Source organism: Salvelinus namaycush, chromosome 28 (genome assembly GCF_016432855.1).
Source record: "Salvelinus namaycush isolate Seneca chromosome 28, SaNama_1.0, whole genome shotgun sequence".
In the NCBI taxonomy this organism is placed as follows: domain Eukaryota; kingdom Metazoa; phylum Chordata; class Actinopteri; order Salmoniformes; family Salmonidae; genus Salvelinus; species Salvelinus namaycush.
Genome location: NC_052334.1, coordinates 30105186 through 30162966, shown reverse-complemented (window position 1 = coordinate 30162966; position 57781 = coordinate 30105186). Strand labels below are relative to the sequence as shown.

The 57781-nt window shown below is 42.1% G+C and overlaps 2 protein-coding genes across 3 annotated transcripts; both read right to left on the bottom strand.

The window, feature by feature from the left end:
- Positions 1–12459: 12459 nt before the first annotated feature.
- LOC120023599 (histone deacetylase 1) lies at positions 12460–26295 on the bottom strand. 2 transcript variants are annotated; one of them, XM_038967638.1, is made up of 13 exons: positions 26170–26295; positions 25363–25475; positions 25118–25235; positions 24876–24950; positions 21020–21158; positions 20726–20867; positions 16889–16981; positions 16525–16774; positions 16246–16354; positions 14910–15040; positions 13538–13726; positions 13392–13446; positions 12460–13304 (listed from the first exon to the last, which is right to left on the bottom strand). In XM_038967638.1, the coding sequence occupies exons 1-13, from the start codon at positions 26219–26221 to the stop codon at positions 13277–13279; spliced, it is 1494 nt and encodes a 497-aa protein (XP_038823566.1). In that variant the 5' UTR covers positions 26222–26295; the 3' UTR covers positions 12460–13276. The 2 variants fall into 2 exon arrangements, with proteins under 2 accessions (XP_038823566.1, XP_038823567.1); XM_038967639.1 differs by having other exon boundaries at positions 13586–13726.
- Positions 26296–26432: 137 nt separating this feature from the next.
- LOC120023502 (proto-oncogene tyrosine-protein kinase LCK-like) lies at positions 26433–45183 on the bottom strand. Its single transcript, XM_038967529.1, has 12 exons — positions 44959–45183; positions 42863–42972; positions 39465–39525; positions 39264–39354; positions 37422–37523; positions 36973–37226; positions 36597–36749; positions 34827–35006; positions 29710–29786; positions 27660–27813; positions 27349–27480; positions 26433–27130 (listed from the first exon to the last, which is right to left on the bottom strand). The coding sequence occupies exons 2-12, from the start codon at positions 42965–42967 to the stop codon at positions 26928–26930; spliced, it is 1512 nt and encodes a 503-aa protein (XP_038823457.1). The 5' UTR covers positions 42968–42972; positions 44959–45183; the 3' UTR covers positions 26433–26927.
- Positions 45184–57781: the final 12598 nt, after the last annotated feature.

Sequence of the window (57781 nt, the reverse complement as noted above, 5' to 3'; positions counted from 1 at the left end):
TCCACAAAGGCCGCGGCCCTTGCAGAGCAAGGGGCAACACTACTTCTAGGTTTCAGAGCAAGTGACGTAACTGATTGAAACGCTACTAGCGCATACCCGCTAACTAGCTAGCCATTTCACATCCGTTACACCTACACCAAACATGAACTCCTCACCACAACACCGCTGATCTACTTGCAGGGTTAGCTGTGTTCCACTGCACGTTAACTGATTTCTGGGGAGACTAACACGTGGAGGTAGTTCTGCACGCATGCGGAAGTTTAGCACCCCAGTGAGCCAAGAACTGAATATGGTGTCATAGGGGGATATCATTATTTATGGCACCAGCAGAGAAAATCACTGCCTTGTCTTCTACAGCTAGACAAATCCCTATGGTAAACCACAGGCGTACCACAACTGCCCACATCCTGCTCTATCACAACCACGCTAAGACACACTCCAACCTGACCTGTAGCACTGGTAAAGGCCCTGTGAATCAAGGACTCTCTGATGGCTCTATTTGTAGTGTCAGGTTGGCAAAGCACAGGTGTTGATAATCGTTAATCAATGTGCAATCAGTAAGTGCACGCATGTGCCCAGCATTTTAAGTTTGGAACCTATAAAATCAATGAGATGATACTTGCAATTGAATTGCTTACTGGCTGGTTGGTTACACTCAATTGTAATAACTAGTCTGATTGTGTGGTCTGTTACATTACCCTAATATCTATGTGTAGGTAGGCCTAGGCTATACATCATTGGAAGTACAATTGAAATTCCCTTCTGCTCCATTTTGACAGACCACTATTTCACAGGTAATAGAAGTGTGGCGTAGTTACAGTTTGTTAGACAAAGATATGTGAAAACTGGGTCATTCCAACCATACAGTGTCTCTTGGACCTCATAACATTTGAGGAAAAAGTATATTTCTTAAATGTGTATTCTAATCAGAAAAAGGACACGTTTGACTTTCAGAAAAACATATTGGACTTTTTTTAGGTGCTGTTACGCTTGTTGTTGGAATGAGTGGGCCAAGGTGCAGCGTGGTAGGCATACATCTTCCTTTATTCAATGAACACCGACGAAAACAACAAACGAAACATAAGGTTTAGTAGGGCTAAACAGCACAGTACCAAAACAAGATCCCACAAACTACAGGTGGAAAAAGCTGCCTAAGTATGATCCCCAATCAGAGACAACGATAGACAGCTGCCTCTGATTGGGAACCATACCCGGCCAACAAAGAAATAGAAAACATAGATTGCCCACCCTAGTCACACCCTGACCTAACCAAATAGAGAATTAAAAGGATCTCTAAGGTCATGGCGTGACAGGTGCATTTTCCAACCTGTTAGGTGCATAATCCTAACAGGGTGGACATTTGGCCATCGCTCTGTGAGTGAGCAATGTTGCGCTAGCATAATGGTGAACGCTTGAACAACATTTTAACTTCTCTATCAAACATATTTAGAAATTTTAATTTTCTCTATAATTTTGCCTAATGGTGAAAATTTATGATTTGTACATACAGACTAACAACATGAAACATGTAAAAATAGATAAAGCTGAGTGTTTATATTTATTTAGTTTTGCACCATTGTTTTCCCACCAAAGAAAAGATGACACTTCCTGAATGTGGTGTCATTGTAGGAAGGGGTTATTTTCTTAAATGGAGAATTACAACAAACTAACAAGGTGGAAAGTGATATCAGGGCCACACAGAAAATCTTTAAAAAAATAATAAAATACAATCGTAAAAAAAAACATTATTGATGAGAGAATTTAACTAGGTCTATAAAATAATGAAAGATTGAATATTTTATGGCTTATTTCTCATGGAAGTTAATGAATAACAACCAGGGTCATAGCAAAACCACCTACATCCGCTGGAAGAAAAAAAGTGTAAAAGAAATGCATAAAATTCCTGTTCCATATTTTTTTGTTTTTAAGGTAAAGGACACCTGACCTTATATTTAAAGCTTTTTTGGAATCCATATTTTACACCACATAAAAAGTTATATTTCCTGGGGACAGAAAATGCACAACCGCAAACTTGGAATGACCCAACTATGAATGATCCATACTCGATGAGGTTACAGCTCATACAAAACGCCACAATGGAACGTATGGATTCATATGCAGAAAATAGATATTGTGGTGGCAGCTGCAGAGAAGTACTTGGAGGTACGAGATTTGACTTCAGAAGAGTCACAACGTGTGTTGAGTGGTATCTTAGGCTGATTTAACCCTATGGCAACGTTTTGTAGAAACTAAACTGTAACTTCGAGTATGGAAACATAGTTATCACATATCTTGTGTCACAAACTGTAGCTAGGCGGAGTTTAGCGTCCTCATGCTGATGCACAGGTAACAGTTGTCTATAATATTGACATGATGGTCGACTGATCGCTCTTAACAATGGAAATACATGTCCCCAAAGGCGAAAGACAGGCGGGCGGAAGCGAGATCAGGTGGGAACATTGTAACCAATGACCTTCTGTAGAAAACATATCAATACGCTTGTAACAATCTAAGCATTATTAAACTTCTATTCACTCAAATAAGCCTCACCTATCAAAATAGCAAATCATTTTTATCTTTACCAAATTTGACACACTCTCATTGCCCCCCATACAAAAACTCCTCACTTGCCAAGGTCGCGTTCCCCTGCTCAGATGTTGCATGCAAATAATCTGGGAAGCCATTTGATTAGGTGTACAGGAGTCTTATGGCTTGGCGCTCTGGTACCTCTTGTCGTGCAGTAGCTGAGAGAACAGTCTATGACTAGGGTGGCTGGAGTCTTTGACAATTTGTAAGGCCTTCATCTGACACCGCCTGGTATAGAGGTCCTGGATGGCAGGAAGCTTGGCCCCAGTGATGTACTGGACCGTTCGCACTACCCTCTGTAGTGCCTTGCAGTCGGTGGCCGAGCAGTTGCCATACCAGGCAGTGATGCAGCAGTAGAACAGTAGAACCTTTTGAGGATCTGAGGACCCATGCCAAATCTTTTCAGTCTCCTGAGGGGGAATAGGTTTTGTCATGCCCTCTTCACGACTGTCTTGGTGTGCTTGGACCATGTTAATTTGTTGGTGATGTGGACACTGCAGCCCCGTCGATGAGAATGGGGGCGTGCTCGGTCCTCTTTTTCCTGTAGTCCACAATCATCTTCTTTGTCTTGATCACGTTGAGGGAGAGATTTTTGTCCTGGAACCACACGGCCAGGTCTCTGACCTCCTCCCTAAAGGCTGTCTCGTCATTGTCGGTGATCAGGCCTACCACTGATGTGTCATCGGCAAACTTAATGATGGTGTTGGAGTCGTGCCTGGCCGTGCAATCGAGTGAACAGGGAGTACAGGAGGGGGCTGAGCGCGCACCCCTGAGGGGCCCCTGTGTTGAGGATCAACGTGGTGGCTGTGTTGTTACCTACCCTTACCACCTGGGGGCAGCCCGTCAGGAAGTCCAAGATCAAGTTGCAGAGGGATGTGTTTAGTCCCAGGTTCCTTAGCTTATTGATGAGCTTTGAGGGCACTATGGTGTTGAATGCTGAGCTGTAGTCAATGAATAGCATTCTCACATAGGTGTTCCTTTTGTCCAGGTGGGAAAGGGCAGTGTGGAGTGCAATAGAGATTGCATCATCTGTGGATCTGTTGGGACGGTATGTCAATTGGAGTGGATCTAGTGTTTCTGGGATAATGGTGTTGATGTGAGCCATGACCAGCCTTTCAAAGCACTTCATGGCTACAGATGTGAGTGCTTCGGGTCAGTAGACATTTAGGCAGGTTACCTTCGTGTTATTGGGCACAGGCACTATGATGGTCTGCTTAAAACATGTTGGTATTACAGCCTCGGACAGGGAGAGGTTGAAAATGTCAGTGAAGACACTTGCCAGTTGGTCAGTGCATACTCGCAGTACACGTCCTGGTAATCCGTCTGGGCTTGCGGCCTTGTGAATAGAAGTAGTTTAGCTCGTCTGGCAGGCTCGTGTCACTGGGCAGCTCTCAGCTGTGCTTCCCTTTGTAGTCTGTAATGGTTTGCAAGCCCTGCCACATCCGACTAGCGTCAGAGCAGGTGTAGTACGATTTGATCTTCATCCTGTATTGACGCTTTGCCCGTTTGATGATTTGTCGGAGGGCATAGCGGGATTTCTTATAAGCCTCCGGGTTAGAGTCCCGCTCCTTGAAAGCGGCAGCTCTAGCCTTTAGCTCAGTGCGGATGTTGGCTGTAATCCATGGCTTCTGGTTGGGGTATGTACGTACGGTCACTGTGGGGACGACATCATTGATGCACTTATTGATGAAGCCAATGACTGATGTGGTGTACTCCTGAATGCCATCAGAGGAATCAAATCAAATTTTATTTTTGGAATATATTCCAGTCTGTGCTTGCAAAACACTCCTGTAGCTTAGCATCTGGTACTTCCTGCTTTGAATGCGTCTCTGTGTGTGGAGTAAAGGTGGTCCAGAGTTTTCCCCCCCCCTCTGGTTGCACATTTAACATGCTGATATAAATTTGGTCAAACGGATTACAGTTTCCCTGCATTAAAGTCCCCGGCTAGTATTAGCGCCGCCTCTGGGTGAGCGTTTTCTTGTTTGCTTATGGCGGAATACAGTTCATTCAATGCTGTCTTAGTGCCATTCTCTGACTGTGGTGGTATGTAAACAGCTACGAAAAATACAGATGAAAACTCTATGTACAGTTGAAGTCGGAAGTTGACATACACTTACGTTGGAGTCATTACAACTCGTTTTTCAACCACTCCAAAAATGTCTTGTTAACAAACTATAGTTTTGGCAAGTCAGTTAGGACATCTACCTTGTGCATGACACAAGTCATTTTTCCAACAATTGTTTACAGATTATTTCACTTATAATTCACTGTATCACAATTCCAGTGGGTCAGAAGTTTACATACACTAAGTTGACTATGCCTTTAAACAGCTTGGAAAATTCCAGAAAATGATGTCATAGCTTTACAAGCTTCTGATAGGTTAATTGACATCATTTGAGTCAATTGGAGGTGTACCTGTGGATGTATTTCAAGGCCTACCTTCAAACTCAGTGCCTCTTTGCTTAACATCATGGGTAAAATCAAAAGAAAACAGCAAAGACCTCAGATTTTTTTGTTTTGACCTCCACAAGTCTGGTTCATCCTTGGGAGAAATTTCCAAACACCTGAAGGTACCACGTTCATCTGTAGAAACAATAGTACAAAAGTATAAACACCATGGGACCACGCAGCCGTCATACCGCTCAGGAAGGAGACGCGTTCTGTCTCTTAGGAACGTAATTTGGTGCGAAAAGTGCAAATCAACCCCAGAACAGCAAAGGACCTTGTGAAGATGCTGGAGGTAAACATTTACAAAAGTATCTATATCCACAGTAAAACGAGTCCTATATTGACATAACCTGAAAATCTGCTCAGCAAGGAAGAAGCCACTGCTCCAAAACTGCCATAAAAAAAGCCAGACTACGGTTTGCAACTGCACATGGGGACAAAGATCGTACTTTTTGGAGAAATGTCCTCTGGTCTGATGAACCAAAAATAGAACTGTTTGGCCATAATGACCATCGTTATGTTTGGAGGAAAAAGGGTGAGGAATGGGCCAAAATTCACCCAACTTATTGTGGGAAGCTTGTGGAAGGCTACCCAAAACGTTTGACCCAAGTTAAACTATTTAAAGGCAATGCTACCAAATACTAATTGAGTGTATGTAAACTTCTGACCCACTGGGAATGTGATGAAAGAAATAAAAGCTGCAATAAATCATTCTCTGTACTATTATTCTGACATTTCACATTCTTAAAATAAAGTGGTGATCCTAAGACAGGGAATTTTTACTAGGATTAAATGTCAGGAATTGTGAAAAACTGAGTTTAAATGTATTTGGCTAAGGTGTATGTAAACTTCCGATTTAAACTGTACATAGTGTGGTCTACAGCTTATCATGAGAGACTATACCTCAGGCGAGCAATAGCTTGAGATTTCCTTAGATATCGTGCACCAGCTGTTATTTACAGAAACACATAGCCCGGCGCCCCTTGTCTTACCAGACGCCGCGGTTCTATCCTACCAGTACAGCGTATAACCGGCCAGCTGTATGTTGATAGTGTCGTCGTTCAGCCACGACTCCGTGAAGCATTCGATATTACAGTTTTGAATGTCCCGTTGGTAGTTTAATCTTGCGTGTAGGACATCTATTTTATTATCCAAAGATTACACGTTTGGAAGCAGAATGGAAGGAAGTGGGGGTTTATTCGATCGCCTACGAATTCTTTGGCCCCGTTTTCTCCACCTCCTCTTCACGCAAATCACCTGGATCTGGGCCTGTTCCCGAGAAAGCAGTATATCGTTCGCGTCGGGCTCGTCAGACTCGTTAAAAGGAAAAAAAGTATTCTGCCAGTCCGTCGTGAGTAATCGCAGTCCTGATGTCCAGAAGTTATTTTCTGTCATAAGAGACAGTAGCAGCAACATTATGTGCAAAGTAAGTAAAAAAAGAAAAAAAAAACCCGCAAATAAACAAACAAATAAACACAAATCGGTTGGGGACACGTAAAACGTCTGCCTCCTTCAAAAGTAACCACCCTTTGCCTTGATAGCTTTGCACAGTATTGGCATTCTCTCAACCAGCTTCACCTAGAATGCTTTTCCAGCAGTCTTGAAGGAGTTCCCACATATGCTGAGCATTTGTTGGCTGCTTCTCCTTCCTTCTGCAGTCCAATTCATCACAAACCATCTCAATTGGGGTGAGGTCAGGTGATTGTGGAGGCCAGTTCATCTGATGCATCACTCCATCACTCTCCTTCTTGGTCAAATAACCCTTACACAGCCTGGAGATGTGTTGGGTCATTGTCCTGTTGAAAAACAAATGATAGTCCCACTAAGCCCAAACCAGATGGGATGGCGTATCGCTGCAGAATGCTGTGGTAGCCATGCTGGTTAAGTGTGCCTTGAATTCTAAATAAATCACAGACAGTGTCAGCAGCATAGCACCCCCACACCATCAAACCTCCTCATCCATGCTTCACGGTGAGAACCACGCAAGCAGATATCATCCGTTCACCTACTCTGCGTCTCACGAAGACACTGCGGTTCCAACCAAAAATCTCACATTTGGACTCATCAGACCAAAGGACAGATTTCCACCGGTCTAATGTCCATTGCTTGTGTTTTTTGGCCCAAGCAAGTCTCTTTTTATTATTGGTGTCCTTTAGTTGTGGTTTCTTTGCAGCAATTCAACCACGAAGGCCTGATTCACAGTCTCATCTGAACAGTTGATGTTGAGATGTGTCTGTCACTTGAACTCTGAAGCATTTATTTAGGCTGCAATTTCTGAGGCTGGTAACTGAGCTTATCCTCTGCAGCAGAGGTAACTCTGGATTTTCCTTTCCTATGGCGGTCCTCATGAGAGCCAGTTTCATCATAGTGCTTTATGGTTTTTGCGACTGCACTTTAAGAAACTTTTAAAGTTCTCCACATTTTCCTTGACTGACTGACCTTCATGTCTTAAAGTAATGATGGGCTGTCGTTTCTCTTTGCTTATTTGAGCTGTTCTTGCCATAATATGGACATGGTATTTTACCAAATAGGGCCATCTAATGCATATCACCCCTACCTTGTCACAACACAACTGATTGGCTCAAATGTATTAAATTAACTATTAACAAGGCACACCTGTTAATTGAAATGCATTCCAGGCAACTACCTCATGAAGCTGATTGAGAGAATGCCAAGAGTGTGCAAAGCTGTCATCAAAGCAAAGGGTGGCTACTTTGAAGAATCTCAAATATATTTTGATTTGATGAACACTTTTTTGGTTACTACATGATTCCATATGTGTTAATTTATAGTTTTGTCTGCACGATTATTCTACAATGTTGAAAATAGTAAAAAATAAAGAAAAACCCTTGAATGAGTAGGTGTGTCCAAACTTTTGACTGGTCCTGTGTGTATATATATAATATTTTGAAATACATGTGCTAAACTGCACATGTAGCTACCTACCAAAAAAAGAAACGCCTGTCCACCAGAGCTGTTGCCAGAGAATTTAATATTCATTTCTCAATCATAAGGCGTCTCCAACGTCATTTTAGAGAGTTCGGCAGTAAGTCCAACAGGCCCACAACCACAGACTACATGTTTAGCGTAGTGTGGGCGAGTGGTTTGCTGTTGTCAACATTGTGAACAGAGTGCTCCATGGTGGCGTTGGGGTTATGGTATGGGCAGGCATAAGCTACAGACAACGAACATAATTGCATTTTATCATTGGCAATTTGAATGCACAGAGATACTGTGATGAGATCCTGATGCCCATTGTCGTGCTATTCATCTGCCGCCATCACCTCATGATTCAGCATGATAATGCACAGCCCCAGTGGTGCCAAGTACTTAAGTAGTACTTTAAAGTATTTTTACTTATGTAGTTTTTTTGGGTTATCTGTACTTTACTATTTATATTTTTGACAACTTTTACTCCACTACATTCTTAAAGAAAATTAGGTACGTTTTACTCCTTACATTTTCCCTGACACCCAAAAGTACTCGTTACATTTTGAATGCTTAGCAGGACAGGAAAATTGTCTATTTCACACTTATCAACAGAACATCCCTGGTCATCCCTACTGCCTTCGATCTGGCAGACTCACTAAACACAAGTGCTTCGTTTGTAAATTGTCAGCGTGTTGAACGGTGACCCTGGCTATCCATACATTTTTAAAAAACAAGAAAATTGTGTCTGGTTTGCTTAATTAAAGACATTTTAAAATGATTCATACTTTTACATTTGATGCTAAAGTACATTTAAAACCAAATAATTTTAGACTTTTACAGAAGTAGTATTTTAGGTGTGTACTTTTACTCAAGTATGAAAATTGGGTACTTTTTCCACCACTGCACAGCCCCATGTTACAAGGATCTGTACACAATTCCTGGAAGCTGAAAATGTCCTAGTTCTTCCATGGCCTGCATACTCACCAGACATGTCACCAGTTGAGCATATTTGGGATGCTCTGGATCAATGTGTAAGACAGCGTGTTCCAGTTCCTACCAATATCCAGCACCTTCGCACAGCCATTGATGAGTGGGACAACATTCCACAGGCCACAATCAACAGCCTGATCAACTCTATGTGAAGGAGATGTGAGCTAAAATGTGGTCACACCAGATACTGACTGCTATTCTATCTATTTCTATTGACTGATTTCCTTATATGAACTGTAACTCAGTAAAATCTTTGAAATTGTTTCAGGTTGCATTTATATTTTTGTTCAGTACATAAAATCTTGGTAAATAGGCATTTATAAACTGGGTGGTTCAAGCCCTGAATGCTGATTGGCTGACAGCCGTGGTATATCAGACCATTACTAATTACATTTGTAACCAGTTTAATAGCAATAAGGCACCTTGTGGGTTTGTGGTATATGGCCAATATACCACAGCTAAAGGGTTGTATCCGGGCACTCCACGTTGGGTCGTACATAAGAACAGCCCTTTGCCTTGGTATATTGGCCATATACCACACCCCTTCGGGCCTGATTGCTTAAATACAATCCCTTTTCTGAAAGGGTTACTTCCCAGACTGACCTCATGAAATGTAGTACTACTTGTCACTGCATTCATTCATTTTCAAGTGAACAATCTGCCAATATTGATCACAAATGTTGGGTTGAAGAAACAAGTTACACTACATGACAAAGTATTTGGACATTAAGCCACTTCAGCCAACGCTTGGCATGCGCATGGTGATCTTAGGCTAGCGTGCAACTGCTCAGCCATGGAAACCCATTTCATGAAGATCCAGATGAACAGTTCTTGTGCCGACATTGCTTCCAGGGGCAGTTTGGACCTCGGTAGTGAGTGTTGCAACCGGGACAGATGATTTTTACGCATTTCAGCACTCGGTGGTCCCGTTCTGTTAACTTATATGGCCTACCACTTCGCGGCCGAGCCGTTGTTGGTCCTAGACCAGTGGTTCCCAACCAGGGGTACCAGGACCCCTGGCGGTACTTGGTCTATCCACAGGGGGTACTTGAGAAGACTCATGACACCATAGGTCTGCTGGTTAAATGTACATGAGTGGGTACTTCAGGGGTACTCCAGGCAGGGCAAAATTAAGTTGGTGGTAGAATAACTGAAAAAAGCTTGGAACCCCTGTCCTAGACATTTCCACTTCACATTAACAGCACTTACAGTTGACCGGGGAAGCTCTAGCAGCAACGGGTGTGGCTGAAATAACCGAATCCATTAATTTGAAGGGGTGTCCACAGTGCATTCGGAAAGTGTTCAGACCCCTTCACTTTTCCCACATTGTTACATTACAGCCTTAACATAAAGTTTAAAAAATGTATTCCCCCCCCAGTCTACACAATATCCCATAATGACAAAGCAAAAACTGGTTAAAGTTTTACACATTTAAAAATTAAACTGAAAAATCACATTTCCAGACCCTTTACGCAGTTCTTTGTTGAAGCACCTTTGGCAGTGATTACAGCTTCGAGTCTTCTTGGGTATGACGCTACAATCTTGTCTCACCTGTACTTGGGGAGTTTCTCCCATTCTTCTCACAGCTATTTTCAGGTCTCTCCAGAGATGTTCGATCGGGATCAAGTCCGGGCCACTCAAGGACATTCAGAGACTTGTCCTGAAGCCACTCCTGTGTTGTCTTTGCTGTGTGCTTAGGGTGGTTGTCCTGTTGGAAGGGGAACCTTTGCCCCCAGTCTGGTCACTCAACCATGAAGGCCTAATTGGTGGAGTGCTGCAGAGGTGGTTGTCCTTCTGGAAGTTTCTCCCATCTCCACAGAGGAACTCTAGAGCTCTGTCAGAATGACCATCGGGTTATTGTTCATCTCCCTGACCAAGGCCCTTCGCCCCCGATTGCTCAGTTTGGCCAGTTCTAGGTGTCTTGGTGGTTCCAAACTTCTTCAATCTAAGAATGGAGGCCACTGTGTTACTGGACCTTCAATGCTGCACATTTTTTGGCACCCTTCCCCCAGATCTGTGCCTCGACACAATCCAGTCTTGGAGCTCTACGGACAATTCCGTCGACCTCGTGGCTTGGTTTTTGCTCTGACATGCAATGTCAACTGTGGGACCTAATATAGACAGGTGTGCCTCTCCAAATCATGTCCAATCAATTGAATTTACCACATGTGGACTCCAATCAAGTAGTGGAAACATCTCAAGGATGATCAATGGAAACAGGATGCACCTGAGCTCAATTGAGTATCATAACAAAGGGTCTGAATACTTATGTAAATATAAACTAAATGTAATTCTGAAAATCGGTTCTGTCATGAGGTATTGTGTGATTGAGGAAAACTATTTAATTTATTTTAGAATAAGGCTTTAATGTATCAAAGTGAACGTGCCTGAACACTTTCGTATATATAGTGCATGTTAATTTGGGCTAGGGGGCAGTATTTTCACATCCGAATGAAAAGCGTGCCCAAAGTAAACTGCCTGCTACTCAGGCCCAGAAGCTAGGATATGCATATTATAGTAGATTTGGATAGAAAATGCTCTGAAGTTTCTAAAACTGTTTGAATAATGTCTGAGTATAACAGAAGTGATTTGCCAGGCAAAACCCTGAGCACAATTTGAGCTCAATCTGTTTTCCATGGCAATCCCTTTTTAATAGAAATATGCGTGCAGTTCCTATGGCTTCAACTAGATGTCAGTCTTTAGAAATTGGTTGATGTTTTTCTTTTGAGAAATGAAGTACGGCATTTCAGAATGAGTGTCAAGCGGACTCGTTTGGGGCGCGCGACCTGGAGCCCTCTCCACTTTGATTTTCTCCGCTATAGAACAGAGTATATTCCGTCTTAAATTGTATCTATTACTTACGTTTTAGGATACCTAAGGATGGATTAGGAAAGTTGTTTGGACCAAGTTTACATGTAACTTATTAGATAATTTGTAGTTATGTTGGGCGAGTTAGAACCTGTGTTTTTCTGAATCAAAACGCGCCAAATAAATTGACATTTTGGGGATATAAAGGAGTTTATTGAACAAAAGGAACATTTCATGTTTCTGGGAAACATTGGAGTGCCAACAGAAGATGATCTTCAAAAGGTAAGGCGTGAATTATATCGTTATTTCTGACTTGTGTCGCACCTCCCCGGTTGAAAAATGTTTGTCATGCGGGGTGCTGTCCTCAGATAATCGCATGTTTGCGTTCGCCGTAAAGCCTTTTTGAAATCTGACATGGTGGATGGATTAACAAGTTAAGCTTTATTTTTATGTATTACACTTGTGATTTCATGAAATTTAAATATTTATAGTAATTTTATTTAAATTTGGATGCCATTTCACCGGATGTTGTCAAATCGATCCCGCTAAAGGGATTTGATCCCTAAGAGGTTTAACTTAAACTTCTCTGCCATGTAAAATGAGCAACAGCCATGCTGATAACTAGCAAACTGCACCTGAAGATGTTTTTGAATTAACAATATAACATTCAAGCATATTTCTGTAGATGAAGACTAGTAGATTTATAGCATTGTTTTTATTGGTTTCTAAAAGTAGTCAGATTGTGTGGTCCTTCATATTTGTATGAAGTTCACAAGCACTCCCCCCAAAAAAATCAATTTTTGCAGAATAAAATCACATATCCACACAACACTGAATGTGTCCATTTTTGCTTGGCTAACTTTACTAACGTGTTGTGGCATTACCAAAATACCTTTGAACATCCCGTTCCAAGTGAAATCTAGGAACACTGTTTTCATTGAAATGCGGGGATGACATGGGTCCTAAACGGTACTAAACTAAACTACAATACATGGATGGAAGTCCTTCACAATTGTTTTGTCACATACTGTAGGAGCAGTATTCTATATTGTTAATCTGGGTAATACAGAATGAATACATCTTTGAGAAGTGGACCTAATTGTCATAACTACATTTCCAAAGGCACATGACAACAGTGGGACTAAATACACAAGTGGATTAAATAAATTAAATCCAAAAGATATAAAAAGCATAATAGTTCGTGCTAGGCCTTTAATATAGACTACAGAAATGTTTGCGTAAGAAGCGGTTTTCATAGGATAAAAAGATTCTAAACAAAATGGGCCTAAGCATACAGAACAGTACTTACAAATAAATCACTCCATTTGAATTTCAGTCCTTGAACAGAAACATTTATATGTTCTAGAAAAGACATTTAGCCCATTCCAATTTGAAGGAGCAGGATCTGTCATTAAAATGTATAGTCCTTTAGGGATATTTGTAGCAGCCAGTAAAGGTAACTGCTCTGAAAAACAGAACCGGTACGATCGCTTTAAAGAGAGCTAGGAGCTCCTCACGGTGTCTTGGACTCCTCTTTTGGCCTGTTGGATAAACAGGGAAAATGACTTAGTCATCATTAAATTAGTTTGTAAAAAATCTGATACAACAAGTTTGAAATGTTTGCTCACCCCTTTGTGGATGTGTCCATTTTCTCCTCATCTGGCACCTTTTCTTCTTTTACTTCTATAATAACAAAGCAGCAACAAATAATCATCCTCACATGTTCAATGGGACGTGGTACGTCTGATATAGAACGAAGTAATGATTTTGATACCTTTCTTCTCATCAGCTTTCTTTTCGTCACCTGCTTTCTTCTCCTCACCCTCTTTGTCTTCCTCAGTCTTGGTCCTCTTGGCCTTCTTGAAGCTGGCTGCATTTCTGCGTCCGCCCCCTTGACCCTCAGCCTCATCCTCAGAGTCCGAGAACTCCTCGTCACATGCTATCCTCTTATCGTGGGCACGGACTGCACAAAAGCAGAAGACAGGAGTATAAGCATCCGTGTGTGACATTACACACACCGGGCAGATTACATGTTTATAGTTTGTGAGTATCATACGTAAAGTGTTGGTCCCATGTTTCATGAGATGAAATATCACATTTTCCATACGCACAGTGTATTTCTCATAGATTTTGTGCACAAATGTGTTTCTCCCTTCCCTGTTAGTGAGCATTTCTCCTTTGCCAAGATAATGCCTCCACCCGACAGGTGTGGCATATCAACAAGCTGATTAAACAGCATGATCATTACACAGGTGCACCTTGTGCTGGGGACAAAGCCCCACTAAAACACGCAATTGAGTCAACACAATGACACGTCAAGTTGAAGGTGCATGCAATTGGCATGCTGACTGCAGGAATGTCCACAAGACTTTGCCAGGGAATGGAATGTTCATTTTTCTACTAAGCCGCCGCTAACGTCGTTTTAGAGAATTTGGTAGTACGTCCAACTGGCCTCACCACATGCCGATGTCAACATTGTGAACAGAGTGTCCCATGGTGGCGGTGGGGTTATAGTATGGGCAGGCTACAGACAATTACAGAACTGCAATTTGAATGCACAGAGCTACCGTGACGAGATCCTGATCATTGTCGTGCCATTCATCCCCCGTCATCACCTCATGTTTCAGCATGATACACGGCCCCATGTCACAAGGATCTGTACACAATTCCTGGAAGCTGAAAATGTCACACATTGAGCATGTTTGGGATGCTCTGGGTCAACCGGTACAACAGCCTGTTCCTACCAATATTCAGCAACTTCGCACAGCCATTGAAGAGGTGTGGGACAACATTTGATTGGCCACAATCAACAGCCTGATCAACTCTATGTGAAGGAGATTTTTCACAATACATGAGGGAAATGGTGGTCACACCAGATACTGACTGGTTCTCTGATCCACGCCTCTACCTTTAAAAAAAACAAGATATGTGCCCAACAGATGCAAATCCGTATTCCCAGTCATGTGAAATCCATAAATTAGAGCCTAATGCATTTAATTCAATTGACGGACTTCCTTCTATGAAGTGTAAAATCTTTGAAATTGTTGCAAGCGTTTACATTTTTTATTTAGTGTATTTGCAAACTGGGCAAAGAACTTACGCAAGATGTGTTTGCAATGAATCATATCTCAATACAAATAACTTACTGGAGATGCGTTTGTTAGGGTCTTCCTCCTCCTCGTCTCCACTGTCCTCCTGCACAGCATCTTCTGGGATGGCCTGCATCTGAACACCCGGGGCATGGGGCAGCATGCGCAGGTTCTCAAACAGACGCTGCCTGAAGTGACACACATACAGGTGACATTAAACTAAATGACATCTCAACACAACTATAATAGTGCCAAAAATACACTCAATGACTCACATCAAGGATCACATGTATAACCTAAGTGCAGTAATATGACCTTTGGTAAGTGAAATTACCTGATTAACATAAATAACTACACAATCAAAGGTATGTGGACATCTCTTCAAATTAGTGGATTCGGCTATTTCAGCCACACCCGTTGCTGACAGGTGTATAAAATCAAGAACAGCAATGCAAGCTCCATAGACAAACATTGGCAGTAGAATGGCCTTCCTGAAGAGCTCAGTGACATTCAACGTGGCATCATCATAGGATGCCACGTCCCCAACAAGTCAGTTTGTCAAATTTCTGCCCTGCTAGTGCTTCCCCGGGCAACTAAGTGCCGTTATTGTGATGTGGAAATGTCTTGGAACAACAACGGCTCAGTCGCGAAGTGGTAGGCCACAAGCTCACAGAACCGGACCAGAGTCCTGAAGCGTGTAAAAATCTGCCCTTAGTTGCAACACTCACTACCGAGGTCCAAACTTCCTCTGTAAGCATCATCAGCACAAGAACAGTTCGTCGTGAGCTCAATGAAATGGGTTTCCATGGCCGAGCAGCTGCCCACAAGCCTAAGATCACCATGCACAATGCCAAGCGTCGTCTGGAGTGGTGTAAAGCTCACTGCCATTGGACTTTGGAGCAGTGGAAACGCGTTCTCTGGAGTGATGAAACACGCTTCATCTGGCAGTCCGAAGGACAAATCTGGGGTTGGCGGATGCCAGGAGAACGCTACCTGCCCCAATTCATAGTGCCAACTGTAAAGTTTGGTGGAGGAATAATGGTCTGGGGCTGTTTTTCATGGTTTGGGCTAGGCCGTTTAGTTCCAGTGAAGGGAAATCTTAACGCTAAAGAATAAAATGACATTCTAGATGATTCTGTGCTTCCAACTTTGTGGCAACAGTTTGAGGAAGGCCCTTTCCTGTTTCAGCATGACAATGCCCCCGTGCACAAAGCGAGGTCCACAAAGAAATGGTTTGTCGAGATTGGCCATGTAGTGTAGCTTATATAACGGTTATATCTATCTATACTAAAAACCAAATCTAGAGACGTCACTTCATGACAGGAAAAAATATTTTTCTAATGATGTACAGTAGGACTAAAGAGCACAGTAAAAGGTGTGGTCAAGGACTCACTTGATCTTCTCCAGGTAGTCGTTGGTGTTCTGGTTGGTCATGTTAGAGGGGCTGATGTGCAGTTTGAAGTCCGGCCCAAAGTACTCAAAGTAATCATTGTATGGAAGCTCTGTGGAGAAATACGAATGTGTTATCAACACGGTGGGCAATGATGTCTGCTTTAGTGGAACCTATCCTTAAACACTCATGCTCCTCTGACCTGTCAAAAACAAACTGTAAAAGATAGTAACACTAGAAAGTAAAAATACACAAATCAAATGGTGCAGCAGGAGAGATCACCATTGGGTATGGCGCTGTCCAGGGCCACGGCTGTCTCATAGGTCCAGCAGCGGGCCACGTTCCGGATGGTGTAGCCTCCACCACCCAGCATTAGCAAGGGCAGGTTGAAGCTCTTCATGTACTCCACACACTTAGCATGGCCTTTGATGGTGAGGTTAAAGCAGCCAAGCCTGTCTCCTGAGAGGGAGTCGGCTCCACACTGAAGAACCACTGCACTAGGCTGGTACATCTCCATCACCTTAGCCATGATCTACACACAGATATAAAATTACAAGATATGGTTGGCTAAATGGAAACAGGGCAGTCTATTTGAGTTACAGGGAGGAAAGATGACACATTAAAGGCTTTTTTTTTTTTTACTTACAGGTTTGAATATGGCTTCGTAAGACTCGTCGTCTATACCATCTCTCAGAGGGTAATTCACAGCATAGTACTTGCCCTTCCCGGCGCCAATATCCTTGAGTAGAAATAACAGTCAGTCAACTACAAATGTGGACAGTTAATTGACCCTTAAGATGAATGAGAACATATATTTTACAGCAACAACCTGCGGAAGAGTTACAGGGGGGAGGAGACAAATCCACCAATAAAGCAAATGGGAAACTACAAACAGGCCATGAAATTCAAAGTATCCTTTGGATGCCATTTAATAAACAATGCCTGCCAATTCTCATCCACTGCCAATATCGGTAATATACTATTGCAATGCTTAAAAGCCAGATCAATGCCAGTGGGCTGGACAGACCATAATCTTGTGACCATAACCATGAACACCAAGGTACCAAAGAAACCCCCTAGGATTGTGGTCAAGAGAAATTTTACAACATTTAATCATGAGCTATTTGTAAATGATTTGGCTGCTGTACCCTGGGAGCTGATTTATCTAGAGGATGATTTAAATCACGCTACAGAATGTTTTATTGATTTGCTCACTGAGGTAATGGACCATCATGCCCCTATAAGAAAGAGTACAGTTGGTGCTCGTCCATCTCCATGGATTGATGAACTGGGTGAGGCTATTTCTCAAAGAAATATGGGCAAAGTCTTAACAGCCAAGTCAAAATTAGAAATTGATGAACAGAATTACGTAATTATGCAGTTAAATTGAATCGAAAGAAAGCTTTTACAACAATGCTTTTGATTGTAAAAATGATTCTAAAAAGGTATGGAACACAGTTAAGGGCTTACTTGGTACATCTCTCATCATACCCATCTAGTGTGGAGGTTGACGGGAGAATAATAACAAAACCAGCTGATATTGCCAATCATTTAGCAGATTTTTATTATACAAAGATTTTATTTACTGAGCAACAATATAAACATACATTCTCCCAAACAAGCTATTGTCCAATGGACATTATGAGCAACAAGATCTGCTCTTTTAGTCTGCAAACAGTCATTACCTGATGGTAAATCTACAGGTTATGGTCTCATGGACAATTTTTTACTTCGCTATGCTGCTCCACAGATAGCAGTTCCACTGAGATACATATTTAATTGGTCACTGGAAAAGGGGATGTTAGCAAATGTATGGATTAAACCGGAATGGCCGATTTAATTAGGACCGATTTCAAGTTTTCATAACAATCGGAAATCGGTATTTTTGGGCGCCAATTTGCCCCTTTTTTTTTTTAACACCTATATTTAACTAGGCAAGTCAGTTAAGAACACATTCTTATTTTCAATGACGGCCTAGGAACGTTCTGCCTTCAGGGGCAGAACGACAGATTTTTAACCTTGTCAGCTCGGGGGATCCAATCTTGCATCCTTACAGTTAACTAGTCCAATGCTCTAACACCTGATTACATTGCACTCCACGAGGAGCCTGCCTGTTACGTGAATGCAGTAAGCTAAGGTAAGTTGCTAGCTAGCATTAAACTTATCTTATAAAAAACAATCAATGACTGTCATTGCTCCAATGTGTACTTAACCATAAACATCAATGACTTTCTTAAAATCAATACACAAGTATATATTTTTTAAACCTGCATATTTAGCTAAAAGAAATCCAGGTTAGCAGGCAATATTAACTAGGTGAAATTGTGGCATTTCTCTTGCGTTCATTGCACGCAGAGTCAGGGTATATGCAACAGTTTGGGCCGCCTGGCTCTTTGCGAACTAATTTGCCAGAATTTTACGTAATTATGACATAACATTGAAGGTTGTGCAATGTAACAGGAATATTTAGACTCATGGATGCCACCCGTTATATAAAATACGGAACGGAATAAACGTTTTGTTTGAGGTGATAGTTTCCGGATTAGTCAAAGGTATATGGTTTAGAGAGAAATAGTCGACGTGTTATAATTCCTGTAATAACTTGCGGCTGAACTTGAAAGGGATTCCTTCGTTATTTTACGGTTCATGTCTTCCATAGAGAATGTCTTGATCTACTTCAAATAAGGTCTGTGTTTCGCGGAGGAGCAGACTGACAGGGGACCATGCAGACAAGCTCTGCTTTCTGCTCTACAACCTAAAACTTAACTGGGAATATTGAAGACCCATGAAAGCTGGTGGTTCGTTTTAACATATGTTCTCATGTTATTTGAGACTAAATTGATTTTATTTATGTATTATATTAAGTTAAGTGTTCATTCAGTATTGTTGCAATTGTCATTATTACAAAAATGTGTGATATATATAAATACATGTTTTTATTTAATTTTTTATAAATCTGCCGATTAAATCGGCATCTTTTTTCCTCCAATAATCGGTATTGAAAATTCATAATCGGTCGACCTCTAGTATGGAAGCATGCGAAACGGTGTCCTATTCCGAAAGACAGCAAAGAACCCGTTACTCCTGCCAATAGTCGACAAATTAGTCTACTCTCGACACTCAGTAAGATATGAGGGTATTGTGAGAAGACAAATATGGGAGTACATGGAAAAGAATGATCTGATTACAGCCAATCAGCTTGCTTCTCAAAACATTCCACTACATTGGTTGACATGACTGACCAGTGGCTCAATGCTATGGATAATGGCAAGTTTGTGGGTGTACTATTTTTAGATTTCAGTGCAGCATTTGATTTAGTGGATCATGAAATAATTGACAAAATTAATGCATTATGGTTTTAAGGAGGTAGCATTGAATTGGGTACAGTCATATCTAACTAACAGGAAACAGTACACCTTTATCAATGGTTCATTTTCTACCCCTCATGTGTTAAACTGTGGAATACCGCAGGGCAGCTGCCTTGGGCCACTTTATTTAATATATACCAACGACCTTCCCTATGCCTTAGCTGAAACTCAAGCTACTATATTTGCAGATGATACTACAATGTATGCAGCAAGACAATCGGTTCAACAGGTACAGCAAGCTTTACAAGGAGATTTGGAGAATATCAGGGAGTGGGTTTGCCAGAACAAACTTTTAAACACCAAGAAAACCAAAGTTATGTTGGTCTGTTCCACTAGGAAAAGGCCAAAACGGCATGGGATACAATTAAGTATGGGGGGAGTACAAATTGAAGTGGCAGAAACCAAACTATTGGGAGTGCAGCTAGACAACTGCTTATCATGGTTGTCTCAAATAACTAATCTATGTAACAACATTTATTAAAACAGCATGCATAATCAGAAGGATAGCTAAATATTTACCAGGAAATATTCTTAAGCAAATAACACAGGCATTAATTGAGTCAGGTGAACCATTGTTCTGTGGTCTGGGGAAATGCATCAAGTGAAGTTAGGAGGCTGCAGATTGCACAGAACAAAGCAGCAAGGATTGTTTTAAGGTGGAGATATTGTTTTTCTGTTGCGGTCATGCACAATGTTCTTGGTTGGTCATCAATCGACAAGATAATTGGAAAAAACATGCTTATTTAATTTAATAAAATACATAATTTAACACGACCAAGTTCTATTCACAACGGTATTCAGTTCGTAAGAGACAGACATTCCGTAAATACTAGGAAAAGATTGTCCACCATCTATGCGTTATCCAGACAGAAAAGAGAAATAGGCAAAAGAACATTTCGATATAAAGCAATAAAATTGAATAAATTAACTGATACATAAATGTTGTGGGACTATAGTAGATGAAGCAATATTTTTTAGATTGAGTTTATTGGGTCATTATATTATGTATGTTTGTAATAGTGTGTTATATGTGAAAGTGTTCGTATTATAAAGTTTAAGGACTCTTAGAAGATTAGTCCAAATGGAGACTAAAAGAGATCAAATATCAAACTCACCCTCAGGTCTCCGGTGCCGGGGAAGTACTCTCCATACTTGTGGAAGGATACGGTCATGACCCTGTCTGTGGTGTAAAACGCCTCCTCCACTCCATCTCCATGGTGGATATCAATGTCTATGTACAGGACTCTCTGGTGGTATCTGGGGGAGAGAAGATTCAGCATCAACAGAATGAATGATACTTTAAATGTGGTGTACCTATGGGGTCCCAATGTGAAGTTACTATTTAATTCAGTAGGCTACAATATTTCCTACGTAAACTTGATTAAGTGCTGTGGGCCTGTTTGACTCACTTCAGTAACTCCAGAATGGCGAGCACAATGTCATTTACATAGCAGAAACCTGACGCCTCAGACTTCTTGGCGTGATGGAGGCCTCCAGCCCAGTTAATGGCAATGTCTGTCTGCTGTTTGTTCAGCTTCACAGCTCCAGCTAAAAACACAGGACAAGAAGTCAATCGGAGAATCAATGGCTATATTGTGTTTTGTCAATTACAGGAAGACGACAAGTAAGCCAGAAAAATATTCCATCTATCCAGGCAAAATGTGTCATCCAACGGGGTAGCCTACACATCAGGGTTTCCGGTGAGAAAATGGGAATATTTTAATTTAAAAATCGGCCATTTGAGAAATTTAATTAGACCCATATGTAACCAATTAAGGTATCCACTCAGTGCTCAAAATGACAAATCATATTAGATTATGGTAATTCATCTTAACATGCAACTCCTGTAATGAAGCAGCCAAGAAAAATGTTAAAATCATTTGCCAAAATGCAATTTGCAGGAAAACACCACACCTGAGAGCAGCTCCATAAGTAAAATTAGAAAGAGGGCGAATCTAAAGATGCGCCAGCTAGGATGGGTTGCTAATGACTAGAATTGTGCCTGAAAACCAATAGAACAGGAGAGAAACGGCATAGCGGTGGGTCCAATAGGGAAGTTAATTGAAATAAACTTGACAAATCATAGTTACTCCTGTCTATACAGAAATAAATAAAATACTTCACCAGAAAGCTTGGGGAAGGAATAGGCAAGTGTGGCAATAGGCCAAGCTGATTGAGTTGCAGCTGTTGGTGAAAAGCATCTACAATGTGTGAAAATAATGCGTCTTGAGTAAGTTGAGACAAGGGGAGGGGTGTGTGGCAAAGACACAGGAGTCTCTCTACCGAATGGCTCAGCTGTCCTCCGCCAATTCATTGTTTTATTGTGTGAAATGTTCACCCTTTGATTTTTATTAAATCAATTCTCCATTACATGTCACCAGTAGAAAATGTAACGTTATTCCCCGTCACTTGGTTACATTAATTTGTTACTGCATTGTATTAAAACTAGTGAGAAACACGTTTGGGTTCATTTCATAACCATCATTTACAAGACTTGTCAATGTTTTCATTGTCTTTTGTTTGGAGTGCTCCATGTGCGCAGTGAGTATGTGTCTGGTTTCTGTCTTGATAATGTTGAGGGAGCGTGCGCACCCGAGTACCTGGCCTGCTGCGCAGAAATGTAGGAAAGTGCCCATTTGGGGATGTGTGTCTTAACTCACTACTACATCCACCACTAATAAGTGAAGCTTCTAAGTCATTTTCTTTACCACACAGTAAATTTAGATTTTTTTTTTTTTTAAAGACTGATATATTTATTTTTAAAAAGTATTCCTTTTTTCAGAACCCTATCTTAATTTGTAAAAAAAGAAAAGAACCTCACAGATCTTCACTGTAAAGGGTTTAAACACTGTTTCCCATGCTTGTTCAATGAACCATAAACAATTAATGAACATGCATTTGTGGAACTGTCAATAAGACACCAACAGCTTAGACGGTAGGCAATTAAGGTTCAGTTATGAAAGCTTAGGACACTAAAATACACCAAAAGAAAGATGTGGCCAGGGTCCCTGCTTATCTGCGTGAACGTACCCTAGGCATGCTGCAAGAAGGAATGAGGACTGCAGATGTGGCCAGGGCAATAAATAGCAATGTCCGTACTGTGAGATGCTTAAGACAGCGCTACAGGGAGACAGGACGGACAGCTGATCATCCACACAGTGGCAGACCACGTGTAACACCTGCACTAGGAATGAGCGTTACACCGAGGCCTGTACTGTGGAGCGGGATCGATTTGGAGGTGGAGGGTCCGTCACGATCTGGGGCAGTGTGTCACAGCATCATCGGACTGAGCTTGTTGTCATTGCAGGCAATCTCAACGCTGTGCGTTACAGGGAAGACACCCTCCTCCCTCATGTGGTACCCTTCCTGCAGGCTCATCCTGACATGACCCTGCAGCATGACAATGCCACCAGCCATACTGCTCGTGATTTCCCGCAAGACAGGCATGTCAGTGTTCTGCCATGGCCAGCAAAGAGCCCGGATCTCAATCCCATTGAGCACGTCTGGGACCTGTTGGATCGGAGGTTGAGGGCTAGGGCCATTCCCCCCAGAAAAGTCTGGGAACTTGGCCAGCAAAGAGCCCGGATCTCAATCCCATTGAGCACGTCTGGGACCTGTTGGATCGGAGGTTGAGGGCTAGGGCCATTCCCCCCAGAAAAGTCTGGGAACTTGCAGGTGTCTTGGTGGAAAAGTAGGGTAACATCCCACAGCAAGAACTGCCAAATCTGGTGCAGTCCATAAGGGCCAGCAAAGAGCCCGGATCTCAATCCCATTGAGCACGTCTGGGACCTGTTGGATCGGAGGTTGAGGGCTAGGGCCATTCCCCCCAGAAAAGCCTGGGAACTTGCAGGTGTCTTGGTGGAAAAGTAGGGTAACATCCCACAGCAAGAACTGCCAAATCTGGTGCAGTCCATAAGGAAGAGATGCACTGCAGTACTTAATGCAGCTGATGGCCACACCAGATGCTGACTGTTACTTTTGATTTTGTGTGGTGTGGTGCGTGTGTAACCTTTAACTTGGCAAGTCAGTTAAGAACAAATTCATATTTACATTGACGGCCTACCCCGTACGACGCTGGGCCAATTGTGTGCCGCCCTATGGGACTCCCAATAACGGCCTGATGTGATACTGCCTGGATTCGAACCAGGGACTGTAGTGACGGCTCTTGCACTGAGATGCAGTGCCTTAGACCGCTACGCCCATGTGTGTGTTAACTGTACTAGAATGCTTAAAAGGCCTCAAATTGTAAATACTGGTTATCAGTATCAGGGTTTTTTTGGCAAGGAAAATATTGGATATCGGTCAGAAATGTCATATCGGTGCATCACTAGTTCAACCCGCTCCTTTCTTTAGCCACCAATGGATCACAGTGTATCAATGTGTCCATATAGCAGAGGCGGGTGATCTCGCATTAGTTTAATTGATACTCTTAAAATTTTAGCATTTTAATTCAGACTTTTCTGATTAACCACCTGACAATGCTTTGAGAAACTTCGTTATTGAAATTAAACAGTTCCACGAAAATGTGCATGTGAAAATCATTACTGGCACACAGATCGGTAGGATAAACTGGAAGCTTCCCCCAACTTGAAACCCACACACCATCTATGATGTCTTTATAAAATAATTGCCTCCATGTTGTCATGGTCAGATTCTGGCTACTTTGAAGTAAGGTAAGACATGCCTCATAATATGAAATAAAACATTTAGTTTTCAAACAATTAAGTATGTTTTTAAAATGCATACTGCCTCCAGCTCACATTGTAAAGTGGTGGGTAACATCCTGTTGCCTGCACTTGAATGGGAGGCCTGCTTCAATTACCAGGTGAGAAATCAAATTTAAAAAAAATAAACCTTTTAAATCATGCACCAAAACTGTTAACATGCAATTGCATTTATAATTGTTGCACAATGAATGGGGTTTATAAAACGCATGTGTAAGTCCAGCAGTAAGTGGCTGAGGAGCTGCAGCACAAAGGCTCTGTATGCTGTGCGCGCCTGTGATAGAGAAATAAAGATACATGACTAACAAAAATACACCCGCCAATGTAATTCCACTTAAGTATGCATATTAACCTATAGACCGATAAGCAAATGGTCATATGCATTGCCATCAATGATTAAAAGCATTATTTTGCAAAGGGATATTTTTTGGTCAGCAACAGTATTATTCAAAAATCGGCTTTTAATTTTTTTGGGGCCCAAAAGCCGGTACTTGCGCCTAACAGAAACTCCGCTACACGTGAATATGACAGATTAACTTACCAACAGAGCCTCCTGTTGAGAGCTGGCAGAACTCAAACAGGCCATCAAACACAGGGCAATCCTCTCCAACGTTAACTGTGTGGGAATTGCAGAAAATGTGTTAATTTACAATCCATGACAGCAGCAAAAACAATGACAAAGCTTTACTAGATGCTTTTCCCCCCAAAAATGTGTGACTTTTCATGGACTACATCTAAAATGTATAGTTATATTGAGACATGACATCTCTGCCCCAAACTCACATCTCTGCATCTGTTTGCTGTACTCTGACATGTTGTCCGGCCGAATGGAACGCAGGAACTTGATGTAGTCGTCACTGTGGTACTTGGTCATCTCCTCTCCATTGGCTTTGTGAGGTCGCTGTACAGAGACATGGAGAAGACCAATTACTGACACCTTAAAAACCAGGCACTACATTTTCCAATTGGGAACTATTGAGTTGCAGGCTTTCTGCTGCGCTTACAAATCTTTAAGGTTTTCAACATACATATATCTCCATCTTTCTGTAGAGACCATAGTTCAGCAAGAGGTTGTGTGTCATGCGGATACGGTGTGGCTTCATGGGGTGGCCCTGGCCATAGTAGTAATTCCCAACATCACCTTTGAATGAAGAGAGGAAAATAGTGAACATAAGCAGACATACAATTAATGCATCATCCTAGCTTGTTGTTCAGTACAGCATAGTCTGGCTAACGTTAGATTGCAAACCTTTAAAGGCAACATTGCAATAAAACTTTTGCGTTGATTAATAGTAACAATTCGGACCACAACATATGCACAGCCGCAGACAATGGACGGCCACTAACGTGCAAACAATCTGGCCAATGCAACGGAACTGAGTGCATTTTTTATAGAGACTCGCCATGATGGTAGCAAGCTTAATGCGTCCAGGAAGTGAAATGGGTTAACGTTAGCTAATAGTAGCTAACGTTGCTAGCTATCTTAGTGGTTTGTGGATTCCAATGCTTGCATAGCTAGCTAATGGGTCCTGCCAATGTGTTCTCCCTTTGTCCAAGCTATCTAACTAGGTAGCAAGCTAATCGACGACGTGGACAAGTAACTTGACGTTACTACACATTGGATGATAATGTGGAATTAGTGAACATTTTCTGAACGATCAATTTAACTTACAGAATTTGAAAATGCCTCGCTCTTGCACAAAGGGAATCTGCACGTTTGCACATCGGAGCTAGATAACGTTAGCTGGCTAATCTGACCACAAATTGAACCATTTGCACCACTCTAACAAAGCACATTGTACAATTAGTCAATGTATAGGCAAATCAGTACTTACCATCATAATAGTAGCAAACTTTTTTCTTTGTTCCTTGAGAAGTCAGCGCCATTTTACCTTATTTTACAGCACAGACTACAATTAGCGAAAAGCGGCAGCTGTACTTCGGAAAACGGATGGATACAATCGGATAATTTGTAGAACGTCACTTGAACCAATCAAGTAGTAGTTTACAATGTCGAGGGGCGTTGCAAACAGATCCCGCCACAATAAGCACTGTTTTGGATTCCGGGTTGGGAAACATGTTTTACTTTTGCCACTTATTTGTTAAGAGTCTTTTCTATGTTTTACATCACTTTTTATTGCATGGTCATCATCGACATCTCATATGCATTTCGGGTAAGAAGAAGTATCAATGGCACTATAGATACATGAACAGAGTAGGTCTAACATTTGTGTTTTTTGTAAGGGCATCATCATCCATGGATTTATAGTCTTCAAACGCATAGAAAAAATATACAAATAGAATATAGAAAAATCTAAACAGTACAAATCGAACAAAAAACATGAAATGACAAAGGAATGCAAAGTATGTAAAAGTACAGTGGTATCTTCCTTGAGTTTAAAAAAATGTCACACTATAAATGCTTTAATTACATCCTACAAATGTTTAGGTGTGTATTGAAAGTAGATCAGGTATGGTTCTCAGATAGAGAGTATCAAAAGCATATAAGCTGGGACCATATCTCTCTGTGTCTTAACAGTTAAAGTTAATGTCCTTAATGACCTCTCCTCTCCTTTCCCCATGTCTGTCTGTCTTATGGCTGTTCCTGGTACTGCCCCTCTGTGGCTGTGAAGAAGTCCTCCAGAACGCTTCTCAGGTACTCAAAGGTTGGCCGGTTCTCTGGGCTCTCATTCCAGCACAGGTTCATGATGTTGTACAGACCCTCAGGGCAGTTCTCAGGTCGGGGCATCCGGTAGCCTTTCTCCAGGTTTTGGATCACCTCTGGGTTACTCATTCCTGACAGTGGGAAGAGACAAGAGATGGGGATGCAGACTTGTTAATAATGTGGCCAATGTGTTGGGGTTTTGTGGGCAACACCTTTGTAGAGAGTATGTGATGTTTGTGGATTATACAGGTGCTATGTGGAGAATGTGTGTATGTGAAGTCTACATGCATTGCATATGAAATAGACATGTATAATATTGGATTATTGTGGATGTGCATCATTGAAATACCTGGATATGGGATACGGCCATACGTCACTATCTCTGTCAAGAGGATCCCAAACGACCACACATCTGACTTGATGGAAAAGGTTCCATAGTTTATAGCTTCAGGTGCTGTCCATTTTATGGGAAATTTGGCACCTGATAAGGAAAAGTGAAATGGGTTTAATTTTGGGTTCATGTTCATTTCAAAAGCACCCAATGGATTGCACATGAACACTTGGTGGGGCTATAGTATATAGAGTGCATGGCTTTGCAGAAAGCACTTAGAACATTCAAGCACATCCATTTTTTTCTAGTTTAAAGGAAAGTCATGCTACCCTCTCTGGCTGTGTACTCGTTGTCCTCAATGAGTCTTGCGAGTCCAAAGTCAGCGATCTTACAGATGAGCTCATCAGACACTAGGATGTTTGCTGCTCTCAGGTCCCGATGGATATAGTTATTCTCTTCAATGTAGGCCATTCCCTCAGCCACCTGCAGAAGGCAGTACATCATAAAGAATTAATCATACTTGTTTCAATTTTTTTAATTTCACCTTTATTTAACCAGGTAGGCCAGTTGAGAACAAGTTCTCATTTACAACTGCGACCTGGCCAAGATAAAGCAAAGCAGTGCGACACAAACAACAACACAGAGTTACACATGGAATAAACAAATGTACAGTCAATAACACAATAGGAAAAGTGTCTATATATAGTGTGCAAATGGCTTGAGGAGGTAAGGCAATTAATAGGCCATAGTAGCGAAGTAATTACAATTTAGCAAATTAACACTGGAGTGATAGATGTGCAGATAATGATGTGCAAGTAGAAATACTGGTGTGCAAAAAAGTAAATAAAAACAATATGGGGATGAGGTAGGTAGATTGGATGGGCTATTTACAGATGGGCTGTGCACAGCTGTATTAGTCGTATAGGGTACACATGGTATACACTGTCCAATGAAATGCTTACTTCCTTCTCGACAATGTAACAACAATAAGAAATAATAAAAGATAAGAATAGGAACATAAAGTAACTGGCTCAGTAGAATAGAATACACATTTTGGCATAAGTATAATACAGGAAGGCACAATTTATGAAGGATACATACTGTGTGTGTATAAGAGACAGACAGGGCAGCGGTAGATTCCTGTGACAAGGAGGTTCCCACTTCCCCAGGTCAGATCTCTGCTTCTCACCTCAGTGCTCCACCCAGTTTTCACAGGCAGGTTATGAACCCCTAACAACCAGCTCTCTTTCCGGCCCACCCTAATGCCCCAGCTGTGCTATCTACATCTCTTTTGTGTGTGTGTGTGTGTGTGTGTGTGTGTGTGTGTGTGTGTGTGTGTGTGTGTGTGTGTGTGTGTGTGTGTGTGTGTGTGTGTTTAGGCAGACATTAGTGCATATTTCAGATGTAAGAATCTCACAGATACGTGTCATGTGGCCCCGAATCCCTTGGCAGAAAACCGAGAGGTGCGTATGTGATATGAACTTCATATCATCATTATGCATCACTCTGGAAGTTAAAAAAATCTAAATTTTCACTCATTAGCTCTTGAGGTCATGTTGTTTCAGTGTTCTTACTAACTACATGCTTACAGCAATGTATGGTGCTGAATGCCATTCAGTGTTCTTGCCATTACTCAGGAACATTCTTTTGCCGTAATACGTTCACAGTTCATCCATAGAGTAGGCTGTTCTTTTGCCACAGGCGGCTTTGACAGCTTTGTTAGTTGAAATCCCTGTAACCCCATTACACATCCATGTGGCTCAATGTCCATTACTGTAAATGAGAGTTATATAATTTAACCATAACATTACGTTAGTGTAGCCCAATTAGATAAGATGTTGGTGTAATTAGATGTTCTCCCATCTTTGGCCCGATATTTGGCCCCATCTTTGGCCGTAAACTACTTCTAAGTAAGTTGTTCTTCTAGAACGAGAGGCTCAAACAGCAATACAACTGCTTTCTTGATCTTATGAAGCTTGGTGCAAGTGTGATTTAGAGTAGGCTGTAGGTTTGTTTTATTATGGAATATGCATTACGTCTCTCAGGTATCAGGATATCTGTCACTTCGATTTGTGTTACACCTATAGCATTGCACTGTGATAGGGGTGAGCACCTCAGTGGTGTTGACACAGTTAGATTTGTGACAAGGTGTATAGACTTATGTTTGTTAGTAAACCTCACACAGTGGTCTCCATTGTTACCGGGAGATTATAGTTAGCCTCATAATAGCAAGAGCTGTTTCCTGTAGATGAGGGCCATACAGAGAATAGAAACTGAAAGAGCGAATGGAGGGGAAAGAGTGAGAGAGAATTTTGGAGACAGACACTCGTTAAAAGTGTAGAGAGCTATTGGGATTGACGTAAAGAGCAGGGAACTTGCCTGAGAGGCCATATCTATGAGGGTGTTGATGGGTATGTTGGATCCCTCAGACGACTTGAGAAAATCTACCAGAGCGCCTGTAACAAAATGTGATCAAGTTATTAAAATGACATATGTTTTGAGCGGCATTACATCAGATCTCCTTTGTTTAATTATAAACAGATGTTACCAGTCACCAGCACTTAATGCAATATTGATGGAGGTGTAATTATTTTAAGATACAAATACTTTTAAGTCAGAAAACTCTATGTTCAGTGAAAGGCTTTGTGAGAAAGATTAATGACACTGCAATTAAAACTATATTTAGATATGTCTCAGACATACTGTAAATAGCTGGCCTTAGACCCAGAATAGATGTTTAAATTAGGAAAATAACATTCTCAGGAAGTGCGTTCACCGTCAGTCAATGTGATGCATGGCCTCTATTCGACAGGCCATGGCTCCTCCGTCTCTACATTGTGTTTGATTAAAACCGAACAATACCACAGGACCTCAGCCAGCCAAGGCAAGCAGCAGGAAATGCCTTAAGAAAAGAGGATTGACTCTTCCAGGAAAGAAGGGCAACAGGCTCCTGTGCTTTAGTAAAGAAGGACTCCTTTGATGTCTGTGTGCCAAAGGAACAGTATAAGCCAAGATTGCGAGGAAAGTTAAGCGTGCCACACCTGTTATTTTCCAGTTGTATTGTCTTCAATGATAAAAAATGAGGGACAAATTGAGAGGATGGGAACATCAAGCCTTACTTTCTAGTGACAACAGAGGCAACAATTGTGTCTGTGCATGTGAATCACAAACAAAGAAACAGTTCATGTTAAGGCACTGTTGGTGCTCTACAGGCCTCTCATAGAGGACAATACAAAGGCCCTCCATTCACTGGCTCAGAGCACTTACATACTGAAGCTGTTGTTGCACCAGTGACAGAGCCTTTTCAATGTTCTTTGTTACCGTCCCTCCTAATGTCAGGTCTTCAAAAAGGCAACAACAACCTTTGAAGGGAATGTGGGATCACATTAAAAAACATGCAGGTGACATAGTAACTGTAGTCAGAGATTATGACCAAAGCTTTTGGAGAGAGCATACTGGTATCAAAATAAGTTGTTGTATTAAGCAGGGGCATAGGCACGGGTGGGACCAGGCCCACCCACTGAGGAGCTAGGCCCAAACACTCAGATTGAGCCACGGGAAAAAAACGATATATATATATACAAAAAATAAAAACCCAAACAGGACATTATTTGTCTTTTTGCCTAAGCATGCAAACACCATCAGATATAATTCATAGCAAGCAGTGCACTGGTTTAGTCAGGTTTGATTAAATATAACAGAACCAATGATGTATGTTAACCCTGGATTGCTGCATTGTTTCACGTCAGATGGCGTCACTCATCCACAACGCTCGTCCCTCAACCGATCTTTATTGTTGGACGTGGAACTCATTTTCACATTTGAATATTGAACATTCTAAAAATGAAAACATAGTTCCTAATTCCTAATCACTGCGCTCTCGTATGACTTTCCATCGAATAGGAATAATAACTAGCTAGTTAAATGTTTACAAATGTTGTGACAGTGATTTAATAGTTTGCAATTGTGATAAAATAAAAAACAAACCGGTGGCTTTCGCCTGCACAAATTCTGTGCAAGGACGTTGGTCGTCTGTGCAGTGACTTCATCAGCTGTGTAGCTAACTGTGGTAGCTAGCTAGCTTACTTCCTTCACTCACATAAAAAGCTTGCTTAGCCTGTTTAAAATGCCCTGAAGTTGTAGAAATGCAGCCCCACAATTAAGGGGAACTGAATGTTATCAGAAATCAGTCCGTAGATAGATCAGCATGTTTCTCAACAATCTTATCGTTGGGTCTGCTGAACACAGCAGCTGACTTGGGAGGCTACTGCAATGACTCGTGGCAAGAACAGTTGCTTCATGAAAACTCATAATAATGTAAGCATTAGCACTACTAGCTACAGTAGCTTGCAAGCTAGCTTTTGTTGGAAGAAAAACATTGTATGTGGAGCACGAAGCAGGTAGCTGGTAGGTTAGCAGCATCGTTTCAGTCAAAGATGATTTCAGTGACTGGTTCAGCAAGCTAGCAAACTAACGTTAATGTTGGACAAATTTATGATAGCTTTCATGCCCATAGTCAAACTTCAGAAGTACTGCTCATTGAAGCACAATAATCCTTAGCTAGATTTAAAATGGGGCGACTATGACTTCCTCACCAACAAAACATAAACATTATTGACATATTTATTGTTTTAGCTTAGATTAATTCAGACCATTTTGAGGCAGAAATTGGGTTCAGCAGACGATGTCACCTAGGTAATATTTTCTAATGTTATGGCAGCCCATTGTAGCTGGAATACTTTTGATCTATACCATTAGCCTTTGCAAGATATGCGACAGAACAGTGCGTGCAGAATCAACGCGCTATCTGATGGAAGACAATGTGGATTGCTGATGATATGTATTGGCCATTGAGAGGCTTTGAAGCCACCAGCCATATTGGCACTCCCCAGTAGGAGCAGTCCGCCATAGGAATGAATGGAATTCTATAGTAGTTCAATTAAATGTTTTATGGCCAAAATTTCATGTATTTAATGATTTTGTTGTTGTTGTAGTTAGGACAGTAACATCAGTAATCTCTACAAATTATACTTTTTAAGGAAAAGGTTTTATATCTTTAAAAAAAAGTTGTTTTATGTTTACCTCACATGTCTACGTCCCTTTCCCCCCCCCCCCCCCCCCCCATTTTTGCCTAAAATGACATACCCAAATCTAACTCCCTGTAGCTCAGGCCCTGAAGCAAGGATAGGCATATTCTTGGTACCATTTGAAGGAAACACTTTGAAGTTTGTGGAAATGTGAAAGGAATGTAGGAGAATATAACACAATAGATCTGGTAAAAGATAATACAAAGAAAAAACGAACCATTCTTTTGCATCTTTGAAATGCAAGAGAAAGTCCATAATGTATTATTCCAGCCCAGGTGCAATTTAGATTTTGAACATTAGATGACAGCAGTGTATGTGAAAAGTTTTAGACTGATCCAGTGAACCATTGCATTTCTGTTCAAAATGTTGTATCAAGACTGCCCAAAATGTGCCTAATTTGTTTATTAATAACTTATGTTCAAAATTATGCACTCTCCTCAAACAATAGCATGGTATTATTTCACTGTAATAGCTACTGTAAATTGGACATTGCAGTTAGATTAACAAGAATTTAAGCTTTCTGCCAATATCAGATATGTCTACGTCCTGGGAAATTTTCTTGTTACTTACAACCTCATGCTAATCGCATTAGCCTACATTAGCTCAACCGTCCCATGGACGGGACACCGATTCCAAAGGAGTGCATTAAGGTGTCTGTAATAGAATAAATGTGGCAAACGAATGTAGACATTAATAAATGCATTTCTATAGCTTCCAAAATATATTTTACAATAGTGGGTGAGTGCCAAGATGGAGGCACTGTGGCTTCAACACAGTGCCCTATATCAGTCATCTCGTCTTTATATAAATGATTGAACAGAACCGATGACCTGTAATGACATTCACTATCATGGGATGGGTTGCCAAAAATAACTAACTTAAAGCCACACCCCCAATAAGCTACAAATGTGACCGCATTGAGGATATGTCACTGTGCTTCTATAGCTATATGCTAGTTAAATAAAGGTTAAATAAAAAATATGCACCATGCCACTGCTTATTTAATTTCTTCATTTAGCAAACAAGACAGCTCACAATCCAGTGCCTTTGTCAGTAAACACACCTATATGTTAGCTTTAATTAGCTTAAAAAATGTAAAATTGTCTCTCAGCCTCATGGCAAAATGTGTAGAATAGAATTAGATGAGCTATAAAACTGCACATTTTCCTCTCTGCCCCAAGGGAAAATGTGTAGAATTGCAGGAAGTTTGTTGCCCACCAGAAATTTTTACAGGCCCACCCACCAACAAATTTCTGGCTACGCCACTGGTATTAAGACTTGTGTTTTCAATGTCAGCTAGTCTGTGTACAGAGCAGTGCACCTGTAACCATGGTGCCATTTTTATTGGTCTGGCTTTGCTTTGCTACCCGTTTACAGACAGCCTCTCTCTTTCTTGTGTGAAAAGAGAAAGAGAGTAGTCACTGGACAGTGGCTGAATAGCCTAGTCTGACTGGGGGAATAGGGGGGCTGTAGGGGGGGCTGTGTTGCGGTCTGTCTGTGCTGACACTGGAATGGAGCCACGTGCTCATGGGGGTGGACACAGGTCCCATCACTGAACAATGAGACAGTGAATCACCACTCCCCTATTTGACGTCTCTCTTTTCCAGTCAGAACGGACTTCCCTTTGGTGTGTTGACATTCGAGGCACCGGCCAGTACGGGAAAAGATAATTAAAGTTCACGTTTGCTGATTTGATTATTTAAGTTGCGGAAAGTGCAGCAGGGTCACCAAAATAGGCTGAAAATAGCCTCTAAGAAGATTTTCCACTCTAAAGAAGGAGATGTATGGAAAAACAAGGTTAAATTTGTACTGCGTTTCTGAAGATCACATGTTCCATTTAGAATGAGCGTTTCAGTAAATAACCGTTAAGCCATAACTAGGAGTATTCATCTTATAATTGAATAAGAAAACATTACATTTTAATCTTGCATCTATAATAAAATGCTTTTTTGGATCATTTAACATTGTCAGTGGACTGCAGCATGCCTGGGAAAAGACTCTGACTCATGAAACGCATTCTGGTAAACACCCAAGCCACTCTTTTGTTACTCTCACTCTTATCAACATAACAGTTTAACATGTTTGATCACGAAAGCCGATGACGATATCCTGGCTGAAAACACTCTTTTGTCTGCTCCAGGTGTTTCTCTAGAATCTCCCTTGATGACTCTGTCTTAGCTGTTCACTCTTTCAGCGCCGGGATTGAGAGTCATCTACGTTGACAGGCACAGACATAGGCATAGGCTTGCTGAGCAGCTGTCATGGAATAGAGTACAGTAGAATAGAATAACAACTGAATAGAATAGGATCAGGGTTATTGCCCTTTTGTATAGGGAGTTGGTCTTACCCTGAAAGACGAGCATTGACCATTAGCCTAATAACAATGTAATCCTAGACAGTGACACCCACCGTTCTCCATGAACTCTGTGATGATGTAGATGGGCTCCTGGGTAACCACGGCGAAGAGGCGCACCAGGCACGGGTGCTGCAGCGCCTTCATCAGGTTGGCCTCGGCCAGGAAGGCAGCCATGGACATGGTGCCCACCTTCAGGTTTTTAATGGCTACCCGCCTGTGGTTGTTGTACAGACCTGCAGCATGGAGGAAGGCCATTGGTGATACAGTAAATATACAGTTTACTGCAGTAATATCACAGTGATATTACTCAGTAGTGTAGTATACAATGTGTAAGATGGAGTGATTTGAGGACACTCAAGTTTGCAATAGGTCACAATTTGCCGAGTTATAGCATATGCTGTTATGGTGAGAATGAACTTTATTTGTTATTGAAAGCATTCTTCCCTACTTTTATCTATAACTGAAATAATTTCGGGAAAAGGAATGGTGGTTTGTTTTTTCCAATCTGACATGCATGGATACTTTTTGTTGTTGTCAAACAACAATCCCCCCTATGTTGTTGGTGTATTCATTCGCTGAGAGAAACAAATACTGTATGTTGCCAAGATCGTATGAAGGAGGAATTTGGAAAATACAAAGTCCCATAGCAGGATAGTTTTGAATGTTGCTTTGTGTTCACACACATGGAGCTGGACAAAAGGAAGATCTCCCCCTCCACTGGAAAACTAGTGTGAAGTGATCAGATTACATCAGCAGATATTCTCAACATCAAAACACTGGAGTTTATTTTTTAATGGTTGATTTTAGGGTCACAGTGGGAGGTGATAGCAAATATTGTAATATGAACTAATATAGAGAGAGCCTCTGGTGTGGCTAGAACTTCAGCCCAGCATGCTCACTGGCTCTCTTGCGTAATGCAGCTAATACCTGACATCAATCCCAAACGGGCCCTACCAGCTCAAACAAGCACCGCAGTGATGGCAGTATTTAGGAAATTACACACAATGCAGAACTAAAGCCTAAACTAAAGCTGTTCTGGCAGACACAGAGAGAGACAGGACCAATTGAGCAACTGGTTGCTTTATATCTAGTGCATGTATGCAAACCAACACACGCATTGGTAATCTGAAAATATCAACCACTGTGGTTGTACATTGCCTTCAGAATGTATTCACACATTTTGTTGTATTACAGCCTGACTTTAAATTGTTTTTTCCCCCTCTCACCCATCTACACACAATACCCCATAATGACAAAGTGAAAAAATGTTTTTAGAAATGTTTGCACATTTATTGAAATTGTCAGCAAGACAATAACCTAAAACACAATGCCAAATCTACACTGGAGTTGCTTACCAAGACGACATTGAATGTTCCTGAATGGGCTAGTTACATTTTTGGATTTAAATCGGCTTGAAAATCTATGGCAAGACTTGAAAATGGCTGTCTAGCCATGATCAACAATCAAGTTGACAGCGATTGAAGAGTTTTTTTAAAGAATAGAGGGAAAATATTGTACAATCCAGGTGTGCAAAGCTCTTAGAGATATACCCCAAAATTCTCACAGCTGTAATCGCCGCTAAAAGTGCTTCTACAAAGTATTGACTCAGGTGTGTGAATACTTATGTAAATTAGATATTGCTGTATTAAATTTTCAATAAATTAGCAAACATTTCTAAAAACATGTTTTCACTTAGTCATTATGGGGTATTGTGTGTAGATGGGTGAGAAAACAAATCTATTTAATCAATTTGGAATTCAGGCTGTAACACAACAAAATGTTGAATAAGTCAAGGGGTATGAAAACTTTCTGAAGGCTCTCACCCATCCAGACTTCTCCAAACTGCCCAGCCCCGAGCCTGCGCTCCATTTTGAGGGACTCCCGGGGGATCTCCCATTCGTCCTGCCACCAGGGTTTCTGGGGCACGCGGGACTGGCACGGCTTCATCAGCCGGGTGCACAGACCATCCGCCTCACCTGCAGACACACACAACACAGGCAGGGTCAAAGGTTGAATAACGTCAAGTTATACAGTTCACATTTTGAGAAAGACTGTGCTAAGATGTGCTAAGGTGCACTATGGATGGTATGATAATGGTATTTGGTACCAATGCTTTCTGTATTGTTTGGCTGATGTATTGTGTTCTGACTGGAGGCATCGCTCCAGGAGTTCAGACAGGATGTGAGTCATAGCACATACGTGAGTGATGCTGGACCAGCTCTTTCAGGGAGTTGAAGGATATCTTTGCGGTGATGTAGAAACCACCATCATCCAATTTCCGGATTCTGTAGTGCTTGACCGTGTCTCCAGTGTCGGGATCCAAGTCCCTGACAGATAAGGAGAAGGAGCCTTGGGTTGTCTCACTCTCTCTGACCATGAAGGAGCCCTGTGTATTCCCCGGAGCTAGCAGGAGCCTCATGGCATCGTTTCTGGAGAGGTTCTTGAAAAACCATCTGAAGCACAAAAAACAGGCATAGAGCTTCAAACATAACCACATCCCTTTCCCTTGAAGGTTGTTGAGTATGGGGAGATGGTGTTGGTTGAGTGAGACGATGTTGGGTAATATATGTGTGTGCTTCCTGCATGACTTAAAGTGAAATGAAATACAGTTATTTGAGTTTGAATTGAATTCAACTGAATTGACTTACGTCTCCATCTCCATTGAGTTCAGGGGGGCAACAAAGTTGTATGGGATGAATCCCTTCTGGCCTGTGATGAGAGACTCTGCCATGAACCACTCCGGGTCATCCCTGGACAGCAGACATAACAGCAACACTTACTCACTATCTCATACTTTTCAAGCACTGGCAATGTGTCATGCTCCATCAAACAACTACACACTTTTGCACAACTACACAAATATACTGCTCAAAAAAATAAAGGGAACACTTAAACAACACAATGTAACTCCAAGTCAATCACACTTCTGTGAAATCAAACTGTCCACTTAGGAAGCAACACTGATTGACAATACATTTCACATGCTGTTGTGCAAATGGAATAGACAAAAGGTGGAAATTATAGGCAATTAGCAAGACACCCCCAATAAAGGAGTGATTCTGCAGGTGGTGACCACAGACCACTTCTCAGTTCCTATGCTTCCTGGCTGATGTTTTGGTCACTTTTGAATGCTGGCGGTGCTCTCACTCTAGTGGTAGCATGAGACGCAGTCTACAACCCACACAAGTGGCTCAGGTAGTGCAGCTCATCCAGGATGGCACATCAAAGCGAGCTGTGGCAAGAAGGTTTGCTGTGTCTGTCAGTGTAGTGTCCAGAGCATGGAGGCGCTACCGGGAGACAGGCCAGTACATCAGGAGACGTGGAGGAGGCCGTAGGAGGGCAAGAACCCAGCAGCAGGACCGCTACCTCCGCCTTTGAGCAGGAGGAGCACTGCCAGAGCCCTGCAAAATTACCTCCAGCAGGACACAAATGTGCATGTGTCAGCATATGGTCTCACGAGGGCTCTGAGGATCTCATCTCGGTACCTAATGGCAGTCAGGCTACCTCTGGCGAGCACATGGAGGGCTGTGCGGCCCCACAAAGAAATGCCACCCCACACCATGACTGACCCACCGCCAAACCGGTCATGCTGGAGGATGTTGCAGGCAGCAGAACGTTCTCCACGGCGTCTCCAGACTCTGTCACGTCTGTCACATGTGCTCATGTGCTCAGTGTGAACCTGCTTTCATCTGTGAAGAGCACAGGCCTGCCAGTGGCGAATTTGCCAATATTGGTGTTCTCTGGCAAATGCCAAACGTCCTGCACGGTGTTGGGCTGTAAGCACAACCTCCACCTGTGGACGTCGGGCCCTCATACCACCCTCATGGAGTCTGTTTCTGACCGTTTGAGCAGACATATGCACATTTGTGACCTGCTGGAGGTCATTTTGCAGGGCTCTGGCAGTGCTCCTCCTGCTCAAAGGCGGAGGTAGCGGTCCTGCTGCTGGGTTCTTGCCCTCCTACGGCCTCCTCCACGTCTCCTGATGTACTGGCCTGTCTCCCGGTAGCGCCTCCATGCTCTGGACACTACACTGACAGACACAGCAAACCTTCTTGCCACAGCTCGCTTTGATGTGCCATCCTGGATGAGCTGCACTACCTGAGCCACTTGTGTGGGTTGTAGACTGCGTCTCATGCTACCACTAGAGTGAGAGCACCGCCAGCATTCAAAAGTGACCAAAACATCAGCCAGGAAGCATAGGAACTGAGAAGTGGTCTGTGGTCACCACCTGCAGAATCACTCCTTTATTGGGGGTGTCTTGCTAATTGCCTATAATTTCCACCTTTTGTCTATTCCATTTGCACAACAGCATGTGAAATGTATTGTCAATCAGTGTTGCTTCCTAAGTGGACAGTTTGATTTCACAGAAGTGTGATTGACTTGGAGTTACATTGTGTTGTTTAAGTGTTCCCTTTATTTTTTTGAGCAGTGTATATCACATCCTCTAAAAAGTAAATTGCATCACACAACCCTCCCATCCCTATTCTTACTTATTGAGGATTTTCAGCTTGTCTCCCTTCTCAAAGCCCAGGTCATCATTGTGGTTTGGTTCATAGCTGTATATGGCAATCACCAGGCTATCTGTACAACCATAACCAGCATGGGTGAGGAAAACATAAACAATAATGATTAGATTTGATACACCAGAAGAAGGCACATCATTACCCACATATTCATGTATAAGAACATACCTGGTAGAGGGGAAGAGGGAGGCGTGAGATGAGAGGGGTAGGGGATCAGTTGATCTGTGTACTGATGATACCAAAGCAGGGTATGGATTAGTAAAATAACCTGGGTTTCCACTTCTGAATTCAAAGATTCTCATTCAGAGTACAAACTATGGAAGTTCAAGTTGTTACTTGCATGAAAACAGTAAAGAGAAAAGTCTGGGGGTTTACACTATCATGATGGGAAATTTGACTTAAGGTAAAAACCATAAATTCCTTAAAGTGAGGCACGATATTAAGAGAAGATTTTTAAAGACACCCTAGCTTCATGTTTACTTTCTGCTGACATACTGGCCAACAACAACATAGCATTCACATGTGCTATTCTCCTCTACTTACAATCTACTAGTATATCTCCTGTAATTCAGAGGGAGGAAGTGAAACAGAACATTTAGTGAATGGTTACAGTCCCAATTAATTGCACACACAAAAGCCAACTTCCCCCCAAATTATGTATATTGCCAATTCCCATTTCTAGCTACCCAGAATCATTGAGAGAGTTTGATTAAGTACAGCGGGCTATGGCCCGTGTAGTGAACGGGCAAAAGCGGTGAGGGAGGAGTGCCCTTCTCAAATCTAACAGTAATCTGCACCGGTCGGTCATGTTGTCAACAAGGCAGCATCGTTCAGAAACATACAACATCTCGTTTCCATAAAATATATGTTCAAATTCTCAAACTAGTTTTCATTGGGTCGACAGATAAAGCCTTTTTATCAAAATCAATCACTTCTGTATGTGAAAACACAGAATCCTACTTGTTAATCCACATGCTTAACCTACATGACTTTTGTTTTAAGCCGACTTCGCCGTCAGCCAAAACGGGGCACCTAGCTCACGCCATAGAGGCATCTTGGTTCCAGTAGGGCTGGGAATTGCCAGGGACTTCAGAATATGATATTAACATGATACTTAGGTGCCGATACGGCGATTTTATTGCGATTTTCATGTTCCAAACATATTGCTCACTACAGTGCCTTCAGAAAGTTTTCACACCCCTTGACTTTTTCCACATTTTGTTGTGTTACAACCTGCATTTCAAATGGATTAAATTGAGATTTTGTGTCACTGATCTACACACAATGTCAAAGTGGAATTATGTTTTTAGAAATTTGTACAAATGAATTAAAAAGGAAAAGCTGAAATGTCTTGAGTCAATAAGTATTCAACCTCTTTTTTATGGCAAACCTAAATAGGTTCAGGAGTAAACATTTGCTTAACAAGTCACATAATAAGTTGCATGGACTCACTCTGTGTGCAATAATAGTGTTTAACATTCTTTTTTTAATGACTACCTTATATCTGTACCCCATGCATTTTCTGTAAGGTCCCTCAGTCTAGCAGTGAATTTCAAACACAGATTCAACCAGAAAGACCAGGGAGGTTTTCCAATGCCTCGCAAAGAAGGGCAGCTGTATTGGTACTGTCTTGGGTGACGTTATTAAATTACACTTTGGATGGTGTATCAATACACCCAGTCACTGCAGAAATACAGTTGTTCTTCCTAACTCAAATACTAACCTAAATGACAGAGTGAAAATAATAAATAATATTCATCCTGTTTGCAATAAGTTACTAAAGTAAAACTGCAAAAAATGTGGCAAAGAAATATACTTTATGTCCTTAATACAAAGCGTTATGTTTGGGGCAAATCCACATAACTGAGTAACACTCTTCATATTTTCAAGCATGGTGGTGGATGCATCATGTTATGGGGATGTTTGCCATCGGCAAGGACTAGGGAGTTTTTTTTTTAGGATGAAAAGAAACGGAATAGAGCTAAGCATAGGCAAATCCTAGAGGAAAACCTGTCTCAGACACTGAGTGACAAATACACCCTTTAGCAGGACAATAACCTAAAACACGAGGCCAAATATGCACTGGAGGTGCTTACCAAGACAACACTGAATATTCCTGAGTGGCCTAGTTACAGTTTTGACTTAAATCGACTTGAAAATCTATGGCAAGATTTAAAAATGGCTGTCTAGCAACTTGACAGAGCTTGAAGAAAATAATAATGTGCAAGTATTGTACATTCCAGGTGTGCAAAGCTCTTAGGGACTTACCCAGAAAGACTCAGTAATCACTGCCAAAGGTTATTCTAACGTATTGATTCAGGGGGTTGAATCCTTATGTAATCAAGATATATTCGTGTTTTATTTTTACAAATGTTCGAATTTTTCTTTCACTTTGACATTACAGAGTATTTTGTGTAAATCGTTGACAAAAATTCATTTTAATCCTACTTTGTAACGCAATTGTTTTGGTAAAAAGTCAAGGGGTGTAAATACTTTCAGAAGGCGCCGTATATGTCTGATGCAGAGAGACAAGAGAGAGCATGCGGCAGGTAGCCTAGCAGTTAAGGGTGTTGGGCCAGTAACCAAAACGTTGCTGGTTCAAATCCCTGAGCTGACTAGGTGAAAAATCTGTCGAAATGTCCTTGAGCAAGACACTTAACCCTAATTGCTCCTCTAAGTCGCCCTGGATAAGTCTGCTAAATGACTAAAATGTAAAAACTAGTTTTGATCAGTCAGGGAAATAAAAGTGCTGAAAACATGTTGGCTCACTATTTAAAAAGAAGATGGAGAACAAGCTATTGGATGAAAAATACTTTTTTGGAGCAGGTACAGCCAACTAGCGCTAGCTAACACTACCTAAAAATGTATACTCTGAGTCAACTATCAATATAATATCGTCCAAAAACAATATTACGATATGATCCTGCCCCCCCCCCCATCACTAAGTTCAAAACAAATGCAATCAATGCTAACCCGCATTAATAGAACTCCCTCATTGTTCCGGCCAAACGCCACGCCCACAAACGTTGGTTTCTTTTTCGCAATGAGTCTGGATTTGACTCCTTTCCTGATCCCTCTAGAATGTGAACACATTCGGACTGTCTGATTGGTCCCAGAATACAATCGGTTGTGCCAGAGCCAGCAGTGTTTTCGAAGTACGCAATTGGCTTTGGATACTCTGATTGGTTAGAGACAATCTAATTGCTGATTACTTTGTTTTCATCGCAAAGATGTTACCACAAACGACATTCAATCATGGCAGATTCAGACTGAAGTATGTAACGAACGATAGAGCAGCGAAATAATTCAGTGTGAGTCATCAGGCAACAATTCCCAAGCATTGACTTGCACAACACTCTTTTAGGTAGACCGTGGTTGCAATAAGTTATATTCATTGATATGTCAATTAAATGCATATCGGAGATGTTTGTGTGTTTTTCTTTTTTTTGAGACCACGTAAAACTATCACACCCTCTTCCTCGCCTTCCACACTACTTCCCCAGCCACGTTCAGATGCTATGCCGCTGTCTACACACACAAACACACACACACACACACACACTCACCGGGTTAGCCGACTGGGTGGGAATCGGGCAGTTGCAGTTGTCACACACTTCGTCTAGGTTCTCTACCCAGTCATCATCATAATCTGAACTACAGTTGCATCCCATTTTACCTGAAACATAGTCAAGAGTTTTGTCAGTTTACATCACTACATAATAGAAGAGATTGATTGACAAAGTATGATTTTAAAAAAATGTGCTTGATTGAAACAAAATAGTTGCTTAGTGCCCCATACTTAGACTTGGCTCCCAAGAGAGTTGGTGAACTACATAGCTGTAGCTTATTATATTACCTTCTTAAAAAGTGAAAAGCTGTTCAACCTCAAATCACTTGGAAATGTAAACTCAAATCAATCAAATGAAGAGTGTACATAAACAAATGAATTAACATTAATAAGCAGAACTTTTTGCCCAGAACATGTCTTTTATGTTAACATCCTGTAAACATCTAATATCCCTTAAATCCCCAGCCCTGGAAAACAACTCAGGATGTCCTGATATGGCTAAATCTTTGAAGTGAGAAAATAAAGTAAAAATCTTGGCCAGACAAAAATCTGAAATTGTGTCAGGATGTAAACCTACATTATTGTTTCTGTGTAGCTTCACATCAATACACAACAACCAGCGGAGTTTAGCAGGATGTCAAAAATCGCTCACCGCAAATTAAAATACTCCAACACATTGGCATGTACGCCTCGTCTCCTAGTAGTGTGATGAGGATCTGCATGGCACTAAGAACTGATCCATAGACTGTGCAGCTTGCTGGGATATGACAGACTTAAATCGGTAACAGATACAGTGAAGAGAATTGCACATATAATTCAATGTGACCTTTTTTGTTGAGAAACCAAATTGCTAGACGTTTCACAAAGTAACCTACATTTCGTGTTATAATTATTTGTCTTCATTTGGGAATGAATCATAGTCCAGATTTTTTGGGAGAAAATGTGATTATATTTCAAATAAAACGAATCCAGTGTTAAACCATGCTCTCAGTGCGGATGGAGCGCTCTACCCCTCAGCAGTACAGTATGACCCTGTGTTCTCAGGCCCGCTCCATGCTCCAATCCCATTGGTTGGCTCACGTAACAGGGTCAGTGGGCTAGTTGGAGTCGCCGCATGTCCCGAGGGCACAAATCCGTGAGAAAATCTGACGGGTCCGGAAAAGCCTGACCCCGTTAGCAACAGTCCACCCCTGCACTGGGACGGAATGGAGGGGGACGAGAGGGGTCGCTTTTGGGTGACATCTCTCCTGCCTTTGTCTGACAGGCTCTCAGAGAAAGTCATCTAAACAAAGTCAATATTTTCCATTGAGTGGATGCCCTCTTGATTTAATCTCTTAATTATATTCAGCTGCTGAGGGGCTGCCCTCCTCTCAAGGCCCAGTGTGTAGGCTTTGGTTGGTTGACTTTATTATCATTATGTTGTGCTGCATTTGTTGAGGCATTGATGTTTCTTTCACATGAAATGCTATGTGTGTTGTGATCCACCCTGAAGGTCATTATAATGAAGGTTGGAGAAGGGTTACACAGAGGTAGACACTAAACACTGCTCTTTAGGCTACATTTTAGTGGTATGACTAACCTGTATTAATGCATTATATCAACAAGATGTCCTTCCATCTGTCAAAATGCTCTGAAAATAGTAGCCCTCTTGAGCGTCGCTGCTTTCATGAAATCATCAAATTTTCCAAATGCATATTAAATGATGTGCTATACAGATGGATACTAAATCACAAGGACCTTCTTGGTCACCAGATCCCTTCCTGACAAACAAAAACCTTAAACAATTGTCCGTCAAACTGTAATAAAAGCATAATAACCACAAGAATTGCAATTACCTAACCAGATGTTAATTTTCATCAATTTTTCCTAAATGACCTGTTACCCCCTTGTATTTTGTATTGCCTTTTAAGCTAAATGTAATTTTTTATAGTACATTAAACATCTTCTCAATATTGACTATAGCCTAAACATTTGTGACTGCTCATTTACTGTAAAACACAATTGTATACATTGTTGTACATCCTGATTCAAATTACGCTCTCAAAGGGAGACCACGTCAATATAGATGCATTATATAGAAAGTTTAAGACCTACCTCATTAAACTTTAAGCCCAATATAATGCTCTTCAACAGGGTGTCAGCGATGTCACTGGTCTGCAGCCAGAGCAGCTTTATCCATGACTAAGAGACCTAGTCTTCATCAAATATGAACATTATCAAAAAAAGCAACTAGAAATATAACGTTACTTTTGGAGAGAAAATAAGAAACAATAGGATGTTGAGTGAGGTTTTCAGGCCGGGAGTTTTGTATGTGAAGATCTCATCACTTACTCATGCAGTACCTTCAAAACACGCACACCACACACACGCACACACACACACACACACACACATACACATGCACGCACGTACACACACCTCAGTGGAGAGAAAGCCACCCAAAGGGCTTCCTGTCGTTGAAAGGTTGAGGGTTGTTCTGCAGTGGCTCTGACAGGTGCTACCCATGCAGCTGTGTGTTTAACAGGGAACGTTGGGCTCCTCTGTAAATGGGTCACGACAGTACCTCTCTCCTAGTTTGTGAATACGTGTGAATGTTCCATCAGTCACAATTGGGTAGGATTGGTGAAGTAGAGTCTCAGGCAGCTGATAGACTCCATTTTGATTCAGATCTTTGTATCTGTGTATCGCAATGAGACTGTGATTACGGGGAAACCTGTGTCATCGACATTAAGTTGTAATTGCCAAATGAGTCATTGCCTGCCCCCCCAATTGACTATGCAGAAAAGTGTTGTCATGTTCATTTTCAAATGGAGAGTGATTCCCTGGGAGTTAGAATACATTTTACTTGATTCTAAATGTCCTCTGAGAGGACAAAAGCTATAAAACCCATCAATTGTTTGGTTTGTTTAGTCTCAGGAAATCAACAATGACATTCGAGGCCATTTTGTTTATTTTATAATCACATCATATTTTCTGTGCTCTGGTCTGGGATGACAGATGTTATTTCATGTTATTTTGGTCAATGGTGTGGTTTATCACTGATCTACAGACAGTCAGTTGTTGATTGGTTTACTTGGTCACAAAACAATCTGAAAACGGCTTTGATTTTCACCATTCATTTCTTGGTTGATATGCTTACAAACATCCACACACCTACACAAACCCTCAGGTGATCTCTCATAAATAATTATTTACACACCATCTCTGTGATGTGCACGACTGTGGGCCGTAGAAGACCACAGCACGACCCTGTTCCACTGTCAAATGACAAAGGTGTAGAAGCATGTGATGAATATGAAGCTCCAGTCACATCCCCCTCTCTTGCAGGGAGTGTTACGGACCACATAGATCTTTGTTGCGGTGGCAGGCTGCAGCTCTAGACTCTATAGCATGTACTGACAGGAAGTCAGCCCAAACATGTACAGGAAGTGCACTGAAATAGGCGCAAGTGTGACTGCTACAGGAGAGATTAATACACACATTAAACCAAATTAAAATTAAGGAAAAATCGTTTTGTAGTTTTACTTTCAAGTTCTAAGGTGACTTGTGTGGCTGGCCTCTTCTTTGTGTGCCGGTTTATCAGAGAGAAGCAGATTTGTGCTCATGGGTCTTTCTATAAAGATGTGTGACATTGGGATCAAAATTTCAAAATGGTTTGAAACAAAAATAAAAACGATTTTCATGCAGCTCCACATTTGTGCTCAGAGGAATAAAAGTGAATGTATGCAAATTGGAACATAACTCGACCTAAACAACAACAGAGGCCTAGGACTATACATCCTTTAAGCAGGGTTCTTAAAGACATTGACAAGTCAAATTCAAGGACTTTCAGGAACTTTTATAAAGCACTTCATTGTAATTTTCAAGGATCTCAATGTAATACAATTGTATTATTTATATAATTGTACACATAGGGCCTAATATAGAACCCCCCCCCCCAAAAAGCATGCAAAAAGTTTCAAGAAAGTAGGCCATTAACACCTTAAGAATAGTTTAAAAAATGTAGGCCTTGTCAATGCATTGATATTCAAATTATTCGTATATTCTAATATATGTGAGAATAATGTGGACATTGCCTGACTAAATATATTGGATGCATACATGGCGATTTTCCTGTTGCCTATGTGGCGGACGCAGGGACACATTAGCATTCATCTCACCATCGCTGTTTTTATAATGAGAAAGTGATCAAAAAACAGGTAAACAGTATTTGTATGTAAAGCCATGTTGAAGCCAACAGATGCTGTCTTCTTCCTCATAATAACCACACATGATTTTACCGCAACAGAGTAGCGCAATACCCTTCAACTGAAGCAGCGGGAAACAAACGAAAGTATCCACGTCTCTCACAAAAACATATCACAAATTAAATCGCGGTTAATTATAAGGGAGTAGGAGACTTATAAATTGTCTACAATAATTACAAGGACTTCTCAAGCACCAAATTGAGGATTTGATTTTCAAGATATGCCTAATCCAGTAGCCTAATGTGTTGTTGTCATATCTAGAATAATTAATAGGAATAGAATTGGGTGTTGCGCAACAGTCTATCCTACACGATTGTGCACACTAGACTCGGTGTTCAGTCCTAGGCACAGAAACATGAACTAATTTCCTTAATAATGCTTTCTCTGTTAAATCTAATGAGGCCCTGTTCTAAATCAAGCAGACAACAACAGATGATCAACATCAATTTGCTAGGGATATTAGATCCAACCTGGATCCAGGCACAACTGTCTTCACCAGTGTAATGAATGAGACACCAACATGTTCTTGACATTTCCTCGTGAACATCTTTTTTACAGCACTTTGGCTATCACAACAGCTGTTCATCACTAGACTGTCATTTGGAAAATTCCATCCTCAATCAGATGATGTGTGAAAATATCACACCTTAACTAATCAGATGGATACCAAATGTGCATTCAAAAAGTATTATGCATACTTAGCCACGGGAAGTAGGGGTGCTGAGGGTGCTGCAGCACCCCCTGAAAAATGAGAATATTTAAATATATATATATATATATAATAAAATAATCACAGAAGTAGTGCACTGGGTCTTTACTAGTCCTGTATAAGCAGGACAGATATAGCCACCTGTAGCCAGGGCAAAACATTTCTGAGATCTCTATACAAAAAACTGTTAAACAGCTAGATCCAGGATTTTTACAGGGTTCAAGTTCAATGTAATTTAACTGATTACTGCTTAATATATTATATAAACGACAACTTACACTGCCATAATTGCAAGGACAGACAAGTAATGTTTTATGTCACATGATTTTTTGACAAATCCTTCAAGACATGATAAAGGGTTAAACATAGGTTTTAAATCAACTCGTTAACTTGATTGAATATAGCTATGATCCCCCCCCAATATTTTCATGTAATGACATGAAGAAATTAGGCAGATTATTATCAATGACTTATCAACAGCTGGAACAAGTTGTCCAGTGTAGGAAATCCTCACTGGTACCCTCGTTTATAGAAAGACCCTCATAGAGACACACCATGTACATTTTCAGTTAAGAGTAGCAGTTTTCAGAAGAGTAGGAGTCATTGATTCAGTGTAAACATGTTTAATCAGGTTTATGTGGAGACAAGTAACATGCCTGCAGTAGCCCCGAGAAGCAGAAATATCAGCCAACAGAGATTGAACTTCACTCAACTTTCAAGAGCTGTGTTCACCAACCGGTTGATTTTCTAGGGGCTGTTGGAGGTAGTTGCACCTGATTCAGATGCCCTGCGCGCCGGTTAGTCAAACTGTTGCAATTTTGAACCATTTGATGTGTCTGAAGGCACAAACTCTGCCTTCCCGGCAGGTCCAGAGAGCAAATCAAGTGCACTGTAGGCTATAGGCCTACCGCTGGCCAATCGGGTGGCTCAGATGACCGTGTCTGCAGTAATGTACTGTAGCAGGCATAAAAGAAAGCTACAGCAAAGTTGATACTGTGAGATTTCAAAACATTTAATATAGGGCTGTCAAATGATAAAAATAATTAAATCGCATTAAATTCTGTAGTTAATCGCGATTAATCGCACATTGGACTGAAACACAAAAAATATTCTATATGTCACGGCCGTCGTAAAAAGCGGACCAAGGTGCAGCATGGTGAGCGTACATATTCCTTTTATTAAGAAGGACGCCAACAAAAACAATAAACAATACAAAAACGACCGTGAAGCTTAAGGGCTATAGTGCCACAAACAAAGACAACTACCCACAACCAAAGGAGGGAAAAAGGGCTACCTAAGTATGGTTCCCAATCAGAGACAACGATAGACAGCTGTCCCTGATTGAGAACCATACCCGTCCAAATATAGAAAACCAAATCATAGAAATAAAGGACATAGAATGCCCACCCAAATCACACCCTGACCAAACCAAAAAGAGACATAGAAAAGGCTCTCTAAGGTCAGGGCGTGACAGTACCCCCCCCCCCCCCAAAGGTGCGGAAAACCTGAACCTATAGGGGAGGGTCTGAGTGGGCATCTATCCGCGGTGGCGGCTCTGGTGTGGGACGTAGACCCCGCTCCACCACTGGCTCACCCCACTTTGGTGGCGCCTCTGGTGCGGGGACCCTCGCTGCGGGCCCCGGACTGGGCACCCTCGCTGCGGGCCCCGGACTGGAGAACGTTGCTGGATGCTCCGGACTGGAGACCGTCGCTGGAGACTCCGGACTGGGGACCCTCACTGATGGGAGGAGACGTATAGACAGCCTGGTGCGTGGGGCTGCCACAGGGCCCACCAGGCTGGGGAGACATACAAGAGGCCTGGTCCTTAGAGGAGGCACAGGATGAACCGGGCTGTGGGGGAGCACTGGAGATCTGGTGCGTAGCCTTGGCACCACTCTTCCAGGCTGAATGCCCACTTTAGCCCGGCACCTCCCGAGCGCAGGCACAGGTCGAACTGGGCTGTGGGGGAGCACTGGAGATCTGGTGCTTACCACGTGCACCTCTCCTTTTGGCTGCATGCCCACTTTAGCCCGGCACGTGCGGGAAGCTGGAACAGGCCGCACTGGGTTCTCCTGGCGAACTGGGGATACCGTGCGTAGAGCTGGCACAGGATAACCCGGGCCGAAGAGACGCACCGAAGACCAGGAGCGCTGAGCCGGCACAATCCCTCCTGGCTGAATGCCAACTAGCACGGCAACTGCAGGGAGCTTGCAGAGAGCGCACCGGGCTATGAGAGCGCACTGGAGACACACGGCGCAGAGCCGCATAACCTGGTGCGTGACTAGTCACTCTCTCCCCACGGTAAGCACGGGGAGTTGGCTCAGGTCTATAACCTGACTCCGACAATCTCCCCGTGTGCCCCCCCCAACATTTTTTGGGGGTCTGCCTCTTGTGCCTGCTTTGCTGACTTGCCTCCTCATATTGCCGCCGCTCTGCCTTAGCTGCCTCCAGTTCCTCCCTTGAACGGCGATACTCCCCAGCCTGCCTCCAGGGTCCCTTACCGTCCAGGATCTCCTCCCATGTCCAGGAGTCGCTTTCACCACGCTGCTTGGTCCTTTGGTGGTGGGAAGTTCTGTCACGGCCGCCAAAAGAAGCGGACCAAAGTGCAGCGTGGTAAGCGTAAATATTCCTTTTTATTTTGGAATGTCGCCAACAAAACAATAAACAATACAAAAACGACCGTGAAGCTTACAGGGCATAAGTGCCACTAACAAAGACAACTTCCCACACAGAAAGGAGGGAAAAGGGCTACCTAAGTATGGTTCCCAATCAGAGACAACGATAGACAGCTGTCCCTGATTGAGAACCATACCCAGCCAAAACAAAGAAATACAAAAACATAGAAAATAGAACATAGAATTCCCACCCAAATCACACCCTGACCAGGCGGGACACTATAGCTTTCGGCAGCTTTCTTCTTTGGTTGCTCTGACTCTGTTGCTTCATCAGGTTGCTGTGCAGGCCTCTCTTCCTTCAGCAAGTTGCTGACCAAAGCCCACATCTCACCCCTCTCAGGTCTGGGAAGGCAATTCAGGTCCTTAAACCTTGGGTCGAGTGCCGTGGCAATCTTCAGCCATGTGAGGTTGGTGTCTTCTCCACTTGCGTTTCTCCAGGTCTGTTGTGAATGTCAGCTTGAATCTTACCATTTAGACAGGGTCATCATCGGAGCTCTCCATCACCTGAAGGAGATGGCAGAAAGCAGGCAACACCACTGAGCAGGAAATGTACTTCTCTCCTCCCAGAAGTTCAGGCAAGTACCTGCAGTGAAAGATCATTCAAAATCACTTCAGTTAATTGTGAAAAACTTGTTATACATTGTCATGACGTTGGCCTATTTGGGTACAGCAAGCCACATCCCCCTCTCCCTGCCTCTCCCTGCCTCTCCCTGCCCCCTACAACTACGCTGCTGTGGTCAGAGAGAGGTCGTAAATTCCTGAGGAGAAGACCCTGCCACATGGCCACACAGTATAAGAGGCAGAGTAAAGTTTCATAGAGAACAAGGGAATTTCTTCCACCTCACAGAACTTGAGGTACGAACAAATTTCATGTTCCGGAGAAAGTATAAAAGATCGGTGAAGAATCCAGCTACGAACTGGTCCGTTTGTTACAACTTGGGGAAGCTCATGGGAGACGGTGTGGCCACATTACCATAACACTGTTTATATAATAGCCTCAGATATGAGGTTTACATCTAATTGTTGTATAAGATGAATGAGTGAGTATGATACTGTTTGTAAAATTGTGTAATATGATTTTGGACTGTTTAATGATTTGAACTAAATCAGAGGACCGCCCCTGAGCCCAGTTAGGGTCAGGCATCCTGGGACAGCCCCTTTTCTGCAATTCCGAATAAAACCCAACTTTGAGAAATTATCACCAGACCATGTTTTTCTCCATTAGGAGGGGACGAAGGTTGCAGACCATTGCTGAATCTTTTAACCATACCACGTGGTTAAACTCTTAGACCACAGGTGTCAAACTCATTCCACGGGGGGCCGAGTGTCTGCGGGTTTTCGCTCCTCCCTTGTACTTGATTGATGAATTAACATCACTAATTAGTTAGGAACTCCCCACACCTGGTTGTCTAGGGCTTTATTGAAAGGAAAAACCAAAAACCTGCAGACACTAGGCCCTCCGTGGAATGAGTTTGACACCTGTGTCTTAGACTATCGATACCGACAGAATAAGAACAAGTCTTTGATATTGATTACTAGTCTGCAGCTAGGAATTCGGTATCATTGAACGCGAAGAACAACAACCGCCGAAACATCCATTCTACAACAACACGAATGAATGTCACTCTGAACTATCCACTCTAACCACGACAGAGAGAGAGAGAGAGAGAGAGAGGACAGAAACTCTCCAACAGAAACTAACTTTTCAACAGCGATCAAGACGACACACTGAGCGTAAATATACGTATATATTGATTGCAATTGTTCCCGAATGAGTGAGCGTTCATGTGCAAAGGATTAGCATTTCAATTGTTATAATTATTAACTCTGTAGTGACTTCTCAGTCGACCCCCACTTCCCTTTGGTCTAACAAGCCGCCATGCCGGTTTAGCCCACTAGGGCACATTCTCCTATCATTTCTTGTAACCATATTTACTTTGTTTGTTTGTTTATGCATTTCTGTGAATTACTTAGTTAGTAATAAATAAATGATTTAAGACAATTGATGTATGGATGACTCATAGTGAAGACTGGGTTCGTGCAGATAACCAACAATTTACGACGTTTGGAATGAGACTAACGTGAGGTAAAGTAAATAATAAATTAATTAAGAAGACTATTAATCAGATATGAAAATATCTGAAAGGTTATATTGGGAAATTATAACTTTGTAATCTGAATATTTTCCTTGGTGTCCTGACTTCCTAGTTAATTACAGTTACATGATTATTCAGTTTAATCGCGTAATACTAATTACAGGAATCTTTGATAAAACTAAGTCTTCAATTTAATGATAGTAAAGACACGACAACATAGACTCTCTCGCTCCCTCTTTCTTACTCACACACACACACACACTTTTTCACAACAAATCATATTATAACACTAATAGAGAGGTAAAATATTACCTGCAGTGTCTCCAACTTCTACAGTTTCTCCAATTCAGCTGTGGTTGGCATGGTGATGTTAGTATTCTGTTGGGCCAGAGCATCTCTGTGGTTGTTGGTTTCTGTGGAATTCCATCTTGTTGTGACATCTTGTGCGAGTGACTACTTCTTTAGCCCATTTACAACTTGCTGTTGTCCTAGCTCTGCAGCGTTTGGTGGGCTGTGTTAGAAATGGTCAACAATTTCTGGACATTTGGCTAGGGCATTGTCGAACCCGTTGTTCTGTAGGGACACTGTGATGGACCTTTGGAGACTGTGTGGTGCAGGGCATGTGTTCAAAAGGCAGATGTCTCGCATCTGCAATCATGTTCAGTTCACTGTCTGTGCAAACGGTGGTAACTTTGTTTTCAATATTCCACTGCTTTGCTAGATCCATGAAATGCCCGGTGCACGTTTCAGCATAGTGCCTCTCTTGTCTTCATTACGGCCAGAGCATGTGAATGCAGTTTCCAGTTTCTATCGATGTGGTGCACAGTAACCCCAAGGTAGTTGTGATTACTGGCCGAAGTCCAGTGGTCTCCTGTGAGAGCAACAGCCGTTGCATGTTTCAACTCCTCCGCTTTCATACAGCTTGTGTATTCTTGTAACGACCGTGGCTCTCAAGGGTAACTCATACGTTTAGTCTTTTGATGCTATCCGAATGATATCCCCCAAGCATTTGTTCTCCACGATGTGGACTGGCCAGCAAGACGAAGCTATTGCTTGTGTTAGCTTGCTGCTCCTCGACTTGTCCATAGGCCGCTCGCGCGCACACTCTTCTAGCTTAACCTGCCAAGATGTCCTCCATTGCTACTTGTAACGTTACTTATAACGTACCAGTCAAAAGTTTGGACACACCTACTCATTCAATGATTTTTCTTTATTTTTACTATTTTCTACATTGTAGAATAATAGTGAAGACATCAAAACTATGACATAACACATAAGGAAAAATGTAGTAACCAAAAAAGTATTAAAGAAATAAAAATGTATTTTAGATTCTTCAAAGTAGCCACTCTTTGCCTTCATGACAGCTTTGCACACTCTTGGCATTCTCTCAACCAGCTTCACCTGCAATCCTTTTCCAACAGTCTTGAAGGAGTTCCCACATGCTGAGCACTTGTTGGCTGCTTTTCCTTCACTCTGCGGTCCAATTCATCCTAACCATCTCAATTGGGTTGAGGTCAGGTCATCTGATGCAGCATTCCAACACTCCTTGGTCAAATATCCCTTACACAGCCTGGAGGTGTGTTGGGTCATTGTCCTGTTGAAAAACAAATTATAGTCCCACTAAGCGCAAACCAGATGGGATGGCATATCACTGCAGAATGCTGTGGTAGCCATGCTGGTTAAGTGTGCCTTGAATTCTAAATAGATCACTGACATTGTCACCAGCAAAGCAGCCCCACACCATCACACCTCCTCCTTCATGCTTCATGGTGGGATCCACACATGCAAACACCAATTCTGTGTCTCTCAAAGTAGTGGTTTCTTTGCAGCAGTTCAACCATTAAAGCCTGATTCATGCAGTCTCCTCTGAACAGTTGATGTTGAGATGTGTCTGTTACTTGAACTCTGTGAAGCATTTATTTGGACTGCAATTTCTGAGGCTAGAAACTCTAATGAACTCATCCTCTGCAGCAGAGGTAACTCTGGGTCTTCCTTTCCTGTGGCGGTACTCATGAGAGCCAGTTTCATCATAGCACTTGATGTTTTTTTGCGACTGCACTTGAAGAAACTTTCAAAGTTCTTGAAATGTTCCAGAGTGACTGACCTTTGCGTCTTAAAGTAATGATGGACTGTCGTTTGCTTAGTATCCTGTATCCTTAGTATCCTGCATCCTGTAGCTCTAACTCCAAAAAGTTCTGGGACACTGTAAAGTCCATGGAGAACAAGAGCACCTCCTCCCAGCTGCCCACTGCACTGAGGCTAGGTAACACGGTCACCACCGATAAATCCGTGATAATCGAAAACTTCAACAAGCATTTCTCAACGGCTGGCCATGCCTTCCTCCTGGCTACTCCAACCTTGGCCAACAGCTCCGCCCCCCCCCCGCTGCTACTCGCCCAAGCCTCCCCAGCTTCTCCTTTACCCAAATCCAGATAGCAGATGTTCTGAAAGAGCTGCAAAACCTGGACCCATACAAATCAGCTGGGCTTGATAATCTGGACCCTCTATTTCTGAAACTGTCCGCCGCCATTGTCGCAGCCCCTATTACCAGCCTGTTCAACCTCTCCTTCGTATCATCTGAGATCCCCAAGGATTGGAAAGCTGCCGCGGTCATCCCCCTCTTCAAAGGGGGAGACACCCTGGACCCAAACTGTTACAGACCTATATCCATCCTGCCCTGCCTATCTAAGGTCTTCGAAAGCCAAGTCAACAAACAGATCACTGACCATCTCGAATCCCACCGTACCTTCTCCGCTGTGCAATCCGGTTTCCGAGCCGGTCATGGGTGCACCTCAGCCACGCTCAAGGTCCTAAACGATATCATAACCGCCATCGACAAAAGACAGTACTGTGCAGCCGTCTTCATAGACCTGGCCAAGGCTTTCAACTCTGTCAATCACCATATTCTTATCGACAGACTCAACAGCCTTCGTTTCTCAAATGACTGCCTTGCCTGGTTCACCAACTACTTCTCAGATAGAGTTCAGTGTTTCAAATCGGAGGGCCTGTTGTCCGGACCTCTGGCAGTCTCTATGGGGGTGCCACAGGGCTCAATTCTCAGGCCAACGCTTTACTCTGTATACATCAATGATGTCGCTCTTGCTGCTGGTGATTCTCTGATCCACCTCTACGCAGACGATACCATTCTGTATACTTCTGGACCTTCTTTGGACACTGTGTTAACAAACCTCCAAACGAGCTTCAATGCCATACAACACTCCTTCCGTGGCCTCCAACTGCTCTTAAATGCAAGTAAAACTAAATGCATGCTCTTCAACCGATCGCTAACAGCATCTGCCCGCCTGTCCAGCATCACTACTCTGGACGGTTCTGACTTAGAATATGTGGCCATCTACAAATACCTAGGTGTCTGGTTAGACTGTAAACTCTCCTTCCAGACTCACATTAAGCATCTCCAATCCAAAATTAAATCTAGAATCGGCTTCCTATTTCGCAACAAAGCATCCTTCACTCATGCAGCCAAACATACCCTTGTAAAACTGACTATCCTACTGATCCTTGACTTCGGCGATGTCATTTAAAAAATAGCCTCCAACACTCTACTCAGCAAATTGGATGCAGTCTATCACAGTACCATCCGTTTTGTCACCAAAGCCCCATATACTACCCACACTGCGACCTGTATGCTCTCGTTGGCTGGCTCTCGCTTCATATTCGTCGCCAAACCCACTGGCATCTACATCTATAAGTCACTGCTAGGTAAAGCCCCGCCTTATCTCAGCTCACTGGTCACGATAGCAGCACCCACACGTAACACGCGCTGCAGCAGGTATATTTCACTGGTCAACCCCAAAGCCAATTCCTCCTTTTGCCGCATTTCCTTCCAGTTCTCTGCTGCCAATGACTGGAACGAATTGCAAAAATTACTGAAGCTGGAGACTCATATCTCCCTCACTAACTTTAAGCACCAGCTGTCAGAGCAGCTCACAGATCACTGCACCTGTACATAGCCCATCTGTAAATAGCCCATCCAACTACCTCACCCCCATACTGTTATTTTTTTTCTATTTCTTTGCACCCCAGTATCTCTACTTGCACATTCATCTTCTGCATCACTCCAGTCTCTATCACTCCAGTGTTTATTGCTAAAATGTAATTATTTCGCCACTATGGCCTATTTTTTGCCTTACCTCCATTATCTTACCTAATTTGCACACACTGTATATAGACTATTTTTTTTCTATTGTGTTATTGACTGTATGTTTTGTTTATTCCATGTGTAATTGTGTGTTGTTTGTGCCGCACTGCTTTGCTTTATCTTGGCCAGGTTGCAGTTGTGAATGAGAACTTATTCTCAACTAGCCTACCTGGAAAAATAAAGGTGAAATAAAAAATCAAATAAAAACTGCAAGCGTTGCAAAGCAATCACTAGACTGCTATTCAGTGGAGTGGGTGTGTGGTCCAAGTCTGGGTTTAAGGGTCTCTTTTCCAAACTTAAAGGATAAACATTCAGCATGATGGGCCAGAAAAGGTTGAATACATTTGCCATTCTGGCTTGTTCAAAACAACTGGAAACTCGGAAATATTAGACTTCAGTGAGTTCAAGACAACTGGGGGGAAAAAAACGAGCTCCAACTGGGAAAATACGTTTTGAATGGTCATTCAACTCGGAATTCCAAGTCGGGAACTCGGGGCTCTTTCTAGAGCTCCGATCCTGAAGATCACTGTCGTCATGATTCAACCCTGTTTTTCCAGAGTTCCCAGTTGTCTTGAAAGCACCATAAATCCAGAGATTGACAGACTTTAATGACAAAGTTTGATGACAAAATTTGCCCACGAAGGACCGCCGCACCACCATCCTGTTCAAGTGAGTACAGCACAACAAGGTGAGTCCAAAAATGTATTGTATGCGGCTGCATAAATGATGTATTATGCCAGGGAGATATGTATATTGTATCTAAGAAAGTAATACTAAGTGCATGTTGTGTAGAAAGCTGTTAGTAGCCCATGTGCCTCACCCTAATAATATGGTCCCCTTCCCACTCCTAACTTAGCCTACTGTTCTGACTTGGTGGTGCACATGTAGCCTATAGCCTGTTTTAGAGAAATGTCATCATCGAATATTGTAAGAGCTTTCATTGTCTGCTTATATTCCCCCTTTATTCATCCTACAGTTCTGACTTGGTGTACAGGGAGATTACTGTAAGAATGGCCCATGTTCTGAATTCT

Excerpts from the sequence above, each read along its gene's own strand:
- LOC120023599 (XM_038967638.1), bottom strand. The coding sequence starts at position 26,221 with ATGGCGCTGACTTCTCAAGGAACAAAGAAAAAAGTTTGCTACTATTAT. Across the intron at positions 21,159-24,875 it reads CTCAACAGGAGGCTCTGTTG|CTGGAGCTGTGAAGCTGAAC; the intron begins GTAAGTTAATCT and ends CTGTGTTTTTAG. Across the intron at positions 13,727-14,909 it reads CCCTAACAAACGCATCTCCA|TCCGTGCCCACGATAAGAGG; the intron begins GTAAGTTATTTG and ends GCTTTTGTGCAG.
- LOC120023502 (XM_038967529.1), bottom strand. The coding sequence starts at position 42,967 with ATGGGATGCAACTGTAGTTCAGATTATGATGATGACTGGGTAGAGAAC. Across the intron at positions 29,787-34,826 it reads CACAGAGTTCATGGAGAACG|GCGCTCTGGTAGATTTTCTC; the intron begins GTGGGTGTCACT and ends ATTTTGTTACAG. Across the intron at positions 27,131-27,348 it reads TGGCCGTATCCCATATCCAG|GAATGAGTAACCCAGAGGTG; the intron begins GTATTTCAATGA and ends TCCCACTGTCAG.